At 39.0% G+C, this 72,089-nt stretch overlaps 1 pseudogene; it reads right to left on the reverse strand.

Annotated features, from left to right (window-relative positions):
* Positions 1–232: 232 nt before the first annotated feature.
* Positions 233–20,568, reverse strand: LOC109496526 (annotated as a pseudogene).
* Positions 20,569–72,089: the final 51,521 nt, after the last annotated feature.

The raw sequence follows: 72,089 nt of genomic DNA on the forward strand, positions 1-72,089 counted from the left end.
AACACTTTCCCAATACTACTCTTAAGTCACATCTCATTTATCTTCCTCCTTATTAACTGCATAGGCTTGTCTTAAATAGTTGAAACATCTGTAATATACTACAGAGTTTGCTTAGAGGTACTCTGTTAATATACTCGTGTGGCCAGAGAAAAAACAAGCATTATTAAATATGAATGCAATCCTTAATAACACAACTGAACATTTTTTTCAATTAAAAAGTCCAGAAAGAAGGTCTCATTCTATAAAGATTTATCATTTATAAGTCACAGTGAAAGGAACTTGAGTAATTTACCAAGTTTTCTATTATATACATTAGAGATACCTCACTAAAAACTGGTATCTCACACAACAGAATAACATTTGCTGAATGTAATACTGTAGTGACAGTACTGAGGTTGATTGTTAGAGACATTGGTTCAATAACAAAAATCAAAAATAACAGCTGGAAATTTATCTCATTCAATGTTCAGAGATGAAAGGGTTAAACATTAATTCCATTGTTTTCTGCAGATAAGTTCTTTTTTTCATACTGAAATCTGATTACAATTAAATTCTGATATTTTTCCAAGCTACTGTATGAAGAAGATGCTGAAAGCCATCACTATACAGCATACTGCAACATAAAGACTCTTCCATTCACCAATTCTGGCACACTTGCAAAATATACCCAACAATCCAGTTTTATTTCTGTTCAGGGGCTGTATGCCAAGGATAGGATATAAGCACAGGTACATATAAACAGCAAGATTACTTACAGTCAAAAGACTCTGAAAATTGAAAATGGCAGACATAGTGAGACTGGCAAAGCTCAGACTCCACCAAAAAAATTGCTAGAACTAATACAGTAGTATGTGAATTCAGCAAAGTTGCAGGATATAAAATCAATGTGCATAAATCTGTTGCATTTCTATACACATTCACCACTGAAAACACCAAATAATATCTATTCATATAACAATTCCACCTGAAGAACTGAGGGCCAGCTGAACAGCTTCTACACCATAAAAGACAGAACAAGCAAAAAAGAACACTAAGATAGATGGAGGCATGGTAACAAAGGGAACCCATACACCTGATACTGTATAAACTGCAGTAAAGAGGGATAGTACAGAGGGACTGGGAATAGATTCTTCTGTCCTTGGTCACACACATACACACACACACACACACACACACACGGATGAAGTTTAATAAACTAGAATATAAAAGGGACAGCACTAGAACTCCACCAAATGGCAGAGGACCTGTGAAAACGTTCTCCAGACCAAAGGGACTGTCTCGCTGCCTCAGGAGCCCTGGGTCTGCAAGCCCACACTATGCCCAGTCATTCTGGGGCACAGAAAAAAAAATCCATGCTTTAAAGATGTGGAGAGATGCAGGAATATTCTCTGAGTCAGAGGGACCAGTTTGTTGCCTCAGCAAGCCCTGGTCCACAAGCCCAGAGTTATCAACAGCTCTGGTAACTCTAGGGCACAGAAAAAAAAGCCACATTTTTCTCTTCTCTTCTTTCTTTAAAAGCTATAGCTTCAAAGAGCAATTAGTGTATAAAAGAGCCAGCCCTAGAACTCTGCCAAATGGCCAGAGGAGCTGCTGGAATGCTCTCTGGGTAGGAGATGACAGACACGGTCTACACTCCTTTTTCCATCTTGAAATCATGCACATGTGTACAGTTCCAGCACCCTAACTGGCCTGTCCCCTCAGTGAGCCTGGGGCTCATAGCGCATACAAGTCTCAGCATTCTCACCAAGGTGGCCACAGGGTAGTGCCTACTGAGACACCTCTGGTTGGTGCTCACTACATCACCAACCTTCACACCAAAGTGAAACAGGTGCAAAGTCACCCCAGAATACTCCAGGCCACACCACTTTGGCTTCAGTTGGCTTGCTGAGGCACCCTTGGTGCAGAATGCTCCAAAACCACTCAGCTGACATCTAATTTAGATCCAACAGCTCTGCCAGGTTGCCGCTGTGCAGAGCAAAACCCAGAGCATACTTGCATCAGTTTCAGCCACCCTGCCAGGGTAACCCTATGTGGAGTACCCCAGAACACACTAGAGTTGGCTCCAGTTGCCCGGCCAGGGCAACCTCCTTGTTGAGCATGTTGTGACACACCAGTTTGCATCCAAGTCAGCTTCAGTTGTCCTGACAGTTCAACTTCACTGTGAAGAGCCCAGTGTACTTGGCTTGCAACCGCTTCAGCTTCAGCTGTCCTTCCAGGACATATTTTTTGCAAGAGCCCAGGGACCACACCATCCCACACCCATTTTAGCTTTAGCTGTCCTGCCAGGGTACCCCTAGGCAGAACACCCCAGGACCACTCAGCTTTTACACTGCCTCAGCTACAGCTTCCCTCTCAGGGCAACCTCTGTGTAGAGAGCCCTGGAATACACTGGTTTATATCCATTTCTGCTAATTCTGTTAAGGTGACCTCTGCATATAGTTTCAGATATTTGGCCATGGAACCCTCTGTGCAAAGAGCTTGGGGACTTGCCCACACACTGCTGAGCTCCCAGGCCACATATTTCTTCAGCTCTAGGTTCCCAGGCAGGACAAGCCCTGCATGGAGCACCCAGGGGCATCCTGGCTTGCACCCACTTCAGCTTCAACTGTCCTGCCAGGGACAGAACATCAGAACACCTCAGCATACATTCACTTTAGCTGTACTGAGAGGGTGGTGGCTGTGTAGAAAGTCCCAGGACACCCAGCCCATACCAGCCACAGTTCCACCCAGCCAGCAAAAGTCACCAAGCACACATAGTCTACATAGGGGATGACCATACACAAGACCATTACTTCAAGTTTAGGAGAAGTAGCTGTTCCAAATAATCTGTAGAAACAAACAGAAACTCAATCAAAATGGAGAGACAGAAGAAGCTTCAAAAGAAAGAATAAAACTAAACCTCAGAAATATTATAAGTGAGGGGCGCCTGGGTGGCGCAGTTGGTTAAGCGTCTGACTTCAGCCAGGTCACGATCTCACGGTCCGTGAGTTCGAGACCCGCGTCAGGCTCTGGGCTGATGGCTCAGAGCCTGGAGCCTGTTTCCGATTCTGTGTCTCCCTCTCTCTCGGCCCCTCCCCTGTTCATGCTTTGTCTCTCTCTGTCCCAAAAATAAATAAACGTTGAGAAATATTATAAGTGAAAGAGAGATAAGCAATATAATAAGGAATTTAAAGTATTGACTTTAAAGGTGCTCACCTGGCTGGAGAGAAGAATAGATGAACTCAGTAAGACCTTCAATAAAAACATAGAAAATATAATTAAAAAAACAACCAATCAGAAGTGAAGAATACAATAACTGAAATAAGAAACACACTGGAGGGAATCAAGAGTAGACTAATGCATACAGAAAGATGTATCAATGATCTGGAAGACAGGGTAATGGAAAACACCCAGGCTGAACAGCAAGACAAGAAAATAATTTTTAAGAATGAGGATAGGTTGAAGGATCTCTTGAACAACAAATGAAAAAACATTTTCATTACACAGATTCCAGAAGAAGCAGAGTGAAAGGGGCAGAGAACTTATTTGAAGAAATAATAGCTGAAAATTTCCCTAACCTAAGGAAGTAAATAGTTATCCAGGTCCAAGAAGCACAGGGTTCCAAACAAGATCAACCCAAGGAGGTTCACACTATGACACATAATAATTAAAATTTCAAAGTTTAAAGGAAAAGAGAATTCTTAAAGCAGCAAGAGAGAAGCAAAAAGTCAATAAATAACTAATGGGTCAATGAAACAATCATGAAATTAAAAAAATAGATGGAGATAAATGAAAACGGAAACATAATGGTGCAAATGGGATGCTGAAAAGCAGTTCTAAGAAAAAATATACAGAATTACAGGTCTATCTCAAGAAACAAAAAAGAGGTCAAATCAACAGCTACCTTTACACCTAAAGGAAATTGTTTAAAAAGGGCAAACAAAGCCCAAAGTAAGTGCAAGGAAGGAAATAATAAAAATTACAACAGATATAAATGACATAGGACTTGTAGGAAGATGGCGGCTTAGGAGGACGCTGGGCTCACCACGCATCCTGCTGATCACTTAGATTCCACCTACACCTGCCAAACTAACCCAGAAAACCACCAGAAACTAGCAGAATGGAGTCTCCAGAGCCAAGGGTAGACGAGAGGCCCACAGAAGAGGGTAGGAAGGGTGGAGAGGTGATGCGTGCTCCACGGACTGGCGGGAGGGAGCCGGGGCAGAGGGGCGGCCCGCCGGCCAAGCAGAGACCCTGAGTCTGGCTCGCACAAGCGGAGGGGCCGGACAAAGTGTGTTCCGACAAGTGCAAGCGAGACTTGCTTAGCATCTGGAGGGTCATAAGTTAACAGCTCTGCTCGGAAAGCGGGAAGCCTGGAGGACAAGGGGAGGGAGAGTTGCTGAGCCCCGGGATGACAGAGTTTAGTTTGGCTGGGAACAAAGGTGCTCACCAGCGCCATCTCCCTTGCCCATCCCCCAGCCAAAATCCCAAAGGGAACCAGTCCCTGCCAGGGAACTTGCTTGCTCCATGCAAACACCCAACACAGTGCTTCTGCGGTGCCACCCCTCCAGCAGCAGGTCTGACTCCCTCCCGCTGCCACAGGGCCCCTCCTGAAGTGGATCACCTAAGGAGAAGCGAGCTAAGCCTGCCCCTCCTGCCCCCGTGCACCTTGCCTACCTACCCCAGCTAATACGCCAGATCCCCAGCTCCACAAGCCTGGCAGTGTACAAGTAGCCCAGACGGACCACGCCACCCCATAGTGAATACCACCCCTAGGAGAGGGGAAGAGAAGGCACACACCAGTCTGACTGTGGCCCCAGCGGTGGGCTGGGGGCAGACATCAGGTCTGACTGTGGCCCCGCCCACCGACTCCAGTTATACACCACAGCACAGGGAAGTGCCCTGCAGGTCCTCACCATGCCAGGGACTATTCAAAATGACCAAGCGTAAGAATTCCCCTCAGAAGAATCTCCAGGAAATAACAACAGCTAATGAACTGATCGAAAAGGATTTAAATAATGTAACAGAAAGTGAATTTAGAATAATAGTCATAAAATTAATTGCAGGGCTTGAAAACACTATAGAGGACAGCAGAGAATCTCTTGCTACAGAGATCAAGGGACTAAGGAACAGTCAGGAGGAGCTGAAAAACGCTTTAAACGAAATGCAAAACAAAATGGAAACGACGACAGCTTGGATTGAAGAGGCAGAGGAGAGAATAGGTGAACTAGAAGATAAAGTTATGGAAAAAGAGGAAGCTGAGAAAAAGAGAGATAAAAAAATCCAGGAGTACGAGGGGAAAATTAGAGAACTAAGTGACACACTAAAAGAAATAATATACACATAATTGGTATCCCAGAGGAGGAAGAGAGAGGGAAAGGTGCTGAAGGTGTACTTGAAGAAATAATAGCTGAGAACTTCCTGGATCTGAGGAAGGAAAAAGGCATTGAAATCCAAGAGGCACAGAGAACTCCCTTCAAACGTAACTTGAATCGATCTGCACGACATATCATAGTGAAACTGGCAAAATACAAGGAGAAAGAGAAAATTCTGAAAGCAGCAAGGGATAAACGTGCCCTAACTTATAAAGGGAGACCTATAAGACTCGTGACTGATCTCTCTTTTGAAACTTGGCAGGCCAGAAAGGATTGGCACGAGATCTTCAATGTATTGAACAGAAAAATATGCAGCCGAGAATCCTTTATCCAGCAAGTCTGTCATTTAGAATAGAAGGAGAGATAAAGGTCTTCCCAAACAAAAACTGAAGGAATTCATCACCACTAAACCAGCCCTACAAGAGATCCTAAGGGGGATCCTGTGAGACAAAGTACCAGAGACATCGCTACAAGCATAAATCATACAAACATCACAATGACTCTAAACCCGTATCTTTCTATAACAACACTGAATGTAAATGGATTAAATGCGCCAACCAAAAGACATAGGGTATCAGAATGGATAAAAAAACAAGACCCGTCTATTTGCTGTCTACAAGAGACTCATTTTAGATCTGAGGACACCTTTAGATTGAGAGTGAGGGGATGGAGAACTATTTATCATGCTACTGGAAGCCAAAAGAAAGCTGGAGTAGCCATACTTATATCAGACAAACTAGATTTTAAATTAAAGGCTGTAACAAGAGATGAAGAAGGGCATTATATAATAATTACAGGGTCTATCCACCAGGAAGAGCTAAAAATTATAAATGTCTATGTGCCAAATACCAGAGCCCCCAAATATATAAAACAATTACTCACAAACAAAAGCAACCTTATTGATAAGAATGTGGTAATTGCAGGGGACTTTAACACTCCACTTACAGAAATGGATAGATCATCTAGACACACGGTCAATAAAGAAACAAGGGCCCTGAATGACACATTGGATCAGATGGACTTGACAGATCTATTTAGAACTCTGCATCCCAAAGCAACAGAATATACTTTCTTCTCGAGTGCACATGGAACATTCTCCAAGATAGATCATATACTGGGTCACAAAACAGCCCTTCATAAGTTTACAAGAATTGAAATCATACCATGCATACTTTCAGACCACAATGCCATGAAGCTTGAAATCAACCACAGGAAAAAGTCTGGAAAACTTCCAAAAGCATGGAGGTTAAAGAACACCCTACTAAAGAATGAGTGGGTCAACCAGGCAATTAGAAAAGAAATTTAAAAATATATGGAAACAAATGAAAATGAAAATACAACAATCCAAACGCTTTGGGATGCTGCGACGGCAGTTCTGAGAGGAAAATACATTGTAATCCAGGCCTATCTCAAGAAACAAGAAAATTCCAAATACAAAATCAAACAGCACACCTAAAGGAAATAGAAGCAGAACAGAAAAGGCAGCCTAAACCCAGCAGAACAGAAATAATAAAGATCAGAGCAGAACTATACAATATAGAATCTAAAAACTATGTAGAGCAGATCAACAAAACCAAGAGTTGGTTTTTTGAAAAAATAAACAAAATTGACAAACCTCTACCCAGGTTTCTCAAAAAGAAAAGGGAGATGACCCAAATAGATAAAATCATGAATGAAAATGGAATTATTACAACCAATCCCTCAGAGATACAAACAATTATCAGGGAATACTATGAAAAATTATATGCCAACAAATTGGACAACCTGGAAGAAATGGACAAATTCCTAAACACCCTCACGCTTCCAAAACTCAATCAGGAGGAAATAGAAAGCTTGAACAGACCCATAACCAGCGAAGAAATTGAATCGGTTATCAAAAATCTCCCAAGAAATAAGAGTCCAGGACCAGATGGCTTCCCAGGGGAGTTCTACCAGACGTTTAAAGCAGAGATAATACCTATCCTTCTCAAGCTATTCCAAGAAATAGAAAGGAAAGGAAAACTTCCAGACTCAGTCTATGAGGCCAGTGTTACTTTGATTCCTAAACCAGACAGAGACCCAGTAAAAAAAGAGAACTACAGGCCAATATCCCTGATGAATACGGATGCGAAAATTCTCAATGAGATATTAGCAAATCGAATTCAACAGCATATAAAAAGAATTATTCACCATGATCAAGTGGGATTCATTCCTGGGATGCAGGGCTGGTTCAACATTCGCAAATCAATCAACATGACACATCACATTAATAAAAGAAAAGAACCATATGATCCTGTCAATCAATGCAGAAAAGGCCTTTGACAAAATCCAGCACTATTTCTTAATAAAAACGAAAGTCGGGATAGAAGGAACATACTTAAACATCATCAAAGCCATTTATGAAAAGCCCACAGCTAACATCATCCGCAATGGGGAAAAACTGAGAGGTTTTTTCCCTGAGATCAGGAACACGACAAGGATGCCCACTCTCACAGCTGTTGTTTAACATAGTGCTGGAAGTTCTAGCATCAGCAATCAGACAACAAAAGGAAATCAAAGGCATCAAAATTGGCAAAGCTGAAGTCAAGCTTTCGCTTTTTGCAGATGACATGATATTATACATGGAAAATCCGATAGACTCCACCAAAAGTCTGCTAGAACTGATACATGAATTCAGCAAAGTTGCAGGATACAAAATCAATGTACAGAAATCAGTTGCATTCTTATACACTAATAATGAAGCAACAGAAAGACAAATAAAGAAACTGATCCCATTCACAATTGCACCAAGAAGCATAAAGTACCTAAGATGTAAAAGATCTGTATGCTGAAAAGTATGGAAAGCTTATGAAGGAAATTGAAGAAGATATAAAGAAATGGAAAGACATTCCCTGCTCATGGATTGGAAGAATAAATATTGTCAAAATGTCAATACTACCCAAAGCTATCTACACATTCAATGCAATCCCAATCAAAATTGCACCAGCATTCTTCTCAAAACTAGAACAAGCAATCCTAAAATTCATATGGAACCACAAAAGGCCCCGAATAGCCAAAGGAATTTTGAAGAAGAAGACCAAAGCAGGAGGCATCACAATCCCAGACTTTAGCCTCTACTCCAAAGCTGTCATCATCAAGACAGCATGGTATTGGCACAAAAACAGACACATAGACCAATGGAATAGAATAGAAACCCCAGAACTAGACCCACAAACGTATGGCCAACTCATCTTTGACAAAGCAGGAAAGAACATCCAATGGAAAAAAGACAGCCTCTTTAACAAATGGTGCTGGGAGAACTGGGCAGCAACATGCAGAAGGTTGAAACTAGACCACTTTCTCACACCATTCACAAAAATAAACTCAAAATAGATAAAGGATCTTAATGTGAGACAGGAAACCATCAAAACCCTAGAGGAGAAAGCAGGAAAAGACCTCTCTGACCTCAGCCATAGCAATCTCTTACTCGACACATCCCCAAAGGCAAGGGAATTAAAAGCAAAAATGAACTACTGGGACCTTATGAAGATAAAAAGCTTCTGCACAGCAAAGGAAACAACCAACAAAACTAAAAGGCAACCAACGGAATGGGAAAAGATCTTTGCAAATGACATATCGGACAAAGGGCTAGTATCCAAAATCTATAAAGAGCTCAGCAAACTCTACACCCGAAAAACAAATAACCCAATGAAGAAATGGGCAGAGAACATGAATAGACACTTCTCTAAAGAAGACATCCGGATGGCCAACAGGCACATGAAAAGATGCTCAACGTCACTCCTCATCAGGGAAATACAAACCAAAACCACACTCAGATATCACCTCACACCAGTCAGAGTGGCCAAAATGAACAAATCAGGAGACTATAGATGCTGGCGAGGATGTGGAGAAACGGGAACCCTCTTGCACTGTTGGTGGGAATGCAAACTGGTGCAGCCACTCTGGAAAACAGTGTGGAGATTCCTCAGAAAATTAAAAATAGACCTACCCTATGACCCAGCAATAGCACTGCTAGGAATTTACCCAAGGGGTACAGGAGTACTGATGCATAGGGCCACTTGTACCCCAATGTTTATAGCAGCACTCTCAACAATAGCCAAATTGTGGAAAGAGCCTAAATGTCCATCAATGGATGAATGGATAAAGAAATCGTGGTTTATATACACAATGGAGTACTACATAGCAATGAGAAAGAACAAAATATGGCCCTTTGTAGCAACGTGGATGGAACTGGAGAGTGTGATGCTAAGTGAAATAAGCCATACAGAGAAAGACAGATACCATATGGTTTCACTCTTATGTGGATCCTGAGAAACTTAACAGAAACCCATGGGGCAGGGGAAGGAAAAAAAAAAAGAGGTTAGAGTGGGAGAGAGCCAAAGCATAAGAGACTCTTAAAAACTGAGAACAGGGGCGCCTGGGTGGCACAGTCGGTTGAGCGTCCGACTTCAGCCAGGTCACGATCTCGCGGTCCGTGAGTTCGAGCCCCGCGTCAGGCTCTGGGCTGATGGCTCAGAGCCTAGAGCCTGTTTCCGATTCTGTGTCTCCCTCTCTCTCTGCCCCTCCTCCGTTCATGCTCTGGCTCTCTCTGTCCCCCCAAAAATAAATAAATGTTGAAAAAAAATTTTAAAAATAAAAAACTGAGAACAAACTGAGGGTTGATGGGTTGTGGGAGGGAGGGAGGGGAGGGTGGGTGATAGGTATTGAGGAAGGCACCTTTTGGGATGAGCACTGGTGTTGTATGGAAACCAATTTGACAATAAATTTCATATATTGAAAAAAAAAAGAAAGAAATGACATAAACAATTTAAAAAATCAAAAAAAAATCAATGAAACAAAGAACAGGTTCTAGAAAAACATAAACAAAATTGAAAAACCCACAGCCAGACTCATAAAACAAAAGACAATAAGAGAAAAGAGGAGAAATGACCCAAGTAAATAAAATTTGAAGAAAAGGAAATTAACAACTGACACCACAGTAAACAAAGAATTATGAGAATACTATGAAAAATTATATAGCAGCAAATTAGACAACCTAGAACATGTGGATAAACTCCTAAAAACATAAAAAGCTTCCATAACTGAATTAGGAAGAAAAAGAAAATCATAACAGATTACTAGTAAGAAAAAGTGAACAGGTAATTTTTTAAAAATACTAAAAAATAAAAGTCCAGGACCAGATGAAGTCACAGTGAATTCTACTGAACATTTAAAGAAGAGTTAAGGGGCGCCTGGGTGGCGCAGTCGGTTAAGCGTCCGACTTCAGCCAGGTCACGATCCCGCGGTCCGTGAGTTCGAGCCCCACGTCGGGCTCTGGGCTGATGGCTCAGAGCCTGGAGCCTGTTTCCGATTCTGTGTCTCCCTCTCTCTCTGTCCCTCCCCCGTTCATGCTCTGTCTCTCTCTGTCCCAAAAATAAATAAACGTTGAAAAAAAAATTAAAAAATAAATAAATAAATAAATAAATAAGTAAAGAAGAGTTAATACCTATTCTCCCCAAACTATTCCAAGAAATAGGGTAAGAAGGAAAGCTTCCAAATACATTCCACAAGGCTAGCATTACCCTGATAGCAAAACCAGACAAAACCACCATAAAAAAAAAAAAACAAACTGCAGGCCAATATTCCTGATGAAAACTTTAGACGCAAAAATCCTCAACAAAATATCAGAAAACTGCATTCAACAATATATTAAAAGGATCATTCACCATGATCGAGTGGGATTTATTCCAGGGATTCAAGGATGATTCAATATTCTCAAATCACTCAATGTGATAAAACCACATCAACAAAATGAAGGATGAAAATCATATGATCATCTAAATAGATGCAGAAAAAAACCTGAAAAAATATAACAACCATTCATGATAAAAACTCTCAACAAAGTGGGTTTAGAAAGAACGTACCTCAATATAACAAAGGCCATATTGAAAAACCCACAGCTAACATCTTACTGGTGGAAAAGTGACAGCTTTTCCTCTAACATCAGAAAAAAAACAAAGATGTCTACTCTCGCCACTTTTATTAAACATAGTACTGGAAGTTTTAGCTGCAGCAATCAAGAAATTAGAGGCATCCATATTAAAAAAGAAGTTGTTAAATTGTCATTATTTGCAGATGACATGTAGTATACATTGAAAATCCTAGAATACACATCAAATACTTACTAGAAGTAGTAAATTAATTCTATAAAATTTCAGGATACAAAATTAATACCCAGATATCAGTATCATTTCTATATACTAATAATGAAGTAGCAGAAAGAAAAAGAAAACAATTCCATTTACAATTGTAAAATAATAAAATAACTTTCTAGAAATAAACTAAAACAAAAGGTAAAAGAACTGTATCCTGAAAAACATAAACACTGATGAAAAATTGAATTTGACATAAACAATAGAAATATATTCCATGCTCATGTATTGGAATATTGTTAAAATCTTAATACCACCCAACGCAATCTACAGATTTAATGCAATCCCTACCAAAATATCAAAAGCATTTTTCACAAAACTAGAACAAATAATCCTGAAAATTGTATGCAACCCAAATTGACAAAGTAATCTTGAGAAACAAGAGGAAAGCTGGAAGTATCACAATTCTGGGCCAAAATATATACCACAAAGGTATAGTAAACAAAACTGTATGGTATTGGCACAAAAACAGACATATACCTGAATAGAATAGAGAACTCAGAAAAAAAAAACCCACACTTAAAATGGTCAATTAATCTATGACAAAGGCGGCAATAGTATACAATGGGGAAGAACAGTGTCTTCAAAAAATGGTGCTGGGACTGTTGGTGGGAATGCAAACTGGTGCAGCCACTCTGGAAAACAGTGTGGAGGTTCCTCAAAAAATTAAAAATAGATCTACCCTATGACCCAGCAATAGCACTGCTAGGAATTTATCCAAGGGATACAGGAGTGCTGATGCATGGGGCACTTGTACCCCAATGTTTATAGCAGCACTTTCAACAATAGCCAAATTATCGAAAGAGCCTAAATGTCCATCAACTGATGAATGGATAAAGAAATTGTGGTTTATATACACAATGGAATACTACTTGGCAATGAGAAAGAATGAAATATGTCCTTTTGTAGCAACGTGGATGGAACTGGAGAGTGTGATGCTAAGTGAAATAAGCCATACAGAGAAAGACAGATACCATATGTTTTCACTCTTATGTGGATCCTGAGAAACTTAACAGAAACCCATGGGGCAGGGGAAGGAAAAAAAAAAAGAGGTTAGAGTGGGAGAGAGCCAAAGCATAAGAGACTCTTAAAACCTGAGAACAAACTTAGGGTTGATGGGGGGTGGGAGGGAGAGGAGGGTAGGTGATGGGTATTGAAGAGGGCATCTTTTGGGATGAGCACTGGGTGTTGTATGGAAACCAATTTGACAATAAATTTCATATATTAAAATAAATAAATAAATAAATAAATAAATAAAAGTTTTAAAAATAAATTAATAAAGTCAATATTCTCAGAATGCAGCACATTTGAAAAAGACCTCTACCCATCCTCTTACCTGGACTTAGACTTTGGAGAAGTGGGTCATACAAACAGAAATAAATGGAGCTTCCATTTCAACTCAGAAGCCTACATGTATCTAAGGTGCCAACATAGATATTTCAGACCTAATTTGGGTAACTTAGACACATATTTGAATTGGAAAGAATTCACCTCATCTCTACTCAGTCTTGTCAAGTGTGACACTAATAAGCCACCTCACCAATAGCCCTGCTAAGTGACAGCTTACCAATTTCCTTTCTACTAGATATTCAAAACTGTATTACCAGAAAGGCACAATTACTGTCTTTTTATGATAGTAAAATGCTGGAAATAAAGATCCAACAATTCACAGATAGCACTTAAACATCAATGACTCCCTATGCAGAAAATTATCGCAAAAGGTCTAATTGCCATCCTTAGTCCTTGCAAGGCTAGACCTTTGCCTGGTGCCTGGGAACCTGGATTTTGGAAGTTTTCCCACCATTCCCTAACTGATAATAGTGATTCTCTGTGCCTAAACTGTACAAATAATGTGGTTTATTCTTTGCTGAACACTTGCTTTCCTTCTGGGCATCAGGAACTTTGGTACACACTAAACAGAGTGCCTATGTGACCAGGCCCCAATAAAAATCCTGGGCACTGATTCTCCAATAAGCTTCCTTAGTAAATGACAGTTTTCATATATTGTCACAATTTGTTGCTAGAGAAATTAGGCATGTGACTGCACTGGGAGAGGACTCTGAAGCTCATGCCTATTTTTTTTTTCTGGACTTCACCTGTTTTCTCTTTGATGATTTTGTTTTATATTATTTTGCTATAATAAGTCACAGCCACAAGTGTAACTACACATTGAGTCCTGTGAGCCTAGTGAATCACTAAACCTGAGGGATGGTCTTGGAAATCCCCAACACATTCCTGGACTTCTATTTTGGCCCAGAGATCTTTCTTAATATCCAGAATCAAATGTTTGATATCAAATACTTGATATCTGTTAATCACCCATGAACTCAAGTCTAAAACTGAAGACACTGTGTTTCCCTCTTCTTAAGTTCCTTATCTTGGCTAACATATCCATTATCCACTTGGTCATTCAAGCCAGAAACAAGGAAACCTGGGATGCATACTAAACTCCCTCATTAATCTGTCACCAGGTTCTTTCAATTCTACCACCTATCTCTTAAAACCATGTCATCCTCTCCATCTATAGTTATTGCCTTTGTTCAGGTTTTCATCACCTCTCATATCATTCTCCTGCATTCTTAGCTCAAGCAAATTCTCCACACCAATACCAAAGTTATCTTTCTAAAACACAAATACACTTACATGCCCTTCTAAGCTTAAAATATTCTAGTGGCTCCTGTCTTCAGGATAATGTTCAAATTCCTTAATTAGGCCATGAAGCCCTTCATGACCTGGATTCACTTCCTGACCTTCTTTTTCTCTGTATATAAATTAGGATAGATTTTCTTCTCCAGACTATTTCCCAAAGCATCAAGCTGTTTCTGGCTTCACAGTCTGAATTCCATATCCTTCATCTATGCTCCCATAGCACCCTATGCTTTAGACTATGAGAACTCTGATTCAGTGTCTTCAGTGAAGTAGGTACTTAATAAATACTGGTTGAATGGCTTAATGTTAAATGAAAAGGAGAGATTATAAATGATTTTCCTCTTTTTTCAAAAAGTTGTTTATAGATTTGGATACTAGCCCTTTGTCTGATATGTCATTTGCAAATATCTTTTCCCATTCCGTCGGCTGCCTTTTAGTTTTGTTGATTGTTTCCTTTGCAGTGCAGAAGATTTTTTATCTTCACGAGGTCCCAATAGTTCATTTTTGCTTTTAATTCCCTTGCCTTTGGGGATGTGTCAAGTAAGAAATTGCTGCGGCTGAGGTCAGAGAGGTTTTTTCCTGTTTTCTCCTCTAGGGTTTTGATGGTTTCCTGTCTCACATTCAGGTCCTTTATCCATTTTTAGTTTATTTTTGTAGCAACGTGGATGGAACTGGAGAGTGTTATGCTAAGTGAAATAAGTCATACAGAGAAAGACAGATACCACATGTTTTCACTCTTATGTGGATCCTGAGAAACTTAACTGAAGACCATAGGGGAGGGGAAGGGAAAAAAAAAGGTTAGAGAGGGAGGGAGCCAAAATATAAGAGACTCTTAAAAACTGAGAACAAACGGAGGATTGATGGGGGTTGAGAGGGAGGGGAGGGTGGTTGATGGGTATTGAGGAGGGCACCTGTTAGGATGAGCACTGGGTGTTGTATGGAAACCAATTTGACAATAAATTTTATATTAAAAAAAAGTTGTTTGCTGATATTCTTCTGGCTTAATTAAATGGATCAAAAGGAAAACAATGACAAAAATACCTCATAGTTTCTGTTGGCTTCTGTTATGATCCAGTACCTGTTGGGTATTCCCATACGCCCAAAGTCTGATATTGGGTCAGTTTCCACCCATTTTCCTTCATCTCTTTCGAGGATTTGGGATTATAAGAAAAAGCATACAGATCTTCAGGTAATGCTGGAGGAGATAAACATGAAAACAAAGTAATAATGAGTGAAGCTTAAAGAACAACAAATTATGCTTAAAAAAAGTCTAGATTTCCTTTTCCTAAAGGGAATGTTTGTGAAACAGGGCAATGACTTGTGTACAAGGTTGGCTTTATGTGAGGAATAAGAACTGGAATATTGCTTCAAAGTCTTATTTTAAAAATGTTTTAACTTTTTGTGATACTAATACAAAGCAGGGACATACTTCCTGGTTTCCTGTGAATTGCTGGATAATGGACTGAACCAAAACTTTAGGGTTTTACATGCTGGGAAAGTGGTCCTTACCAAAAGTTTTTAACTGAGCTTCAATGACTTAATTGCTTTGCTTATTGTAACATGTTGCAAAACATTTACAGTGTTCTTGTATTCCAATTGTTAGGCCAATACCTGCTTCTGGTTGATAAATGGCCATTTTTTCTCTTCTTTCTGTCAACCCCACTTCCTCCCTTCACAAGATTAAACATTCAATCAGTAATGCATCTGACCAATTTATGTGGCAAGAACTTTTCCAGGGATGGATAGAGTCTGCCAATGCCTTATAAGGTGTTGAGTTGACTGACAGTTAACCTCTATCAATAAAATTCCAGCAAATTCTGGGGAAAGGGTGGAAGAAAACGGGAGGGAAGACACAAAAGCATGGAAATTCCACAGACTAAAATCAGAGGTAGCTTTTGAGTTAGCCACATAGGCATAGGGCTGAGGGATGAGACTGTGAGGCTGGACGAAACAGGGATAGCTGCATTATTAAGGACTCTGAAAAACTGCCCTAGTCTTCTGAATGGAACTGAATGTAGGGATAGGAACAGTGGGACAAACATAAAGCTTGCAAGACAATAGGTAAAATATTTTGATCCAAAGCAATCTTCCTGAATTGACAAATAATTTATAAGTTGATACTTAAAAGGAGGGAGGGAGAGAGAAGAAAATAACATCTATTATACATCTATATACCAAGTAGAGAGTAAAATGCACACATGCATCTAAACCTCCAAACAACCCCCATAGGGAGCTTACACTATCACTACTTTTTTTAAAGATTATGTGCGGTCAATAAAGAAAAAACCTCCATATATTAAAAAAAAAGATTATATGTGTTTTTTGATTTTTAAGTTTGAGAGTGCATGTATGTGCAAGTGGGGGACGGGCAGAGAGAGAGGGAGAGTGAATCCCAAGCAGGCACCACATTGTCAGTGCAGAGCCCCATGCAGGGCTCAAACTCACAAACAATGAGATCACGACTCAAGCCTAAATCAAGAATCGAATGCTCAACCAACTTAGCTACCCAGGCACCCCAAGATTATATGTGCTTTTATTTTTTTTAGTTTTTATTTGAATTCCATTTAGTTAACATACAGTGTTTTATTAGTTTCAGGTATACAAAATAGTAATTCAACACTTCTATACAACACCCAGTGTTCATCACAAGTGTACTCCTTAATTCTCATCACTTATTTAATCCAACCCCCCACCCCCTCCCCTCTGTTAACCATCAGTTTGTTCTCTATAATTAAGAGTCTGTTTCTTGATTGTCTCTCTCCCTCTCTTATTTTTCCCTTTCTTTATTTTGTCTCTTATATCCCACATGAATGAAATCATATGATATTTGTCTTTCTAAGGCTGACTTATTTCATTAAGCCTCATACCCTTTCAGTCCATCCATGTTGTTGCAAATGGAAAGATCTCATCCATTTTTATGACTGAATAACATTCCATTACTACTTTTACAGATGAAGAAGCTGAGTTCAGAGGTTATATAACTTGCCCAAATACCATGAGGCTGGTAAGTAGCAGAGCCCAGATCCAAACTCTGTTCTGTTTAACTCCATAGCTCATGATCTTTCTATTATACCATTCTAGGGAAAAACAATTAAAATGATTTAAGCTAAAAATACTGTCCTACCTACCTGGCTGAGAAAGATTGAGCAGCAAATTATAAACATCATGGCACACAATGTCAGAGTCTAAAACAAAGTGGGCCACCCAGAAGTTCTTGCAGCGGAGGATAAGGGGACAGCCCAGGCTAGTGATAGGCAATTTCTCTACATTGGCAATGTGATGCAGTACAATCTACAAAACAGAAAAGAACCAAAATAAATTCACAGACATGCACTATGTCTAGGACTATCAGTGTGGCTTACTTTCAGCAATGGTAACAGCATAGCCAGAGATGTGATCATATCTACAGCCTAAAACCATCCTTTGTAAATCACAACTGGGTTTCTCACAAACAGAAGTAAACAGTGGTAAATCAATACGAATCAAGTTCCAGTGTTATAAAACTTCTCTTCTTCTTAGGATTATAAGGCTAACAGGTTTGTGGGTCAATTGAGGTGAACTGGCTCATAGCAGATGGCTTCTAGCATACTATGATGAAGCTTATGATTGTAGAATCATTGACACAGATGAAAAGATAATTTTTGTTTATTCTACCAAATCTAATTAAAATGATTAATAATTGGTATTGTGCTTTATCGCTCACAAGATAGTCATGGCCAGAGGACTTAGCTATTTAAGTCCTGTAATAACTCTTTGAGGTATAATCACCCCATTTCAAGAATGAAAGAAACCAGGGCTCTGAGAAGTGAATTCCTTATCACAGGTCACACAGTTAATAAGTGGCACAAATAGGATTTAAGTCATGGCAGTCTAACTCCAAGTCCAGGATTCCTTCTCAAGGAATTCTAAAAAGTCTAGTCTAGGACTTCTAAAAAGTCTAATACCAGGAGAAAATTTTCTCTTCCACATTTTAGATTCTAGTAACAGGAAACAAAGAATGAAGTGGGCAAAAATTTACCTAAGTAACTTAGGAAATTTAGGTAACTTAGGAAATGAGTAGAGAATATAACACTAAGAACTAAAGGAACTATACATAAGTACTGTACTATATAGTTAATAAAGTTATTTCCCATGGGAGTACAGGTTAACTGCTCTGATTAAAAAAGGAGGATGATTAAATCTTCATTCTAGTCACTCCTACCCCTGCTGATGCCAGTAGAAAAGAAATAAATGCATGGTAAAAGAAACTGCATCTAAATAATAAAATTCTTTATACATTCCAAAAGCCATGGAATCATGGTTTTATGTTTTAGTCTTTGATATTCTCCTCCTATCTGTGCCTTTGATGTTTCCTGCAACTAAAAGCCTAGATGCACTCTATTCATTCTCTGTACTCCTTGTCCTGTGACTAGAATGACCTTCTGATCATCATTCACTGTCTTTTATTTTGCTCCACCCCACACACTCCATGCCTCAGCCCCAATTTATTTAGAAATGACATCTCTTCCAGGAAATCTTTCAATCATATGCACCATCTAAGAATGGACCAGGTGTGGGGGGGCTATTAATATATTCTTCACAGGTATTTTCCATCTTAATTTCTATCTCAGTTTTGTCAAACTCAGTTTCTGCCATGACAGTTTTGGAGGAATCACAAAAACTACTTATAATGTAGTAAGAATTAATAGATCAAATTTCAATAAAATCAGATAAAAAAAGAAGATCTATGTTTGGCTAGTAAAACACTGATCATGAAGATCAGGCACCAAGCACAAAACTGCTAAATTGGAAAGTGAATCAAAGTCTGGGAAGAACTACATTAATAGTTCTAATTTAGTAATTATGCCTTCTTTGACATATATAAATAATTACCATAAGTCCTCACTTCCAGATCTAGTCCACGGGTTTGAAATAACACCCAGTAGGAGCAAATCTGGGGATATGTGTGCTGTCTATGAATGCAGGTAGAAAGAAGAAAGGTTCACAGCACAGTATTAAAGAACTGGTTTCCAAAGTTTTAGAAATGGAAGATTCCTTAATAATTACATTAGCTAGCCACCTTATATTACAAATGAAAAATTGAAGCCCAGAGACCAAGAGTCCCTTGCTTAAGGCCATACAGCCAGTTAATGGACAGCTGACTCTAGCTAAAACTAGCTCTCCTGATTCTTCTTTTGGCACAACCAAAGGGAGCAAGTTACAACCTCATATGGGGAAAGTTCATGGTATTTTAAAAAGCAAGTGTTAAAATACTTCTTTCATACGTATATTCATATTTTATACTTATATAATACAGCAGTACACCCCCACCTTAACTACAGTTTTGTTTTCCATGGTTTTCGTTACCCATGGTCAACTGTAGCCCAGAAGTAGATGATCCTCTTTATGATATATCAGAAGGTCAATAGTAGCCTAACATTATGTCACAATGTCTACATCATTCACCTCACTTCATTTTATCACATAAGCATGTTATTATCTCACATCATCACAAGAAGGGTGAGTACAGTATAAGAAGATATTCTGAGAGAGAGACCACATAAACAAAACTATATTGTTATAATTATTCTATTATTAGTTATTGCTATTAATTTCTTACTGTGCCTAATTTATAAATTAAACTTTACCTAGGTATGTATGTATATGAAAAATCATAGTATACATGGGGCTTGGTACTTTCTGCAGTTTCAGGCATCCACTGGGGGTCTTGGAATATATCCCCTGTAGATAAGTGAGGGGGGGGGTCTACTGTAGTATGTATCATGTGCAAGTCACTGTTTTAAACACTTATTAAGGTTTTTATTCCCATAACAAGGTATTATTATTATTATCCCTATTTTACACGTGAGAGAAGTGAGACACTAAGAAATTAAATAAGTTGCCTACGGTTACAAAGGTAATAAATGTTGAAGTTGGAATTTCACCCTGAGCAGACTGGCTCTCAGGTTGGTGATCTTAATCACTATGCTATGCCATATACCAAGTATGTTATACTTGTTATAAACAAGGAGGTCTAAGCATAAATCTGGCTAATGATTAAGATTCAATGATGCTACTTCAGGATGGGGAAGACATAAAGTAATGTTAGGGGTATTTAGCTAATTAGAAAACTTTGTTTAAAGGTGCAAAAAGAAACATATACACACATGAAAACATAACCTGTCTTAGATCAGAAAGATAGTCAAATAATTGATACCGAAGGTATAGTCAATGGGGCATCTACACCACCTAAGAGCTTTTTAGAAATTTAGAATCTCAGAACTGAGATTCTGCATTTTTTTTAACAAGCACCCAGGTGACACAGATACTGATGGTTCTTGGACCACACTTTATGAGTACCAAGGTTTTAAATTGTTTCAGGATGCTCACCAACTAGGCTCAGAAAATGAACAGAGAGCACACTACCTAAAAATATTTAGGAAAAATCCCATGTAGCTTTAAATGACTAAGATGACCATAGTCAATAACATCAGGGACAAAGAGTCATGTGATTCAATCTATGAAAAAAAACATAAAATAGGTTCTTTGAAGAAAAGTTTTTATAGCAATTTAACTGTTACTTGAAATTTCAAGAAACTACCATATTAGAAAGCAAATAAACACAACTCTTTAGACCCTCTGATACTTCTTCTTGTGAACATACCCATGTTTCTTTCCAGGCCACACCAGAAACCTCCATATATATCAGGTGGGTTGCAGTAAGATATAGAATCCCATCAACAGATTTCTTACACACATAACAATCCAAGTATTTCACATTTTTCTACCTGTTATTTGGGAACAGGGAAATAGCTTTGACTGACACACTGGACCAGATGGATTTCACAGATACACACAAAACATTTCATCCTAAAGTGGCACGATACACATTCTTTTTAAGTGCACATGGAACATTCTCCAGAATAGATCACATACTGGGGTCACAAATCCACCCTCAACAACTACAAAAAGACTGGGATCATACCATGCATATTTCCAATCACAATGCTATGAAACTTGAAGTCAACCACAAGAAAAACTCAGAAATACCACAAATACATGGAGGCTAAAGAGCATTCTACTAAAGAATTAATGGGTTAACCAGGAATTTAAAGACAAAATTTTAAAATACATGGAAGGAAATGAAAATGAAAATGTGACAGTCCAAACCTTTGGGATATAGCAAAGGCAGGCACAAGAAGCAATATAGACCTACCTCAAGAAGCAAAAAAAGTCTTAAATACACAACCTAACCTTACATTTAATGGAGCTAGAAAAAAATAGTAAATAAAGTGTAAAGCCAGCAGAAGAAGGGAAATAATAAAGATTAGAGCAGAATTAAAGGATACAGAAGCAACAACAACAAGTGACCAGGTTAATGAAATTAAGAGATAGTTCTTTGAAAGAGTTAATAAAATTGATAAACCCCTAACTAGACTTATCAAAATGAAGAGAAAGGACCCAAATAAATATAATCACAAATGAAAGAGGAGCGATCACAACCAACACCACAGAAACATAAACAATTATAAGAGAATATTATGAAAAAGTATATGCCAACAAATTGGGCAATCTGGAAACAATGGATAAAATCCTAGAAACATATAAACTACCAAAATTGAAACAAGAAGAAACAGAAAAGTTGAACAAATAACCAACCATGAATTAAATTGGTATTCAAAATCTCCCAACTAACAAAAGTGCAAGGTTAGATGGTTTCCCAAGGGACTTCTACCAGACATTTCAAGAAGAGTTAATTCTTATTCTTCTCAAACTCTTTCAAAAATATAGAAATGGAGGGAAAATTTAGAAGCTCATTTTATGAGGCCAGAATTGCCTTGATTGTAAAACCAGACAAAGATCTCACTGAAAAGGAAAATTACAGTCCATCCTGAAAATTACAGTTCATCCCTGATGAACATGGATACAAAAATTCTCAACAAGATACTACTAAATCAAATCAAACAGTACATTAAAAGAATCATTCACCAAGATCAAGTGGGATTTATTCCTGAACTGCAGGGGTGATTCAATATTTCCAAATCAATTAACAGGATACACCACATTAATAAAAGAAAAGAATCATGAGATCTCTTAATTGATGCAGAAAAAGCATTTGACAAAATACAGCATCCATTCTTGTTAAAAACCTTCAACAAAGTAGGGATACAAGGAACATACCTCAACATCATAAAGGCCATATACAAAAGACCACAGTTATCATCCTCAGTGGGGAAAAACTGAGAGCCTTTTCTTTACAGTCAGGAACAAGACAGCATGTCGACTCTCATCATTGCTATTGAACACAGTACTGGATTCATAGCATCAGCAATCAGACAACAAAAAGAAATATGGTAAAACCTTGGTTTGCAAACATAATTAATTAATTCCTGAAACATGCTTGTAATCCAAAGCACTTGTATATCAAAGTGAATTTCTCCCTAAGAAATAATGGAAACTCAAACGATTTGTTCCACAATCCAAAAATATTCATATAAAAATGATTACAATACTGGGTGCCTGGGTGGCTCAGTTGGTTAAGTGGATGACTCTTGATTTCAGCTCAGGTCATGATCTTGCAGTTTGTGGGTTTGAGCCCCACATCAGGCTCTGCACTGACAGTGTGGAGCTGCTTCGGATCCTGTCTGTCTCCTCTGCCCCTCCCCTGCTCATTCTCTCTCTCTCAAAAATAAAAAATAAACATTTAAAAATTATTACAATACTGTAATATAATACAAAATAATAAAGAAAATACAAAATAATAAAGAAAATACAAAATATAAAGAAAAATAAACAAATTAACCTGCACTTACCTTTGGAAATCTTTGTGGCTGGTGTGGGAGAGACAAGAGAGAGGCAGGTTATTGTGTAGGACTATTTTCACTATCACTAATAAAACCACTGCTATCTATTGGCTCAACGGAATCTTTTTCTGCATGGGGCCCACTGAATACACTCACACAGATGTTGACTACAGTACAGTATTAATAAACTTGTCATATACTGTATTTAGTGCATTTGGCAATAAGGCAGCAGAAGAAATGGTCTATAACTATACTTAGCCTGACCTAGAATGAAGCAATGCATTCCTAAGCTTACTCTTATATGGAAAAGCAAAGGACTGTTCACAGGTGCTTTGAAGTGACAAAAAAAATACACTAGTGCCAGTTGTGGGCACCTTCCAATATTCTGAAAAATCACTGATTTTTGCCAAACACCATGGCCTGAGACTGAGCATCCAAGCATGGGAGACAATCACCCACAATCCTGCAGCAAGAGAGAGAAAGAGAAGAACCATTGGCTCAGTTGTGATCACGTGATGTTCGGCATCACATACCACTCGTATTGCAAGACATCATTCATTTATCAAGTTAAAATTTATTAGAAATGTCTGCTGGTCTTGCAGAATACTTGCAAAACAAGTTACTTGCAATCCAAGGTTTTACTGTAAAAGCAACCAAACTGGCAAGAAGTAAAATTTTTGCTATTCGTAGACAACATGATACTCTATGTAGAACACTGAAAAGACTCCACCAAAAAGTTGCTAGAACTGATACATGAATTTAGTAAAGTTGCAGGATACAAAGTCAACATACAGAAATCTGTCGCATATCTATACACCAATAATGAAGCAGCAGAAAGAGAAACCAAGGAATCTATCCCTTTTACAATTGCACCAAAAACCAAGATACTCAGGAATAAACCTAGTGAAAAAGGTAAAAGATCTGTATTCTGAAAATTACACAACACTTATGACAGAAATTGAAGCGGACACAAAAAAATGGAAAATTATTCCATGTTCATGGCCTGGGAGAATATTGTTAAAATGTCTACATTACACAAAGCAATCTACACATTTAATGCAATCAGTATCAAAATATCACCAGAACTTTTCACAGAGCTAGAACAAGCAATCCTAACATTTGTATGGAAACACAAAAGATCCTGAACAGCCAAAGAAATTCTGAAAAAGAAAAACAAAGCTGGAGGCATCACAATTCTGAACTTCATACTATATTACAAAGGTATAGTCATCAAGACAGTAAGGTACTGGCACAAAAACAGGCAAATATATCCATGAAACAGAATAGAAAACCCAGAAATTGACCCATCACTATATGGTCAAGTATTTTCGACAAAGCAGGAGAGAATATCCAGTGAGAAAAAAAGTCTCTTGAACAAGTGGTGTTGGGAAAACTGGAAAGCAACATGCAAAAGAATGAAACTGGATCACTGTTTTATACCATACACAAAAATAAATTCAAAATGGATGAAAGACCTAAATATGAGACAGAAAATCCACCAATATCCTAGAGGAGACCCGAGGCAGCAACCTCTTTGACATCAGCCACAGCAAATTCTTACTGGACATGTCCCCAGAAACAAGGGAAACAAAAGCAAAAATGAACTATTGGGATTTCATCAAGATAAGAAGCTTCTGCACAGCAAAGGAAACAATCAACAAAAATAAAAGGCCACCTATGGAATGGGAGAAGGTAACAAGATATGCAAATTACATATCTGATAAAGGGTTAGTATCCAGAATCTATAAAGAACTTATCAAACTCAACATCCAAAAAACAAATAACCCAGTTAAGAAATGGGCAGAAGACATGAATAGACATTTTTACAAAGAAGACACCCCGATGGCTAACAGACACATGAAAAGATGTTCAACACGACTCATCATCAGGGAAATACAAATCAAAACCAGGATGAGACACCACCTCACACCTGTCAGAATGGCTAAAATTAAAAACACAAGAAACAACAGGTGTTGATGAGGATGCAGAGAAACTGGAACCCCTTTGCACTGCTGGTGGGAAATGCGAACTAGTGCAGCCACTCTGAAGAACAGTATGGAGGTTCCTCAAAAAACTGAAAATAGAACTATGCTATCATCTAGCAATTACGTTATCAGTTATTTATCCAAAGGATACAAAACCACAGATTTGAAGGGGTACATGCACTCCAATGTTTATAGAACATTATCAACAATAGCCACACTATGGAGAAAGACAGAATGTCTACCAAATGATGAATGGATAAAGATGTGGTTTAGATATACAATGTAATATTACTCATTGTATATATATATGTGTGTGTGTGTATGCATATATATATGTGTGTGTGTGTATATATATATATATATATAATTACTCATTACTCAGCCATCAAAAAGAATGATCTGGCATTGCAAAAGCATTGCTAAAAAGTTGTCATTTGCAATGATGTAGATGGAGCTAGAATGTATTGTGCTAAGTGAAATAAGTCAATCAGAGAAACACAAATACCATATGATTTCACACATATGTGGAATTTAGGCAACAAAACAGATGAACATATGGGAAGGGAAGAGGAAGATTAAGAGGGGGTAATAAACCACAAGAGACTCTTAATGATAGAGAACAAACTGAGGGTTGACGGTGGGAGGAGGGTGAGTGATGGGCTAGATAGATGATGGGTATTAAGGAGGGCACTTGTGAGAAGCACTGGTTGTTGTATGTAAATGATGAATCACTGAATTCGACTCCTGAAATCAATACTGCACTGTGTGTTAACAATTAATTTAAAAAAATAAGAAGTTGTGGTATACAACGGAGTATTACTCAGCTAATATAAAAGAATGAAATCTTGCCATTTGCAAAGATGTGTATGGAGCTAGAGAATATTATTCTAAGAGAGGTAAGTCAGTCAGAGAAAGACAAATACCATATGATTTCACTCATATGTGGAATTAAAAAAAAAACAGATGAACATGGGGGAAAAAGAGAGGCAAAGTAGGAAACAGACTCAACTATAGAGAACAAAATTAGGGTTACTGGAGGGGAGGTGGGCATGAGAATAAGTTAAATAGATGATGGGTATTAAGTAGGGCACCTGTTGTGATGAGCACTGGCTGTTGTATATAGCTGATGAATCACTGAATTCTACACTTCAAACTGATAATACACTGTATGTTAACTAACAAATTTAAATAAAAACATGAAAAAAAATGGTGTGGGGGGGAACTGGAAATTCACATGCAAAGGAAAAATGGTGGGCCTATACATACACAAAAATTAATTCAAAATGGATTACAAACTTAAATGTAAGACCAAAAAGTATCAAATTCCCAGAATAAAATATAAGGAAATAGCTTTAAGACACTGGATTTGGCAATTATTTCTTAGATATGAATCCAAAAGCACAGGCAATGAAAGTAAAAACAGAAAAATACGACTACATCAAACTTAAAAACTTCTGTGCATCAAAAGAAACACCAAACAGGGTGAAAAAGTAACCTACAGAATAGAAAATATTTGCAAATCATATATCTGAAAAATGGTTACTATGCAGAACATATTAAAGAACTCAACCACAAAAATAACTTGATTTTAAAAATCAGCAAAGGACCTGAATAGACAATTCTCCATAGAAGATACACAAGTGACCACAAAGCATATAAAATATGCTCAACATCACTAACCATAAGAGAAGTTCAAATAAAAACCATGAGATAGCACCTCACACCCATTAGGATGGGCACTATAAAGAGAACATAAAATAACAAGTGATGATAAGAATACAAAGAAGGTGGAACCTTCTAAAATATTGGAAATGTAAAATAGTGCAGCCATTATGAAAAATGGTGTAGAAGTTTCTCAAAAAATAATAATAGAATTATCACTTAATCTAGCAATCCCACTTCTGGATTTATATCCAAAGTAATTCAATCAGGATCTTGAAGACATAATTGCACACCCATGTTCACTGCAGCATTATTCACAATAGACAAAACGCACAAACAAGATCAATGTTCACAGATAGATGAACAAAGAAAATCTGGTATTTACACACAGTATTATGTAGCCTTAAAAAAGGACATCTTGCCACATGCCACAATATGGATGACAGACATTATGCTAAGTGAAATAAGCCAGTCATAAAAGGACAAATACTGTTATCATTCTACTCACATGAAAGACCTATAGTAATCAAATTCTAAAGAAACAGAAAGTAGAAAAGTTGATGACATTAGTTGGGAGGAGCTGGGAGAGGAAATTAGTGTTTAGTAAATATACAGTTTGTGTTGCGAGATGAAAAAGTTCTAGAGATCTGTTGCACAATGTGAATATATTTAATACTACCAAACTGTACACTTAAACAGTTAAAATGATAAATTTTAAAGTTATGTTTTTTAACACACACACACACACACACACACACACACACAATCTCTTTTCCAATCCCAAAAAAATCTAGTCTTATTACTTTCCTGTATAGGCTAGGAAGGCATTTATTTCCAGCACAGAGTCACTCTTGCTAGAGGTATAGATATAGAAGTTGGCTAAGGGGTGGCTGGAGAAAAAGGAGGAAGGGAAAGACAGCAAGAAATATCCAACTACAAAAGAGATAGAGGGAGGAAAGACAAGGCTAGAGAAGGAATAACTGAAAAGCCAGACTCTGAAGGCCCAGTGTAATATAAAAGAAAAAGAATTAGGGCGCCTGGGTGGCTCAGTCGGTTAAGCGTCCGACTTCAGCCAGGTCACGATCTCGCAGTCCATGAGTTCGAGCCCCACATCAGGCTCTGGGCTGATGGCTCAGAACCTGGAACCTGCTTCTGATTCTGTGTCTTCCTCTCTCTCTGCCCCTCCCTCGTTCATGCTCTGTCTCTCTCTGTCCCAAAAATAAATAAACATTAAAAAAAATTTTAAAAAAGAAAAAAAAAGAAAAAGAATTATTAAAACCCAGAACACATTTTAAGGCCAAAAACCCAAGTGGAGAAGCTGCTATGGTCTGAATGTTTGTGTCCTCCCTCAAAATTCATACATTGAAATTATAATGCCCAATGTGATGGTATTTGCAGGTGAGGCCTTTGGGAGGTAATTTAGGTCATGAGAACAGAGTCCTCATAAATAGGATTAGTGGAATTAGTGCCTTTGTAAGAGAGGCTCCAGAGAGATTCCTTGCCCTCTTCTCCCATGTGAAGGGGGAAGTAGGCAGTCTGCAACCCAGAAGAGGAACTTTACCAGAACCCAGCTATACTAGCAACCTAATCTTAGACTTCCAGCCTCTAACACTAAAAGAAATAAACTCATATTTATAAGCCACCCAGTCTCTGGTACTATATTATAGCAGTCCAAAAGGACTAAGAAGAAAAACAAAGAATCCACAGTAATATTTAGACACAGAACAAGAAGGGTAGAACAGAGGGGTAGAAAATGTTTATGGAAAAAACTGCAAAGTAATGGTGTAAGAGAAACATGAGTGCATACTATTTCCTTTCCTGAGGGGAAGTCTGAGGTAGGTACTTGGTAATCTGTATACAGGAGGCTATGTAAACTTGATGATAATAGTTTGTTAAAAGCATGTGATGACTTTAGCCAATTGAACTTGTTAAATGCAAAGTAGGCTTTCTATTGCCAGAGGAACATACTTATGATTAGGTTAATGGAAGATATCAGTGTCAATTATAATAGGAGTTCATTCTTTCACACTGAGTGGTCAAGAGGTGAGGAGTAGAAATTGAAACTATAAAGCATCTTTAGCTTAAATGGCAGAAGATCTCATCAAGAGAAAAAGTTAGCCACTCAAGAAGTTCCTGCTAAGGCCCAAGTCACTACTTAACAGAAGGTTACAATGCCATGTATGAAGGGTACTATATGCCTCTTAGAGGATAGTTCCTGAGGAATCCTTGGAGGAGAGGGAAACTGTTGATATGGAAACCATTTTATGGACTTCCTATATGGCTCCATGCTGCAGGGAATCTGTGTCTATTAGCATGTAGAAACTTCTAGAAGACCTGCTATTATTCAGACCTTCCCCCTTTCTCTACTCATGGGTACCAGTGCCCCCTCTGGTTCTGAGACAGCATGGTAAGATGCCTCCTCTGCCTAACATGGTTTTATACCACAGAAACCTAGGTCCCATAGCATGTGTATGTGTGTGTGCATGTATGTGCATGTGTAGAGTGGGGGAATGAGGGTAGAAGAGAGTTGGGAGAAAGAGAAAAAAAGGGGGAAAGGGAGAGGAAAAAAGAGAAAGGGGAGAAAAAGGAAGAAGGAGAGAGAGAAAGAAAAAAGGAAAAGGAGAGAGGGAGAGCAAAGAGAAGGTGAGAGATGAGGAGGAGATACAGAGAGAAAGGGTTAGAAAAGACAGTAACCATCACTAGGTACTAAATAGACTCTATTTCCCAGGCAGGCCACCCAATTGTTTTGTTGGTTTTGTACTCCTGGGCTATAGACAGAGCACCCTGACATTTATAAGATCTTTCCTTTTGGAGAAGCTGTGGACCATAAACCATATTGTGTTGTTGTTGTTGTTGTTGTTTCACTTCTCTTCTAGGAAGGGAGGAGATCAGGTACACTTCAGAGGTCTCTGAATCCATTTACTTTCTTAGTTTCCACAACTATTGGTAATAATTGGATATGCTGCAAAAATAAATAAATAAAAGATGAGACATCTGGTTCCAGGAGGACCAACAATGTGATGATATGCATCAGTTTTACACATGTCCCACATAAGCTCTGCCTTGTGTGGCATCACCTCTGACAGCAGACAACATTCATCATTGAAACAACTGTTGCACTCTGAATATATTAAAAAAGCTTTCTCTTACTTTCGTAACAAGCATCTCTGATTTAAATCTCTTCTTTAAATAAATGAGAAAATATATAATGGGTCAAGAGGGAGAAAAGGAAAAAGTGAAGGGTAAATTACGTCTTTTGTGTCAACACTCACAAGGTCTTTGAAGCAAATGTTTAAAATGCAACGTAGGGGGCACCTGGGTGGCTCAGTCAATCAAGTGTCTGATTTTAGCTCAGGTCATAATCTCATGGTTTGTGAATTTGAGCCCCGCCTCAGGCTCTGTGCTAACAGCTTGGAGCCTGGAGCTTGCTTCAAATTCTGTGTGTCTCCCTCTCTCTCTGCCCCACTCCCCACTCACACTCTGTCTCTCTCTCTCTCTCAAAAATAAACATTAAAAAATAATAAAATAAATTGCAACCCAGACTAGCCTTGAATTATGCCTCCTCACACCCTATTTTTCAGCACCTCTCCAATTAAAGCAAATTCGAGACTCAGAAAGAAATGCTGCATTTCACAGTCTACATATCTATCATTATTAAGTGCTGGAAGCACTTAAGAGTTAGAATGAACCTTTCAGATTGACACCAGCACTTCTCAAAGTATGTTCTATAAACTCTAGTCCACAGGATGTTAATAGGCATACACGCATGCACACACATACACAGTTCTATGGTCAGTTTAGGGAAATACTGGGTTTAACAAATATAAACAAGTTTCTTTATTGGAAGGTCTCTTAGAGACTTTAACAGGTGAAAATTAACTATGAATCGCCACATATTCTACCTTAGATCTCTTTTTTATTTTTTTAAACAACTTATCTTGTGGACCATTGGTCAGCAGGAACAAAGTTTAGGACATGCTGGTATAATCCAATCTGCTCATTTTACAGTGCAGGGGTTAAGAGCACAGACTTTTAGGTCACAGACTATCTGCTTCATTTTCTGGCTTTCAGAAGGTTACTTAAGCTTCCTGGGTCTTGATTTCTTTTTCTTTAAAATGAGGATAGTAGTATTGTTGTGGGTGTTAAATGAACACACAAATATGTAATATTTATGTAAAACACTTAGAATAGTGTCAGGCACATAGTAATTGCTCAATAAAAGTTTTAATGTTATTATTTTACCCACTAGGATAATGAAGCCTAAGGTCACACAGCATGTGACCATATCACACAGCATGTGAGCATATTAAGAACTGGGACCAGAAGCCAGGTCTCTTGACTCCCTATCCATCCTGGGTTCCTCAAATAATAAAAAGGTCTTTGAAGTTTATTAAAAGAAATCTTTCTAAAGCATATAAGTATTGTACCACAAAACCATAAAATGATATCTAAAAATATAAAAACCCTCCAAAAAAATCCCAGTGGTTTCTAGAGGTAATAGCTTAGTTGGGGTTTCCCAGGTATAAAGTGAAGTCAAAGGAGAAGGCTTTGGTGCTGAGAAAAACTATTCCAATGCCTATAAAATAGTGGCCAAAATGCCAGACCACTGCCATTCCTGGGTAGCCTCTCTCTTTGCACGGTAGTACCAGGATCCTTTCTGGATGCTCAGGAACATATCCCTCTTTGAGCCAGGCTGATCTCTGAGACCTCCCAGGACTAATATATACTAAAGCCTCTACTATTGTTTGGCTCTGATGAAAGAGAAGGGAATACACAGTTATACAGTTATGAAGCACTTAATATTTGCCAGGCTCCTATCATACTTTATCTTAATCTTCATCATAGTCTCAAGAAGTAGATATTTCCCCCATTTTACAAATGAGGAAACTGAGACTCAACTCAAAACATTTGAGTGATCTGCCCAAGAACTCAGAGCTAAGAAATAATACATCTAGAATTCAAACCCAGCTCTGTGTTCACATTTTTCCACTACATTACACTATTTCCTAAATTGAAAGGATCAAAATGAAGACAACTAGATTTGGACTTTTGAGAAATGAAAGGGGAGTACAATCCTTGCCTCTAGAAATCACATTTACTTGATAATGAAAAAGACTTTGCCTAGTTTTATCTTGATTTTTTTTGACCTGCCTCTTTCCTAAACGAATTTGAAGTAGTATATAGTAAAAAACAGATCTACAATTATGTTATTAGAACAGAAAATCAAAGTAATGAAGAGGAGGAGGAAGCAATTACACCAAGTGCAAGTGCTAATTTAGTTAATATGACAGAACACTAAATCTGGTTATCAGTCTCTTGGCAGTCAAGCCAAAAATTATCTGCTTTTAGGAAAGTTTTATATGAATTATAATCTTGAGAGCAGGTAGGGTAGCTTGAAAAGCACTTTGTAAACAATAAAGTACCATAAAGATTTATTATTATTATTATTGTTATTATTATCCAGAATAGCATTATCTGGCACTTCCAATTATTTTGGCTATTGTTTCAAAGATAATTTCACACAATTTTTCATGGTCTGAACCTGGCATGTACACTAAACAACAAAAAGACAATTCTGGCTCTGCCACTAGTTCGATGATTGACCTTGAATGAGAAACTTCACAATTTGAGCCTCAGCTTCCACATTTGAGACATGAGAGGTTTGGAGTATCACCAGATGATCTTATTTATTTCCCTCTTCATTTATTTATTTGTTAGTAGTTTTATTGAACTTACCACAAAATTCACTTGTTTTAAGTGTAAAATTTACTGATTTTTTAGTAAATTTAAAGAGTTGTATAACCATCACCACAATATATAAGTTTAGAACATTTACATCATGCCAGAAAGAAACTGTATCCCCATTCCTCATTAAGATTATTTAACAGTTCCTTCTAACTTTTATATTCTGTGTTTCTAGACTTACAAAGCTTTAGCAGCTCTTTGCTACCTATACACTTGACCCTTGAACAACATTGGGGGTTAGGGGCACCAAACCCCACACAGCTGAAAATCCACATACAATTTTTGACTCCCCCAAAACTTTACTACTGGAAGCCTTACCAATAATATAAACAGTTAACACATATTTTGTATGCTACATGCATTATACACTGCATTGTTACAATAAAGTAAGCTAGAGAAAATAAAATGCTATTAAGAAAATCATAAGGAAGAGAAAATACATTTATAATACTGTACTGTATTTATCGGGAAGAAAATCAGCATGTAAGTGGACCCACACAATTCAAACCTATGTTGTTCAAGGGTCACTTGTAGAAGCTGGTTCAAGCTCCTCAGTATAACATTCAAGCCTCTACAGTCTACAACACCTATCTCTCTGTTCCTCTCACTCCCTTCCTTTGCCCTAATAAGTTACCTTCCTCTGAGTTTGTGGTACTGCAGTTCCCTCGGTAGGGAGTCCCTCTCACCTCCCCAGTCTCTCAAGAGTAAAATCCTATTTATTATTCAGACTCAGTCTAAATGCCGCTCTTACATAAAACTTTCTTCATTTCATACTCCACACTCATCTGAAAGTAGACCTTATTTGCCTCTAAATTCCAATACCATTTCATTTGTCCATCTCATGAAAGCTCTCACTTTCATTTGTGGATCTTATACTTAATATCTCATCATCTTATTAGATTAAGAGATCTTAGAATTGTTGTATCTAAGATAGCTATGTATCCTTAACAACTCGCAATGTCACATTTTGCAAATAACAGCAATTAATGATGGTGATAATAATTGATAGCTAAATTAAGTAGCTAATTACAATGTGCCAGGCACTGTTCTAAGCATTTTTATAAATATTAACTCATTTAATTCCTATAAAAACCCTGTGAGATAGGTACTATTATTATTACCACCATTTTACAGATATAGAAATTGAGGCACAGAGAAGGTACTCACTTGCCAGGATTGCAAAATTAAGTAGCAGAGTTGACATTTGCATTCAGACACTCTGGCTCTAAAACATACCCTCTTAACCACTACAGTACATTTCCAAGCTCAATAAATAAATGAAACTCAATAAATGTTAACTGAAAAAATCCTAATTTATAAGGTTCCATCCTGGGAAGGAAAAGTAATTAAGAATTCTAAGTGCTAACTGACATAGAAGTAAAAAGGACAAATTCTGATTCAGACGGGAGAGTCACTGAACTTTTGGGTAAGCCCCAAGGTGCTACAAAAGCCACTGTTAAATCCTAAACTTAAAAATAAACTTAAAAATAGTTTCTCTCTCATGCATAGGAGGTGAGAGTGCAAAATTGGTAGTATCTACTCCAGGTGAATATCTGCATATCCTATGATCCAGAAATTTTATTCCTGTGTATATTCCAATAAAATTGCATGTAAGTATCCACCAAAAGAGTGTTATTACTTGTAACAGCCAAAACTAGAAATTCCCCAACAGAAAAATGGATAAATCACATGTGGCATGTGAACAAAATGAAATACTGTATAGCAATGAGAATTATCTATAACTGTAAGGAATAATATGCATCAATATTTCAAACATAATGTTGAGCAAAAGAGTTTGTAGTATATGAATCCATTTATATTGAGTATTTAAAAGGGCAAAACTAATCTATTCTGTTAGAAGCCAGGATAGTGGTTACCCTTGGAAGGAGTATGGAGTAGAAGAGGAATGAGGGAATTTCTAGTTATGTTCTGTTTCTTGATCTGGGGGCTGGTTACATGGGTGTGTGCCATTTGTGAACATGTATGGAGTATAAATTTATAAACTTTTCTATATATGTTACATTTCAATAGCTTTTGAAAAAGTCTTTCGAAGAGAAGAAAAAGACAAGAGCCAAAACTAAAAGTCACTTTTGCACTTGACATATAGAACTAATGACTGACATGCTCATGGTTATCTCTTTGTCCTAAAATGGACAAATGTCTCTCCCTTTTGTGGATATAATGAGTTAACTAGAGAGGCCTTCTTAATCCCTAGCCATTAGTGCAACTCTAATCTTTCCCAGACTCATAATAATAAAGAAAAAACACAGATTTGTGGCAGCATACCACTTGTGGGAATTCAGCTCTGCTGGATACCAAATGGAATGTCAGTTTTATTTAAAGAACTAAGTCTTCATTTGGAGTTTTTATTTGTATTCCAAGAGTCACAATACCATCTGCAGGACAAATGGAGTCTGGCAATGATGCCAAGTAAAGTTTTCTTGAGCATTAACCCAATCTCCACAACAGTCTGAAACTGAGCACACCTATCTTTACCAGGCAACTCACTTCACCTCTATGGGTCTCAGTTTCCTCATCTGTAACACAAGAATAATAATAGTACCTCCCATATAGGTTGATGTAAGGACTGAAGACCTATTTCATGTAAAGCATTTAACAAAGTACCTTCTACATAGTTAAATATTCAATGTATTATCTGCTATTATTATTTTGATACAGGTGGGATAATGGCATCTTCTCCCTTACCATACAGCTAGCCCAGTATATACTTTTAATCTCCCAACATGAAGATTTTAATATTTTAACACTCAAGCACAAGGGCAGTTCATTTAATATTTTAATATTTTAACCCTCAAGCACAAAGGAATTCTGCCTCCCTGCTCTCTCTCAGGTCGAATCAGAAAAAGGGAATAATTTTCAACTAGGCAAGTAGGGTGGCTGAGGGTTAAGTGGGTTGGGAAAAGAGGGAGTTTGGATAGCAGAAGCCCCTTTGCTTTGATGATGCTACCTTCCTATATCGTGCCAGAGAATCTGGTGCAGATGACATGACCTGTAGAAGAAGGAACCCAGAAAAAGGTAGGGCTGGATACTATAAGGGATGTGATTATGTTCAACAGAGAAAGGACCTAAAGAAGGAAAGGAGAGGTTTGAAAGTTATATTTCCCATTTTGCCCATCAGACAACATCATAATCTTAAATTAACACTTTTCTAGTTACAAAAAGCTTTCACACACATCTTTTTATTTAATCCTCACAACCACCCTGTGAAGTGTGCAGAGAAAAATTTCATTATCCCCATGGGTACAAGAGGAAAGAAAGGCTCAGAGAACTTAAATGATTTGCCCAAAGTCATCAGCTGGTAGCTGGGGGGACGAGCATTCTAATTCAAGTGCTCTGGGTTCAAAAACCATGCCTTTTCAATTAAAACATAGGGGACTTTTTAATTTTTTTAAACTTTATTTTTGAAACAGAGAGAGACAGAGCATGAACGGGGGAGGGTCAGAGAGAGAGGGAGACACAGAATCTGAAGCAGGCTCCAGGCTCTGAGCTGTCAGCACAAAGCCCGAACATAGTAGACTTTTATGTGAACTTCAGTTAGCCTGGACCAAGTCTGTTATGATTGATAGAAAAAAATAAACAGAGAATAATTGTGAACTCTTCCCTGACCCTCAGTCTCAAATAGCAGAAAAGAAAACTGACAGGAAGGAGATGGAGTTGGAATAGAAAGAGGCTAGCATTGGGGAGGGAAGAAGTAGGATCTAGAAAAAAAGTAGAAGCGGCTCTAACTGGAGATTGGCTGTAGGCCAAGCAGGTGCCAACAGGTCTGGTGATGCCACCTCTTGGGTTTTTCCTCCTGGTTGAGCAGGGCCAGGTCTACTCTGCTAAACCTCCTTCCTTTACCTATAGCCCAGCTTGGGCTGGAGAGATATTGTATCTCCCAAAACCCACAAACGCATACCGGGGAGCTGGATCAGGGGCAGCGGTGGTGATCAACGCAACTGTCGGGACAGGTCAGGGACAGAAGTCAAGAGGAAGGTAGGAAAACGCCAGATAAAGGAAGTAACTATCCGGGAGGCGATGGCATGTGGGGTATTTAAGAAAGGCAGTTACAAGCATGGCGAGTGTGTTAATAGGCGGGCATAAGGGGGTGTATGAAGTGACTGCTGGGGTGCCGAGAGGTACTGAGGCAGGCAGGCACGCACCCCGCGTCGCGTGAGGAGACGGTTGATGCAGACCACCTCTCCTCCGCGCCGCCGCCCAAAGGCCCGCCCTGAGAAGAGTTCAATTTGGTTGAAAGGGGGGTGTGAACCGAGTAGGAGAACGCGGGTCCCAGCGTGGGAAGAGGGCGTCAAAGAACACCCAGAAAAGGTTTGAGAAGGCTCTAGGCTGGAAAGTTAAACAGAGCTCGCGGCCCCCAACCTCTCCTAAATCTCCTTACCTTGGGCACCGTGATATGTTCCACATTCCCACCACCTGAAACACTCAAGGCTCCCGTTGCCGCCACCGTTCCTTGCCCAACCCGGGGTCCTGCTGGCGGTATCCCAGTCACGTGATTATCCTATCGCGACACTTCATCTGTGGCCTCCCTCGCCATTTTGCTTCCTGGCAAATACCCTTTGTTTAGGGAGCTGACCTTTTTCTTTGGGCTTCAGGTTTGGTCCAGGAGTTAAGTACCAGATTCGAGTACTGCCACCATTCTCACACCCCTTAATGCTATCAGGATCACAGGCACCGATATAATTCTACTATTCTCTAATGTTAACAGTGATGACACCCTGCAGAGATAGCAGGGACATTCCCATGCTGGCAACTGGGTTTCTAAAAAGCTGCCTAGCTATGAGACCTTGGACAAGTCACCATAGAACACTTTCTAAAATGATGTGTAAGTATATCCTCTTCCCACTCCCCTCTTTTACTAGTCTACTATCATTAGGTTAGTTAAGTCCTGGACTATTGCAGTAGCCTCATAACTTTCATCAGCACAGATGTGGGAAAAGGACGAAAGGCCCACCAGACCACCAGACAGGTGCAGTCATTCAGTGGTATTCTCTGAATCAGACTTGTGATGGAAAAAATAACAATCTGGGAGTTGGAAAACCTGATATATTATAAATGTCGTTTATTAGTTGTCTCCCCATTTAGGATGTCAGCTTTATGCGGCAGGAATTTTGCTCACTGCTAGATCTCCAAAGTCATGAAAAGACCTGGCATAAAGTAGGTATTTAATATTTGTTACATAAATAAATTTTCAAAGCCATCCCATATTTTATCTACCATTAACTTCAGCCATTCCCCCTAACATTTCCTCTTTATGGCTAATTGATGTCATATCAGAGGAAATTAAGGCACAGACAGTAACTTCCCAAAGGTTGTAGAAAAGTCAAATTGGACCCCACTAGAGTAGAGACAGCCTGGGGTAAGAGGGAAAACATGAGAAAAGAAAGTATTAGACTCAAAATATTTTCAGTGAAAGGATACTATTATCATCTATTTTCTGTTTGTCTCCCCCATTATGATGTTTTCCATGAGGTTTTTCTATGTTCACTACTGTATTCCAGTGCTTAGAAAAGTACTTGCACATAGTGAATGCTTGATAAATACTTGCTGAATGGCAAGATAAGAATGAATAATTCTAGACTCACAGCTGGTGTGGGCTGGAAGATAAACTAGAGGGAAAGAATCTGGAGGCAGGGAAACCATGAGGACGCTATTCTGGTTTCCCAAATGGAGCTGTGAACTGGTGAGTCTGTGGGATTTTTGACCTTGTACCTAAAGCTCAGGCCTCAGGGAGATCAACCAACATCTGAAATGCTAGTTGCTGCAGCAAATCTTACTTGTCCTGCTTTATAACCAAACGTCCAACTATATTTTTGTCATAGACTCTAAGTCCAAAGTTCTCTTTTGTATAACAAAAGAGCAGATGCAGGATTAAAAAGAGATGGCTAATGTCTGGGGAAAAGACAAGAGCCCCGAATAAGGGTCCTTGCCCCATATTTATTCAGGTCAGAAGGCTTGCAAACGTGATGGGCATGTACAAAGAGACAAAGAAACTAGGAACATTAACTTGTGGATGTGAGGGGGAAAGGGGGATTTTGAAGATATACAATGTTTGGGGTTTGGGTCAATATAAAACAAATTCCAGGCACCGGGCAGATGGGTATATGGATGTTAACAGCAGACAGGAGGCACCGTGCCTGTTTATCTTTGCCATCCTAGGGGATGAGACAGACAGTGGGAACAACCTCAGGGTTAACAAGACACCTTTTCTTTTTTTAACCATCTCTGCTCTGGGCTGCTTTGCCTGCAGCGCAGGGGTCCAAAGTCCAGTTCACCAATTTTTACCTGCCCTGGCCCTATTCTCCTATGAAAGCAGCTTTCTGGGGTAGTACTAAACTTGGGGTGCTTTCACTCTAAATATCTAATCTTGTTATTCCTATGTATTGCGCACCTTTGCACCGATTCTATTTCAGGCCTTTGACTCTCTTTCTCTCTATTTTTGGGGGTTCAGCACCCCCTCCATATTTTGGGGTGTCTTTGCACCTCCATATTCTTGGCACCTTTGTGCCTCCCTATTCTTGGAGTTCCAATCTGGTTACCCAAACTCGGGTGTGAGCATTTCAGGACTTTGTGTTTCTTTGTGCCTTGTTAACCCATTGGTGTAGGCCCCAGGGGATTCCTAAGCTTATCCCCCACATATTTTTATTGTCCACTTATGTTCTACTTTGAGTGATTTTCCACTCTTGAGGTTTGGTGTTATTCCCATGGTATCCCAGGGCAGTAGGTGTACTTTGCCCCACCATCTATCTCACTAGCTAGAGTTACAGCCTCAGAAAGCTGCTGCCAAAGGTCACCCATGATGTGATGGATGATGACTATTTAAAAAGTCACTCCTGCTCAAGAGGTAGCTTGATAAATCACAGCAGAGGGAAGGTAGGCCATAACTTCATTCAAGTGTCACCAAGAACTCCTCCACTTTGCTGCTGGGGAGAGGCCATCAGAAACAGACCGTATTTTTAGATTATTTCTGTCTCAGCTTATCAGTCATCTTAAGCCAACTTCTAACAAACTTCTTTTACAGACCAAATTATTAGAAAGCACTTTATTCATCTTTTAGAGACAGCTTACTTGAATCATGCAGTGCATAGAGGATATCAGCGAAGAGGTCTGGCAAGACTGCATCACTCTTTTCCTACAGACTTGGATGTGCTGTGATGCAGCCATTATCACCAATTCCCCACCCTGGATGTTAGCTTCTTACCCTGAAGGCAACTTGTTCCAGTTGACCCAGGAAGAAATTCAGATCTTGCTGGCAAGAGAGGGGAGAGAGAAATTTCTTCAAGGGATCACTCTTGCAGGGACCAAATGCTTATTGATTCGGGACAACCTTTACACTGAGGGAAACAACACCATGGACCTCCGCACCAAAGGCCAGAGTCGGTGCAGCCAGGAAGTCACTGTAGTTCAGATTGAGTCTGTATACCTTGTGATGATGGGACAAAAAGGAACAGAAGGAGGGCCTCTCAACCTTAAGGCTTTTGAGATGGCAGGTTACATCAGAGAAGCCATTCATCAACACATGGCCCATTTCTAACTAAATAAAAAGGAGTTGATGTTTGACCTGGAATTTGAATTCAGTGTTATCTATCTGTGTTAGCTACTAAGTTAACCTGGTCTTGAAGAAAAAGAAAGGGAGATCCCATATCAGGTTTGGAGATGTGTGTGTGTTTGTGTGTGTGTGTGTGTGTGTGTGTGTCAGGGAGGGGTGTTGCGAGGGGGAAGATTGGGAGTAAGTGCTCAGGCATTAGGGCTTCTGGGACTTTTTTACACGTATAACACCATAACTCCTTTCTCAGAACCTGGAAAAAAAGAGTAGTAGACTGGGAACTAGAAAATTTTGGTTCTAATCCTTTTTTCCTTACTTACTATGTTATCTTTCTCTCTCTCTGGGTCTCAGTTTCCTTATCTATATAATGAAGAGCACACTATGTCTCTGAGAATCATTTAATCTCTGAAAATCTGGGATTTTGTAACATCACAAAAATCCTTCAAGGTCCAGCTCAAGTACTACTTCCTTGAAGAAGCTTTTTCTACCTGCCTGGGCCCTTGGGGTTGACAGTGATTTGAATTCCTAAAACAGTAACTCACTGTGTCATTTGTTTGGCCCTTAATCACACTGCCTAACATTTCTTAGATGACTGTGTTCTTGTTTAACTTTTCACACACACATTGGTTTTGTTTCCCACCTTCATTATAATCTTAAAGGGAAGATGGTGTGTCTTCTACTTCTCTATTTGCTTCCTGAGATAACCCAGCACAGGGCTCCAACAGAGAAGTTGGTTACATGGCTAAAATTACTTATCAGGAAGGGAGAGACTTTCTAAAGTGGAAATTCTACTGGGTATAGTTGATCCAGGGTGTTTGTGGCTAGATTTTCCTCTTTGATTTTGTAACTCACCTTTGGGCCATTTATCTGCTCATTGTTCTCACTGTCAGGGTAATTATGGGTGAGAAAAAGCTACGAAAATACTAACCACTCAATATGGCATGTTGCTAGCAGCTCTGGGGAATATGGAATGAGACAAGGCATGAATGAGAAAGATGAGGTTGTGTAATAAACTATAGTGTTTATTTGAAGCTGGTACTTACTTGATCCTACTGTCATCAGTTGCCCAGGAGCAGTGATTATGGATAATCCTCTTCTGTGTTAATTACAAGAACCCACCTCTAAAACACCCCCAACACATACCCTCACAAGCTTGTAAAGGTCAGGGTTTAAACATGGAAGTTGTCAAAATCTCTAGAGCAGTGTTATTCAATACAAATATAATGCTAGTCACATATGTAATTTAAAATTTTTTGGGTAGCCACATTAAAGAAGACAGGTGAACTTAATTTTATGAATATATTTTATTAAACCCAGTATATCCAAAATATTATTATTTAAACATGTAATCAATGAAAATGTCACTGATATTTTATATGTTTGTATGCCAAGGCTTCAAAATCTGGTGTGTATTTTATATTTGCAACACATCTCAATTCAGAGAAGCTTCATTTCAAGTGCCCCATAGTCACATGTATCAAGTGGCCACCAAATTTGGCAGCGTGGATTTAGGCCAACCCCCTCCAATGTTTGAAATGCCTCTGCAACATCCTTCACAGTACATCCATCCATTCATTCAACACACTCCATACCAGGCATTGGCTAGGTAATTAAAGGTAAAAAAAAAAAAAAAGAAAAAAGAAAAACAGGTTTCTTAGATAAGATGTTAGTGGGGACAAGATAAGTGAAAAGATAAACTATAGTACCATGAAGTAAATGCTATGAAAAATTTTATTCAAATATGTATTGAGCTGCCACTATGTGTCAGGCACAAAAAATTTATGCCCATGGAGCTCACATTCTAATGGGAGAAATGGATGTATGTATCAGGAGATGATAAATGTTACAAAGACAAAGAAGTATAAAGGGGGCTATAGAATGATGGGAGAAACTATTTTAAGCAAGGATGTCAGAGGCAGCTTCTATGGAGAGAAGATATCCGTGCAGAGACCTAATGAAGTGAAGGAACGGAACGAGTCATGTCGAGAACTGAAGGCAGTGTTTCAGGTGGAGAGAAGAGCTGTTTAAAAGCCCTGAGGAAGCAGTGTGCCTGATTTGCTGAGGAGCTATCAGGAGGCCAATGTGATTGTAGCCTCTCAGGACAATGGCCCTTTCCCTCTCCATCCACGGCATCCTTAAGCATGGCAGTGAGGCAGCAGATGCTGCCTCCCAGGGTATAACAGAAAAGCAGAGCAAAAGCCTTCATCACCCTTCTGGCCCCTCTCTTTCTAATGAAATTGCCTTAACTGTTTGGCAGCCCCATCATACTGCTGAGTCACATCGAACTTCTAGTTAACTAACCCCCCTAGTACTTATTCATACTGGCTGCTATTAAGAAAAGAGCTTCAAATAGAGGCAAGACAATAAATCAAGGAAAAAATTAAATATGGAAATGGTTTCACTAGAGCCTTAATCTTGGACAAAGCCTCAATGTAGCATGATTTATAGGTGAATTCTTAAGGTAATTGAGCCTTCTACATCATTCTTTGCAGCCTGGATTTCTGAAGCAAAGAGATGTGTGTTCAGGAAACAAGACCGCTGAGGAAAAATGTCATTGCCAGTTAGAGGGTCCCAGACAAATCCTTCATTAGAAGACAAGCTAAAGTATCCAGATGCCTCATTGAAAAAGAAACTTCAGCCCATTAGTGGGCTTTTGCACTAAGAAGTTCTCAGTGAATATACATCATCCTGGATGATTAAATGAATAACAGACATAACAAATGAATGGATAAAGAAATGATTTTCTAGCCAAGCCCCTTCCTTGGTTGCCTATGGTTTAAATGAGTGGAGAATGAGGGGAGGTTGTTAATGATTCTTCCTTGTCCCTCCTTTTCTCTATTCCCCAGTACCAGTCACTAATTCCCTTGCCTCTAGGCAGTGAAGCAGTTCACTCTGGGAAAACTTTAGCTCTGGCTTTGAGGCTTTAGGTGATTATTATGTTCCTTGCATAAGGTGAACTCCTTGCCAAATGAATAGTAAACACAATTAATGGTATAGGAATTGAGTGGAAAAAGTCCATTTGGGTGCTATCCTTCCTCATTACCGCATGGAATGTGCATATTCTCTACCAATTAAGAGTTATACATGCATTATATTCATTTATTCAGATATTCATTTATTTTCTTGTTGGATTGTTTATCAAGGCATTTACAATGAGTTGACAAGCCTTAAATCTGACAGCCTGAATTCCAGCCCTGAGCTATCATTTATTAGGTATATGAGCCTGACCTAATCACTTACTTCTATGGGCCTCTGGTTCTTCACCTAGAAAATGGAGATGTTGGTAATTGCAGGGTTGGAGTGGAGATCAAATTAAAAACTGAGAACAAAGTGATTTGAAAAGGATAAAATGTTTTAGCTATCAGGTCAGCCATAGGAATGGGTGTGGGGATTTAGAGTCCTCTGTCTCCAGGCAGGTATAGGTTCCCCCTTATTTTTCAAATTTTGTTGTTATGTAACTCATTTTTATGAAAGACCTATATTAGTACCCATTTTTGCTAACCAATGAAAATCTGAAGATGATTTTCACTTTTACAAAAAAAGATGAAAAACTAGTGTTCAACGTTTGTTTTGCAGCAAGCCATTACAGAGAAAGCATGCACCCTGTGTATCAAGAGTAGTGTCGCCAAGCTCTTTCCCTGGAAACTACACTCAGCATCTCAGCATCAAGCTGCCATAGCTTTGAACTGTGTCTGTGCTTCATCTCTATTTATTCTGTGCATCCATTAGCAAGATGTGTCCTAAGGTATCAGAAAATACTTTGGGGAGAGAATACTTTTGGGGCATGGGAATGCTCAGAACTTTTTCTGTATAAATTAATGGTAATTTCTTCTTTGCTTTATGCTATTTTGGCTTATAAAAGGTTTCCTAGGAATACTGTACTCTCAGATAGCAGGGGAAGCCTGTACTTGGAAATGGGGTGTGAGTTGAGCTCCTATGTGGTTAACAGCATAGTCTGAAAACTTTGGGTTTAAAGTTCCAGTTACAGCAGAGACTTTAACTGATTTTAAAGTGGCCAGGTGTGGGGGTGGAGTAAGAATAAAGTGCTGCCTCTTGTGGAAAGGGTAGAGGCAGTTCTTAAGAACAGCAGCAAGCAGCCTCATTCTTGTGGCCTAGAGGGGAACAGGGTGGCCATTTCATAATAATATAGCACCGAGTGCTTTAGCGTTTATAAAAGGCTTTTGTATTTAATTCATTAATCAAATGTTTATTTAGTGCTTACTATGTACTTACTGTGAACGAGTAAATTATAATACAATGCAAAGTGGAATTAGAGAGTATATTCATTTATTCATTCAAATATTTACTTAGTGCCCACTATGTTTCAGTCACTGTTCTAGGCATGGACAGCACAACAGTTAACAAAATAGAGAAAAACCCATGCTTTCATGGAGTTTTTATTCTAGTCTGGGAGATAGACAATACACAAAATTAAGTAAAATACATAGTGCATCAGATGATAATAAGTGCCAAGGAAGAAAAAATAATAATAAAGAAAGCAGGCAGGAAGCCAGAAAATGCTGGAGCAAAGTATGGAGCTTTATAATTTTAAGTAAGGTAGTTAAGGAATGATGTCTTAGTCCTGTTTGAGCTGCTATAAAAAATACCACAGACTGGGTAGCTTATAAACAACATAAATATATTATAGTTCTGGACTCTAGAAAATCCAAAATCAAGGCAGCAGCATGATTGTGTTTTAGTGAGGACCCTTTCCCTGGTTCATAGCCTACATCTTCTTGTGTTCTCAAATGGTGGTCATAGGTAGTTCTGTGGGATATTTTTTATAAGAGCACTCATTCTATTAATGAGTGCTCCACCCTCATGACCCAATCACCTCCTAAAGGCCCACCTACTGAGATGGAGGATCTAAGATGACAGCATAGTAGGAGGACCCTATACTCCTCTCCTCCCTCAAATAGAACAAGATAACCATCAAATCATTCTGAATACTCAAGAAATCAACCTGAGGACTGACAGAACAAACGCCACAACTAGAGGAAGAGGAGAGGCCACATTGAGGAAGATAGGAAGTAAAGAGATGTGGCTTGGGGGAGAAATGGACTGCAGGTGCTGCAGCAAGGAAGGAGTGGTGGTCATGGAGAAAAGCAAGAGGAGCATACAGGGGAACACACAAGGAAAACACTTCCTCAAATCTATTGGCTGAGAAAACAAGATGGGCTGATTTCTCTGAGTTCTTGCAATTAGTGGAGTTTAAAGACTGGAGTTTTAAAGGTCAGTGGGCTTGGCTGGGATAGAACCTTGAGGGTGCTGCCCTACTTCTGGAGAAAAGGCAGACAAACAATCCTGAGAGAGACTGCACAATCTGAAGAACTTCTGGGGCACACTGTGGGGAGATTATTCTCCCTTCTTTGAGAACGTCCCTGAGAAGTAGCTTTCATGGAGAAGCTTCTCTGGGGATACAGGGGCTACCAGGAACCATTTCCCTCCCCACACCCTTCAGCATACATGCAGAAGTACCTACCCATGGCAGTTTGGCCCCAATATTGGCTACATAGCCTGCTTGCTCCAAATCTCATGACTCTGAGCTCTGGCATGACTACCCTTCTCAGTCAAACCACCATCAGTCCCAGTGCAGCAAGACCCTCCTCTAGAAAACCAGCATAGGCCCACTCACACTAGGTCCCTAAAGACTAGAGTTTTAAAAGTCAACAAGCATGGCTGGGATAGAGGCTGGAGGGCACTGTGCTGCTCCTGGAGAAAAGGCAGGCAAACAACCCAGAGAGTGATCACACTGGACACACTGGACACACAAGGACATAGTGAAGTGAGACTATTTGCTCCTCTAAAAGTGCTTTCCTGAGAGCAATAAGCTCAGAGAACCCCCTCCAGGGACAAAGGAGCTTGGTGGCACCATTTCCCTCCCTTGCCCCTCAGCATGAACCACCTTCAGCACAACAGCAACCAAACTGCCTGCCGAACCTGCTTACAACAGGTCCCACACCCCTGCACCCTCCCAGTACTGCCCTTCATGGTCAAGTTTGCCTCAGTCCCAACATAGTGGACGCCTTCCTTAGAAAACCAGCAGAAACCCGTGCTCACACTGTCTCCCAACCAGAGAACTCTGTAAGGCTTCAGTCCTAGTGGAAATGGCATCAGGTCTCATTTAACAAGAAGACCAGATCACAACTAGTTAAAGCTCTCTACATCTGGCCAAGGTCAAAACATTGCCCACAGCAGGCAAGGAAAGCCTCTGGAGACAATTGGCCTGAAAGATACAGCACCCAAAACCTAGCAGCAGAGTGCACTCAGCACACACCAGAGACACTCCATGAAGCACCAGGCCTTGGACACTGTATGATTCTTCTTTATAAAGCCATTACTTTTAGGAGAAGGAAACACAACAGACTTTCCTAACACAGAGAATAAGACAGAGACTTATATAAAAATGCCAAGATGGAAAAATTCATCCCAAATGAAAGAAGAAGATAAGGTCACAGCCAACGGTCCAAATGAAACAGATATAAGTAATATGCCTGATGGAGATTTTAAAGCAACAGTAATAAGGATACTTAGTGGGATTAAGAAAAGAATGGAAGACTTCAGAGAGGCTCTTAACACAGAGACAAAAGAGTTAAAAAAACAATCAGTTAGAAATAAAAAATACAGGGGTGCCTAGGTGGCTTAGTCAGTTGAGGGTCCCACTTTGGCTCAGGTCATGATCTCACAGTTCATTACTTCAAGCCCTGCATTGGGATCTGTGCTGACAGCTCAGAGCCTGGAACTTGCTTTGTGTTTTGTGTCTCCATCTCTCTCTGCCACTTCCTGGCTCATGCTCTGTCTCTCTCTTTCTCTCTCTCTCTCACTCTCTCTCTCTCTCTCTCTCAAAAGTAAATAAAAATTAATTTAAAAAAAGAAAAAATGCAATAACTCAGACTCAAAACAGATTGGATGCAGGGGGCACAAGGATGCAAGAAGTAGAGCAACAAATAAGTGATATAGAAGACAAAATAATGGAAAATAATGAGGCTGAACAAAAGAGAGAAAGAAGAATTATGCAACAGAGAATAGACTTAAGGAAATCATTGACTCCATCACACATAATAGCATTTATATTATAGTATTCCCAAAAGAAGAGAGAGAAAAGGGGACAGAAAAATTATTTGAGGAAATAGTAACTGATAAACTTCCTTAATCTGGGGAAGGAAACAGACATCCAGATCCCGGAGGCAGACAGAACTCCTGTCAAAATCAACAAAAGCAAGCTAACACCAAGATATATTTTAATTAAATTTGCAAAATATAGCAATAAAGAAAAAATCCAGAAACCAAGACAAAATAAGTAACTAACTTACAGGGGAAGACCCATAAGGCTAGCTGCAGATCTCTCCAGAGACACTTGGGAAACCAGAAGAGACTGGCGTAATATAGTCAACATGCTAAATGGGAAAAGTCTGCAGCCAAGAATACTCTATCCAACAAGGATATCATTCAGGATACGAGAGATAGGGGTACCTGAGTAGCTCATTAGGTTAACAGTATAACTCTTGATTTTGGCTCAGGTCATGGTCTCACAGGTTGTGAAATCAAGCACTGAATGGAGCTCCATGCTGACAGCTTAGAAGCTGCTTGGGATTCTCTCTCTCTTTCTCTCTTGTTCTCTGCCACTCCTCCACTCATTCTCAGATACTCTCTCTCTTTCAATAAATAAATAAATAAATAAATATTAAGAAACAAGCAATATAAGAGATAAAGAGTTCACAGACAAAAACTAAAGGAGTTCATGACCACTAAACAAGCTCTCAAAGAAATATTAAAGGGGATTCTTTGAGTGGAAAGTAAAGACAAAAGTAACAAAGAAACAAAGGAACATAGAAAATCTCCAGAAACAATGAAAAAAACAAGTAATAAAATGACACTAAATACATATTTATAAATAGTCTGAATGTAAATGGACTAAATGTTCCAATCAAAAGACATAGGATGTCAAATGGATAAAAAAAATACCCATCTGTATGTTGTCTCCAAAAGACTCATTTTAGACCTAAAGACACCTGAATATTGAAACTGAGACAATGGAGAAGTATTGATCATGCAAATGGATGTCAAAAGAAAGCTTGAGTAGCAATACTTACATCAGACAAACTGAATTTTATTTTTTTAAGTTTATTTATTTATTTGGAGAGAATCAGAGAAAGAGTGCAAGTGGGTGGGGGAGGCAGATAGGGAGGGAGAGAGAATCCCAAGTAAGCTCTGCAGAGCCCAACGTGGGGCTTGAACTCATGAACTGTGAGTTGATGACCTGAGCTGAGATCAAGAGTTGGATGCTTAACCTACTGAGCCACCCAGGCACCCCTGAAAAACTGAATTTTAAACCAAAGACTAACAAGAGATGAAGAAGGGCACTATATCATAATAATGGGGATTATCCAACAAAAGGGTCTTACCGTTGTGTATATTTATGCTTCCAACTTGTAAGCACCCAAGTATATAAATCAATTATTAACAAACATGAAGGACATCAGACTAGGAAGAGTTAAGATGGTGGAGTAGTGGGGCGCCTGGGTGGCGCAGTAGGTTAAGTGTCCGACTTCAGCCAGGTCACGATCTCGCGGTCCGTGAGTTCGAGCCCCGCGTCGGGCTGTGGGCTGATGGCTCAGAGCCTGGAGCCTGTTTCCGATTCTGTGTCTCCCTCTCTCTCTGCCGCTCCCCTGTTCATGCTCTGTCTCTGTCCCAAAAATAAATAAACGTTGAAAAAAAAATTAAAAAAAAAAGAATACTTAAAAAGATGGTGGAGTAGTATAGGGACCCTAACCTGTCTCATCCCTGTAACACAGCTAGATCAAGGTCAAACCATTTTTAATACCTAGGAGATTTACCTGAGGATTAACACAACAACCTGCATAATGTGACCTAGAGAAATTCGCAGGTACACTGTGGAGAGAGGTGAATTGGGGGAGAAAAACCATAGAAGCACAGAGGGTAGGGAGTCCTTTTCACAGAGAGAGGACAGAGGGTGAAAGAAAAAGGAGGATTTCTTGCACATCGCGATTGGGCAAGAAAAACACTCCCCCCAAAAATGTAGCTGGAGAGAAAGAAAGAGATAAAACACTCGCAGAGGACTGGACAAGAAATCTGTTTTCCAAAAGCATTGACAGTGAGAAAGGAGAGGGTTTCAATATTGCTAGGATTCTATAAAAGAATGGAGTGCAGAGTCTGAAGTTTTGGAGCTCAGTGCCTGGCAGTGCTCAGATGAGGAAGTAGGGTGAATCCCCAGGAGCAGGTATAGGGATCTGAGGGATCCATGCGCCACACAGAGAGAAGTTGTTTCCCTGCTTAGAGTGCATTTGGTAAAGGCTATATGGCCTCCCCACAGGCAAAAAATCCCAACTGACACTAGAGAGCTGCCACATTTACTGATATTGGAACAAAGACAACAAAGTGCAACAGAACATGATGCTGGCTGTGTGTTGGGATTTACCATAACTCTGAGCCTCTGTCACTGTGCAATTGCGTGAACATTTTCTGGGACAAGCTGGCACCTGTCCACTGTTCTGTGAGACCCTCCCTGAGATAGTCAGCATGGGTCCAAACTGCGGTGGTCTCTGAGGTATGGGGTTTTGAAACACAGATCCATCAGAGATAAAACTCTGGAGGTAGATGCGACCTGGTAGGCATCAGACAGCTTGGACACAGACAAGGTAAAGCTGGGGAGTGGACAAAAGCCTAAGACAAAGGAAAAGTGCTTGATTGCATGTCTGTGAACGCATGAAATTCCCATGCCAGAGACTAGAGAGCTAGGTGAAGCCATTTTCAACTCCAGCGCATGCACCCGCGCACATACACACATGCATTGACTCCAGTGAACTAAGCAGTGCCACCAAATGGAGAACAGAGCCACTACACCAAGCCCCGTCCACCTGCACTCTCCAGGCATATCCCCAACAAGACCAGCACAAATCCTTCCACCTGCTAGTCCACAGACTATAGTGTGCCACAACGTTTTAGTTCTAGAAGAAACTGGATGTAACTTCATTCCCGTTTCATTCTTTTTGCCTGTTTGCTTGTTTTTGCTTCTGTTATTGCTTCTGTTGTTTTCTTTTTTCTTTTTTTTTCAATATATGAAGTTTATTGTCAAATTGGTTTCCATACAACACCCAGTGCTCATCCCAAAAGGTGCCCTCCTCAATACCCATCACCCAACCTCCCCTCCCTCCAACCCCCCTTCAACCCTCAGTTTGTTCTCCGTTTTTAAATTTTAAGAGTCTCTTATGCTTTGGCTCGCTTCCACTCTAACCTCTTTTTTTTTTCCTTCCCCTCCACCATGGGTTTCTGTTAAGTTTCTCAGTATCCACAGGAGAGTGAAACCATATGGTATCTGTCTTTCTCTGTATGGCTTATTTCACTTAGCATAACACTCTCCAGTTCCATGCACGTTGCTACAAAGGGCCATACGTCATTCTTTCTCATTGCCACGTAGTACTCCATTGTGTATATAAACCACAATTTCTTTATTCATTCATCAGTTGATGGACATTTAGGTTCTTTCCATAATTTGGCTATTGTTGAGAGTGCTGCTATAAATATTTGGATACAAGTGCCCCTATGCACCAGTACTCCTGTATCCCTTGGGTAAATTCCTAGCAGTGCTATTGCTGGGTCATAGGATAGGTCTATTTTTAATTTTCTGAGGAACTTCCACGCTGTTTTTCAGAGTGGCTGCACCAATTTGCATTCCCACCAACAGTGCAAGAGGGTTCCCGTTTCTCCACATCCTCGCCAGCATCGATAGTCTCCTGATTTGTTCATTTTGGCCACTCTGACTGGCGTGGGGTGATATCTGAGTGTGGTTTTGATTTGTATTTCCCTGATGAGGAGCGACGTTGAACATCTTTTCATGTGCCTGTTGGCCATCCGGATGTCTTCTTTAGAGAAGTGTCTATTCATGTTTTCTGCCCATTTCTTCACTGGGGTATTTGTTTTTCGGGTGTGGAGTTTGGTGAGCTCTTTATAGATTTTGGATACTAGCCCTTTGTCCGATATGTCATTTGCGAATATCTTTTCCCATTCCGTTGGTTGCCTTTTAGTTTTGTTGGTTGTTTCCTTTGCTGTGCAGTTTTCTATCTTCATAAGGTCCCAGTAGTTCATTTTTGGTTTTAATTCCCTTGCCTTTGGGGATGGGTCAAGTAAGAGATTGCTACGGCTGAGGTCAGAGAGGTCTTTTCCTGCTTTCTCCTCTAAGGTTTTGATGGTTTCCTGTCTCACATTCAGGTCCTTTCTCCATTTTGAGTTTATTTTTGTGAATGGTGTGAGAAACTGGTCTAGTTTCAACCTTCTGCATGTTGCTGTCCAGTTCTCCCAGCACCATTTGTTAAAGAGGCTGTCTTTTTTCCATTGGATGTTCTTTCCTGCTTTGTCAAAGATTAGTTGGCCATACGTTTCCACAAACGTATCTAGTTTTGGGGTTTCTCTTCTATTCCATTGGTCTATGTGTCTGTTTTTGTGCCAATACCATGCTGTCTTGATGATGACAGCTTTGTAGTAGAGGCTAAAGTCCGGGAGTGTGATGCCTCCTGCTTTGGTCTTCTTCTTCAAAATTACCTTGGCCATTCGGGGCCTCTTGTGGTTCCATATGAATTTTAGGATTGCTTGTTCTAGTTTCGAGAAGAAAGCTGGTGCAATTTTGATTGGGATTGCATTGAATGTGTAGATAGCTTTGGGTAGTATTGACATTTTGACAATATTTATTCTTCCAATCCATGAGCAGGGAACTTTTTTCCATTTCTTTATATCTTCTTCAATTTCCTTCATAAGCTTTCTATAGTTTTCAACATACAGATCTTTTACATCTTTGGTTAGATTGATTCCTAGGTATTTTATGCTTCTTGGTGCAATTGTGAATGGGATCAGTTTATTTGTCTTTCTGTTGCTTCATTATTAGTGTATAAGAATGCAACTGATTTCTGTACATTGATTTTGTATCCTGCCACTTTGCTAAATTCATGTATCAGTTCTAGCAGACTTTTGGTGGAGTCTATCTGATTTTCCATGTATAATATCATGTCATCTGCAAAAAGTGAAAGCTTAACTTCATCTTTGCCAATTTTGATGCCTTTGATTTCCTTTTGTTGTCTGATTGCTGATGCTAGCACTTCCAACACTATGTTAAACAACAGTGGTGAGAGTGGACATCCCTGTCGTGTTCCTGATCTGAGGGAAAAAGCTCTCCGTTTTTCCCCATTGAGGATGATGTTAGCTGTGGGCTTTTCATAAATGGCTTTTATGATGTTTAAGTCTGTTCCTTCTATCCCAACTTTCTCGAGGGTTTTTATTAAGAAAGGTTGCTGAATTTTGTCAAAGGCCTTTTCTGCATCGATTGGCAGGATCATATGGTTCTTGTATTTTCTTTTATTAATGTGATGTATCACATTGATTGATTTGCGAATGTTGAACCAGCCCTGCATCCCAGGAATGAATCCCACTTGATCATGGTGAATAATTCTTTTTATATGCCGTTGAATTCGATTTGCTAGTATCTTATTGAGAATTTTTGCATCCATATTCATCAGGGATATTGGCCTGTAGTTCTATTTTGTTACTGGGTCCCTGTCTGGTTTAGGAATCAAAGTAATACTGGCTTCATAGACTGAGTCTGGAAGTTTTCCTTTCCTTTCTATTTTTTGGAATAGCTTGAGAAGGATAGGTATTATCTCTGCTTTAAACGTCTGGTAGAACTCCCCTGGAAGCCATCTGGTCCTGGACTCTTATTTGTTGGGAGATTTTTGATGACTGATTCAATCTCTTCGCTGGTTATGGGCCTGTTCAACCTTTCTATTTCCTCCTGATTGAATTTTGGAAGCGTGTGGGTGTTTAGGAATTTGTCCATTTGTTCCAGGTTGCCCAGTTTGTTGGCATATAATTTTTCATAGTATTCCCTGATAATTGCTTGTATCTCTGAGGGATTGGTTGTGATAATTCCATTTTAATTCATGATTTTATCTATTTGGCTCCTCTCTCTTTTCTTTCTGAGAAGCCTGGCTAGAGGTTTATCAATTTTGTTTATTTTTTCAAAAAATCAACTCTTGGTTTTGTTGATCTGCTCTACAGTTTTTTTTAGATTCTATATTGTTTATTTCTGCTCTGATCTTTATTATTTCTCTTCTTCTGCTGGATTTAGGCTCTCTTTGCTGTTCTGCTTCTATTTCCTTTAGCTGTGCTGTTCGATTTTGTACTTGGGATTTTTCTTGTTTCTTGAGATAGGCCTGGATTGCAAGGTATTTTCCTCTCAGGACTGCCTTCGCTGCATCCCAAAGCGTTTGGATTGTTGTATTTTCATTTTCATTTGTTTCCATATATATTTTTAATTTCTTCTCTAATTGCCTAGTTGGCCCATTCATTCTTTAGTAGGGTGTTCCTTAACCCCCATGCTTTTGGAAGTTTTCCAGACTTTTTCCTGTGGTTGATTTCAAGCTTCATAGCATTGTTTTCTGAAAGTGTGCATGGTATGATCTCAATTCTTGTATACTTATGAAGGGCTGTTTTGTGACACAGTATGTGATCTATCTTGGAGAATGTTCCATGTGCACTCGAGAAGAAAGTATATTCTGTTGCTTTGGGATGCAGAGTTCTAAATAGATCTGTCAGATCCATCGGATCCAATGTATCATTCAGGGCCCTCGTTTCTTTATTGACTGTGTGTCTAGATGATCTATCCATTGTTGTAAGTGGAGTGTTAAAGTCCCCTGATATTACCACATTCTTATCAATAAGGTTGCTTATGTTTGTGAGTAATTGTTTTATATATTTGGGGGCTCCTGTATTCGGCACATAGACATTTATAATTGTTAGCTCTTCCTGATGGATAGACCCTGTGATTATTATATAATGCCCTTCTTCATCTCTTGTTACAACCTTTAATTTAAAGTCTAGTTTGTCTGATATAAGTATGGCTACTCCAGCTTTCTTTTGGCTTCGAGTGGCATGATAAATAGTTCTCCATCCCCTCACTCTCACCTTCAGATTGAGAGTCTAAAATGTGTCTCTTGTAGACAGCAAATAGATGGGTCTTGTTTTTTTATCCATTCTGATACCCTGTGTCTGTTTGTTGGCGCATTTAGTCCATTTACATTCAGTGTTATTATAGAAAGATATGGGTTTAGAGTCATTGTGATATCCGTAGGTTTCATACTTGTAGCGATGTCTCTGGTACTTTGTCTCACAGGATCTCCCTGAGGATCTCTTGTAGGGCTGGTTTAGTGGTGACGAATTCCTTTAGTTTGTGTTTGTTTGGGAAGACCTTTATCTCTCCTTCTATTCTAAATGACAGACTTGCTGGATAAAGGATTCTCGGCTGCATATTTTTTCTGTTCATCACATTGAAGATCTCTTGCCATTCCTTTCTGGCCTGCCAAGTTTCAGTAGAGAGATCAGTCACGAGTTTTATAGGTCTCCCTTCATATGTTAGAGCATGTTTATCTCTAGCTGCTTTCAGAATTTTCTCTTTATCCTTGTATTTTGCCAGTTTCACTATGATATGTCATGCAGAAGATCGATTCAAGTTACGTCTGAAGGGAGTTCTCTGTGCCTCTTGGATTTCAATGCCTTTTTCCTTCCCCAGATCCGGGAAGTTCTCAGCTATTATTTCTTCAAGTACACCTTCAGCACCTTTCCCTCTCTCTTCCTCCTCCGGAATACCAATTATGTGTAGATTATTTCTCTTTAGTGCATCACTTAGTTCTCTAATTTTCCCCTCATACTCCTGGATTTTTTTTATCTCTCTTTTTCTCAGCTTCTCCTTTTTCCATAATTTTATCTTCTAGTTCACCTATTCTCTCCTCTGCCTCTTCAATCCGAGCCATAGTTGTCTCCATTTTATTTTGCAATTCCTTGATAGCATTTTTAGCTCCTCCTTGCTGTTCCTTAGTCCCTTGATCTCTGTAGAAAGAGATTCTCTGCTCTCCTTTATACTGTTTTCAAGCCCAGCGATTAATTTTATGACTATTATTCTAAATTCACTTTCTGTTATATTGTTTAAATCATTTTTGATCAGTTCATTAGCTGTCGTTATTTCCTGGACGTTTTTCTGAGGGGAATTCTTCTGTTTCGTCATTTTGGATAGTCCCTGGAGTGGTGTGGGACTGCGGGGCCCTTTCCCTGTGCTTTCTTGAATAACATGCATTGGTGAGCAGGGCCGCAGTCAGACCTGATGTCTGCCCCCAGCCCACCGCTGGGGCCACAGTCAGACTGGTGTGTGCCTTCTCTTCCCCTCTCCTAGGGGCGGGATTCACTGTGGGGTGGGGTGCCCCATCTGGGCTACTTGCACACTGCCAGGCTTGTGGTGCTGGGGATCTGGCGTTTTAGCTGGGGTGGATCGGCAAGGTGCACAGGGGCGGCAGCGGCAGGCTCAGCTCACTTTTCCTTTGGAGATCTGCTTCCAGAGGGGCCCTGCGGCACCATGAGGGAGTCAGACCTGCCAGAGGGATGGATCTGCAGAAGCACAGCGTTGGGTGTTTGTGTGGTGCAAGCAAGTTCCCTGGCAGGAACTGGTTCCCTTTGGGATTTTGGCTGGGGGATGGGCGAGGGAGATGGCACTGGCGAGCGCCTTTGTTCCCCGCCAAGCTGAGGTCTGTCGTCCGGGGCTCAACAACTCTCCCTCCCGTTGTCCTCCAGCCCTCCCGTTCTCCGAGCAGAGCTGTTAGCTTATAACCTTCCAGATGTCAAGTCCCGCTTGCTGTCAGAACACACTCCGTCTGGCCCCTCCGCTTTTGCAAGCCAGACTCGGGTGCTCTGCTTGGCCAGCGGGCCGCCCCTCCACCCCGGCTCCCTCCTGCCAGTCCGTGTAGCGCACACTGCCTCTCCGCCTTTTCTACCCTCTTCTGTGGGCGACTCCTCTGTGCTTGGCTCTGGAGACTCAGTTCTGCTAGTCTTCTGGCTGTTTTTTGGGTTATTTAGGCAGGTTTAGGTGGAATCTAAGTGATCAGCAGGATATGCAGTGAGCCCAGCGTCCTCCTACTCCGCCATCTTCCCAGCTCATCTCCAGTCGATCTGTTTTCTTTCATAAATTCCACATGTGAGTGAAATCATATGGTAGTTGCCTTTCTCTCAGCGAATTAATTTGCCTAGCCTAATATACTGTCGTTCCATCTATGTCATTGCAAATGGCAAGATATCATTCTTTTTGATGAGTGAGTAATATTCCATTGTGTGTGTGTGTGTGTACTGTCCCCCTTAATGCCCATCACTTATTTAGTCCATTCCTCCCCACCTCCATCCATCAATCTTCAGTTTTTCTCAATCATTAAGTGTCTCTTATGGTTTGCTTCCCTCTCTTTTTCCTTCTTATATGTTCATCTGTTTTGTTTCTTAAATTCCAAATATGAGTGAAATCATATGGTATTTTCTTTCTCTGACTTATTTTGCTTAGCATAATACATTATACCTCCTTCCATGTTGTTGCACATGGCAATATTTCATTCTTTTTGATAGCTGAGTAATATTCCATGATATGTATATTTATACCACATCTTTTTTAAAGTTTATTCATCTATCTTGAGACAGATAGAGAGAGCACACATGCAAGTAGGGGAGGGACAGAGAGAGAGAGGGATAAACAGAGAATCCCAAGCAAGATTCACACTTCCAGTACAGAGCCCAACATGGGGCTTGAACTCATGAACCATGGGATCATGACCCAAGCCAAAATCAAGAGTCAGGGGCTTTACCGACTGAGCCACCCAGACACCCCCAACATCTCTTCTTTATCTATTCATCAATTGATGGACATTTGGGCTCTTTCCATAATTTGGCTACTGTTGATAATGCAGCTATAAACATCAGGGTACATGTGACACTTTGAATCAGTATTTTTGTTTCTTTCAGGTAAATACATAGTAGTGCAATTGCTGGGTCATAGGTCAATTCTATTTTTAACTTTCTGAGGAACCTCCATGCGTTTTCCAGAGTGGTTACAGAAGTCTGTATTCCCATCAACAGTGTTAGAGGGTTCCCCTTTCTCCACATCTTTGCCAACATCTATTGTTGCCTGTGTTGTTAATTTTAGCCATTCTGACAGGTGTGAGGTGGTATCTCATCATGGTTTTGATTTGTACCTTTCTGATAATGAGTGATGTTGAGCATCTTTTCATGAGCATCTGCATGTCTTCTTTGGAAAAATATCTATTCATGCCCAGGAGCTTTTTATTTTGAAGTTTCAGTAACTTACTGCCATTGTTTTCCTTGCCTCCGGAGACATATCTAGTAAGAAGTTGCTATGGCCTATGTCAGAAGTTATTGCCTGTGTTCCCCTCTAAAATTTTGATGATCTCTTGTCTCACATTTAGATCTTTCATCCACTTCGAATTTAATTATGAGTATGGTGTAAGAAAGTGATCCATTTTCATTGTTTTGCATGTTGCAGTCCTGTTTTCCCAACACCATTTGTTGAGGACACATTTTTTTTCTGTTGAATATTCCTTCTTGCTGTGTCAAGGATTAATTGACCATATATTTGTGAGCCATTTCTGGAATTTCTATTCCCTTTTATTGATATGTGCCTATTTTTTGTGCCAGTATCATATAGTCTTGAATACTACAGCTTTGCAATGCAACTTGAAGTCTGGAATTGTGATACCTCCAGCTTTGGTTTCATTTCTAAGGTTGCTTTATCTATTTGGAGCTATTTATTTATTTATTTATTAAATTCAAGTTAGTAAACATACAGTGTAGTAATGGTTTCAGAAATACAAACCAATTATTCATCACTTCAATATAACACCCAGTGCTCATCCCTTCAAGTGCCCTTCTTAATGCCCATCAACCATGTAGCCCATCCCCCCATCTGCCTCACCTCCAACACCCTCAGTCTGTTCTCTGTCTTTAAGAGTCTCTTATGGTTTTCCTCCCTCTTTGTTTTTTTTTTTTCCCCTTATGTTTCCTTCCCTCCCCTCAGGGCCATCTGTTCTGTTACTTAAATTCCACATATGAGTGAAATCATATGATACTTCTCTTTCTCTCACTACATTATTTTATTTATAATAATACACTCTAGTTCCATACGTATTGTTACAAATGGAATAAATAAATGCCGTTCAAATACAAATATTAGGATTTTTTTCAAGCTTTGTAAAAAATGCTGTTTATATTTTAATAAGGATTGCACTTGGGTAGTACAGACAGTTAACAATATTTTCTCTTCCAGTCCAGGATCATGGAATATTTTTCCATTTCTTTATGTCCTCTTCAATTTCTCTCATAAGTGTTCTTTAGTTTTTAGAGTACAGATCTTTCAGTTTTTTTGTTAGGTTTATTCCTAGGTATCTTATGGATTTTGATGCAATTGTAGATGGGACTGATTCTTTGATTTCTCTTTCTGCCACTTTGTTATTTCTCTATAGAAATGCAAAATATTTCCGTATTTGATTTTGTATATTTCAACTTTACTGAATTTGTATATCAGTCTAGCAGTTTTTTGGTGGAGTCTGTGGATTTTCTATATAGAGTATCATGTTCTACAAATGAAATTTTGACTTCTTCCTTGCTGATTTTGATATCTTTTTATTTCTTTTTGTTGTCTGATTGCTGAGGCTAGGACTTCCAGTACTATGTTAATAACAATGGTGAGAATGGACTTCCCTGTCTTGTTCCTGACTGTAGAGGAAAAGCTCACAGTTTTCACCTTTGGGGACCGCATTAGGGTTTTTCATATATGGCCTTTATTATGTTGAGGTATGTTCCCTCTAGCCCTACTTTGTTGAGGGTTTTTATCATGAACGGATGTTGTACATGTCAAATGCTTTTGTGCATCTATTGAGAGGATCATATGGTTCTTATCCATTCTTTTATTAATGTGGTATATCACAGGATTGATTTGTAAATACTGAACCACCCTTACATCCCAGGCATAAATCCCACTTAATTGTGGTGAATGATTTTTTAATTAATTTATGTTTAATTTACATCAAAATTAGTTAGCATATAGTGCAACAATAATTTCAAGAGAGGATTCCTTACTGCCCCTTACCCATTTAGCCCATCCCCCCGTCACAACCCTTCTGGCAACCCTCTGTTTGTTCTTTATATTTAAGAGTCTGTTATGTTCTTCCCCCCCCCCCCGCGTTTTTATATTATTTTTGCTTCCCTTCCCTTATGTTCATCTGTTTTGTATCTTAAAGTTCTCATACGATTATTTTAATGTACTATTGTATTTGATTTGTTGAGAATTTTTATATCCATGTTCATCAGCGATATTGGTCTTTAGTTTTCTTTTGTAGTGGACTCTGGTATGGTTTTGGTATCAAGCTTATGTTGGCCTCACCTCATAGAATAAATTTGGAAGTTTTCCTTCCATTCTTATTAGTTGTCATAATTTGAGAAGAATAAGTATTAACTCTTCTTTCATTATTATGTAGAATTACCCTGTGAAGCCATCTGACCCTGGAATTTTGTTTGTTGGGAAATTGTTAAATACTGATTCAATTTTATGGCCAATTATATGTTTGTTCAACTTTTCCATTTCTTCTTATTTCAGTTTTTTAGCTTATATATTTCCAGGAATTTACCCATTTCTTCCAGGTTGTCCAATTTTTTGGCATATAATTTTTCATAAGATTTCCTTATAATTGTGTAGTTCTGTGGTGCTGGCTATTTCTCCTCTCTTGTGATTTAATTTATTTGGGTCCTTTCTCTTTTCTTTTTGATAAGTTTGTCTAGGAGTTAACCAGTTTTATTATTGTTTTCAAAAACCAGCTCCTGATTTCTTTGATCTGTTTGAGTGTGTGTGTGTGTGTGTGTGTTTCTATATCATTTATCTCTGCTGTAATCTTTATTATTTCCCTTCATCTGCTGGCTTTAGACTTCATTCAGTTTTCTTTTTCTAGCTCCTTTAGATGGAAGGTTAGGTTGCTTATTTGAGATTTTTCATGCTTCTTGAGGTAAGACTGTATTGGTATATACTTCCCTCTTATGAATGTGTTTGCTGCATCCCAAAGGTTTTAGATCATCGTGTTTTAATTTTCATTGTTTCTATGTATTAAAATTTTTTTCCCTACCGTTTCTTGGTTAACCCACTCATTGCTTAGTAGCATGCTGTTTAACCTCCGTGTCTTGGTGGTCTTTCTGATTTTTTTCTTCTGGTTTACTCAAGTTTCATAGTATTGAGGTCAGAAAATATGCATGGTACAATCAGAATATTTTTGTACTTGTTGAAGCCTGATTTGTGACCCAGTATGTGATCTATTCTGGAGAATGTCCCATGTGCCTTGAAAAGAATATATATTCTGCTTCTTTAGATGAGAATGTTCTGAATATAACTGTTAAGTCAATTTGGTCCAGTGTGTCATTCAAAGCCATTGTTCCCTTGTTTATTTTCTGCTTAGATGTCTATCCATTGATGGAATTGGGGTGTTAAAGTCCCCTGATATTATTTTATTATTATCAAAGATTCCTCTATGTTCTTTTTTCTTTTTTTTGATGGCAGACTTATATTCATTCATGTTACATCTTAATTTTTTGTATGCAACATATTAAAGATATAAGTAATCACACACATACAAAGTATTACACATGTAATATGTTAAATATATAACACACACGTACACACACATGAGGTATTAACCAAGAAAGACTGTATTACAGAAAAAAAATATTGCTCAAGAATAAATACTATTTTTAGCTCCAAGTTAAAAGTAACTATATGAACATGTAAATAAACAGATTCAGCCTTCATTTATATGTTCAGAAAAAAAGCTTCAGGACAATGAAATTCATGTGTCTTCAATCATACTCACATTTAATATCCCTAATATATTCAGTAGTTCTCTGCATTGAAATTTGGAAATGAAAGGATTTCAGGGGACATTGCCTAAGAATCCCTCTAGTAATTACCTTATTTTATATGATAGTGCACATTATTTTTATTGCTAATTTATTTATTTAATATTATAAATTAATTTATTTTTTAATAATTTTATTTAAATCCTAGTTAGTTAGCATATCCAAGGAAGACATCCAGATGGCCAACCGACACATGAAAAAATGCTCAACATCACTCATAAGGGAAATACAAATCAAAACCACAAAGAGATACCACCTTACACCTGTCAGAATGGCTAACATTTACAACTCATGCAACAACAGATGTTGGTGAGGATGCAGAGAAAGAGGATCTCTTTTGCATTGTTGGTGGCAATGCAAAGCTGGTGCAACCACTGTGGAAAACAGTATGGAGGTTCCTCAAAAAACTAAAAATAGAACTATCCTATGACCCAGCAATTGCACTACTAGGCATTTATTCACGGGATACAGGTGTGCTGTTTCGAAGGGACACATGCACCCCCATGTTTATAGCAGCACTATTAACAATAGCCAAAGTATGGAAAGAGCCCAAATGTCCATCGATGGATGAATGGATAAAGAAGATGTGATATATATATACATATATATATACACATGTGATATATATATATACACACACACAATGGAGTATTACTCAGCAATCAAAAAGAATGAAATCTTGCCTTTTGCAACTACGTGGATGGAACTGAAGAGTATTATGCTAAGTGAAATTAGTCAGTCAGAGAAAGACAAAAATCATATGACTTCACTCATATGAGGACTTTAAGAGACAAAACAGATGAACATAAGGGAAGGGAAACAAAAATAATATAAAAACAAGGATGGGGACAAAAGAGAAGAGACTCATAAATATGGAGAACAAACTGATGATTGCTGGAGGGGTTGTGGGAGGGGAGGAAGGGCTAAATGGGTAAGGGGCATTAAGGAATCTTCTCCTGAAATCAATGTTTCACTATATGCTAACTAATTTGGATGTAAATTTAAAAAACATAATAATAATAAAGAAATATTAAAAAATTAAAAAAGAAAAAGAAACTGGTCCAGGTTCATTCTTCTGCATGTCACTGTCCAGTTTTCCCAACAGCATTTGCTGAAAAGACTGTATTTTTTTCCATTGGATACCCTTTCTTGCTTTGTTATAGATTAGTTGGTCATACACTGGTGGGTCCACTTCTGGGCTCTCTATTCTGTTCCATTGATCTCTGTGCCCGTTTTTGTGTCAGTACCATACTGTCTTGATGATTACAACTTTGCAATACAGCTTGAAGTCCTGAATTGTTATGCCTCCAGCTTTAGTGTCCTTTTTCAAGAACTTTGGCTATTCAAGTTCTTTTCTGGTTCCATACAAATTTTTGAATCGTTTTTTTCTAGCTCTGTGAAGAATGATGGTGTTATTTTGATAGGGATTTCATTGAATGTGTATATTGCTTTGGGTAGTATAGACATTTAACAATATTTTTCTTCCAAACCATGAGCATGGAATGCTTTTTCCACTTCTTGATGTATTATTCAATTTATTTTGTAAGCTTTCTATAGTTTTCAGTTTACAAACCTATTACCTCTTTTGTTAGGAATTTTCCTAGGCGTGTAACTGTTTTGATGCAATGTTAAATGGAATCAAGTCCTTGATTTCTCTTTTCACTGCTTCATTATTGGTGTATAGATATCCAACCGATTTCTGTACATTGATTTCATATCCTGTGACTTTGCTGAATTCATGTATCAGTTCTAGCAGTTTATATGGGGGAGTCTTTCAGGTGTTCCACATAGAATATCATTTCATCTGTGAAGAGTGAAAGTTTGACTTCTTCCTTGCTGGTTTGGATGCCTCTTCTTTTTTCTGTCTGATTGCTGAAGCCAAGATTTCCAATACTATGTCAAATAACAATGGTAAGAGTGGACATCCCTATCTTGTTCCTGACCATAGTGGAAAAGCTCTCAGTTTTTCCCCATTGAGGATGATAGTAGCTGTGAGTCTTTCATATATGGCCCTTATCATGTTGAGGTATGTTCCTTGTATCCCTACTTTGTTGAGGGTTTTTATCAAGAATGGATGGTGTACTTTGCCAAATACTTTTTCTGAATCAAATCAGAGGATCATATGGTTCTTATCTTTTCTTTTATTAATGTGGTGTATTATGTTGGTTGATTTGCAAATGTTGAACTACTCTTCTAGCATATAAATAAATCCCACTTGATCATGGTAAGTAATTATTTAAATGTACTGTTGGATTCAATTTGCTTGCATCTTATTGAGAATTTTTGCATCCATGTTCATCAGGAATATTGGTTTGTAATTCTTTCTAGTGGGGTATTCTCTGGTATGCAATCAAGTTAATCCTGGCCTCATAGAATGAGTTCGGAAGTTTTCCTTCCATTTGTATTTTTGTGGTGGGGCAGCTTAAAAAATAGTTAACTCTCTTTTAAATGTTTGGTAGATTTCCCCTGGGAACCATGCAGCTCTGAACTCTTTTTTTGCTAGGAGATTTTTGCATACTGATTCAATTTCTTTACTGATTATGGGTCTGTTCAAATTTTTCATTTCTTTCTGTTTCAGTTTTGGTAGTTTATATGTTTCTAGGAATCAATCCATTTCTTCCAGATTGCCCTATTTGTTGGCATATAATTGTTCACAATATTCTCTTATTATTGTTTGTACTTCTGTGGTATTGGCTGCTGATCTCTCCTCTTTCATTCATGATTTTATTCATTTGGGTCCTTTCCTTTTTATTTTTTATTATCTGGCTAGGGGGTTATCATTTTTTTTTAATTCTGAAAAAATCAGCTCCTAATTACCTTGCTCTGTTCTACTCTAATTTTGATTTCAATATCATTGATTTCTGGTCTAATCTGTATTATTTCCCTTCTTCTGCTGGTTTTGAGCTTTATTTGCTATTCTTTTTCCAGTTCCTTTAGGTATAAGTTTAGTTTGTTTAAGATGCTCCTTCCTTCTTTAGGAAGGCTTGGATTGCTATACACTTCCCTCTTATGACTGCACTGTATCTCAAACATCTTGTAAAGTCATGTTTTCTTTTTCTTCGGCTTACATGTATTTATTGTTTTCTCTTTAATTTGTTGGTTAACCCATTCACCCTTTAGTAGGATGTAGTTTTATCTACACGTATTTGTGGTCTTTTCAATATTTTTCGTGTGGTTGATTTCAAGTTTCATAGCTTTGTGATCTGAAAATATGCATGGTATATCAATGCTTTTGTACTTGTTGAGGGCTGTTTTTGTGACCCAGTATGTGATCCATTCTGGAGAATTGTCCATGTTCATTCAAGAAGAATGTGTTTTCTGCTGCTTTGGGATTAAATGTTCTGATTATGTCTCTTAAGTCCATCTGGTCCAGTGTGTCAATCAAAGCCATTGTTTCCTTGTTGATTTTCTGCTTAGATGATCTGTTCATTGTCACAAGTGGGCTGTTAAAGTACCCTACTGTTATGGTATTATTATCGAGTTTATGCTTGTGATTGATTTATATATTTGGGTGCTATCAAGTTGTGGGTAAAATTATTTAAAGTTGTGAGGTTTTCTTGATGGTAGACCCATTAATTATGATAAAATGACTCTCTTAATCTTTGGTTTCAAAAATTGTCTGATATAAGTATGGCTACTCCAGCATTATTTTGACATCCATTAGCATGATAGATGTTACTCCATCCCCTTACTTTCAACCTACAGGTGACTTTAGGTCTAAAATGGGTTTCTTGTATGCAGCATATAGATGGGGCTTATTTTTTTTTAATCCATTCTTACACCTTATGTTTTTTCATTGGAGTATTTAATCCATTTACATTTAAAGTGATTATTGAAAGATATGAATTTAGGGCCATTGTGTGGCCTGTAGGGTTGGTGTTTCTGGTGACGTTCTCTGGTCCTTTGTAGTCTTTGTTGTTTTGTTTTGTTTTGTTTTCTCCACTCAAAGAATTTCTCTTACAATTTCCTGAAGGGCTGATTTAGTGTTCATGAACTCCTTTAGTTTTTTTTTTTTTTTTGTCTGGGAAGCACTTTATTTCTCCTTCTCTTCTGACAGTCTTGACAGAATGAGTCATTCTGGATAAAGAATCCTTGGATGTATATTTTTTCCAATTCAGCACAGTGAATATATCCTGCCACTCCTTTCTGGACTAACAAGTTTCTGTGGATAAATCTGCAAACCTGATCTGTCTTCCCTTGTCATTTAAGGACTTCTTTTTCCCCTTGCTGCTTTCAGAATTCTTTCCTTGTCTGTGTATTTTGTGAATTTGAGTATAATACGCCTTGGTGATGGTCAGCTTATGTTGAGTCTAATGGGAGTTTATGTGCTTCTTGGAGTTTGATGTGTGTGTCCTTCCCCAGATTAAGGATTGATTTTTTCGGCTATAATTTCCTCACATAAACCTTCTACTCCTTTTTCTCTCTCTTCATCTTCTGGGACTCCTATGATTAAATGGTATTCTGCTTTAGTAAGTGACTGAGTTCTCTAAGTCTGTATTGTCATCTTTTGCCTTTGTTTCCTTCTTTTCTTTGCTTCATTATTTTCCATAATTTTATCTTTTATATTGCTGATTCAATGCTCGCCCATTCTTGTTGTCAAGGAATCTGTTCAAGATTGCATCTCAGTTATAGCATTTTTAATTTTGGCCTGACTAGATTTAAGTTTTTTATCTCTATAAAAAGGGATTCTATTGTGTCTTCTATGCTTTTTTTCAACTCCAGCTAATATCATTATAATCTTTGTTTTAAATTCTCTTTAAGACATCTTACTTATATCTGTGTTGATTAACTTCCTGGCCTGTATTTCTTCTTGTTCATTCTTTTGGGATGAATTCCACTGTCTTGTCATTTTGGAGGAAGGAAAAAATGAAATAAAAAATAACACTTTAAAAACAAAACAAAACAAAACAATATAAACCAAATAAAGGAAACGAGATCCTAGGTGTGTTTTGGTCTGCTTGTTGAGAAAAGCTTGGTAGAAAAGAGGAAAAAGAGAAAGTGGAAAAAATTAAAAATTTTTAAAAATAAAAAAATTAAATAATAAAATAGAATAGAATAAAATAAAAAATAAAATAGAATATAAAAATTTTTCAAAATACTCTTTCTGTATCCATGAAAAGAAAAGAAAGAAATAAGAAAACAACAAGGATCCTGGGAAGATGTTGGTGTAGGAGGACGCTGGGCTCACCACACATCCTGTTGATACACCTGCTTAAATAACCCAGAAAACAGCCATAAGACTAGCAGAACTGAGTCTCCGGAGCCAAGCACAGAGGAGTCACCCACAGAAGAGGGTAGAAAAGGCGGAGAGGCAGTGCGCGCTCCACAGACTGGCGGGAGGGAGCTGGGGTGGAGGGGCGGTTCGCCGGCCAAGCAGAGCCCCCGAGTCTGGCTTGCAAAAGCGGAGGGGCCTGATGGACAGTATTCCGACAACAAGCGCAACTTAGCGTCTGGGAGGTCATAAGTTAACAGCTCTGCTCGGAAAGCGGGAAGGCTGGTTGACAAAGGGAGGGAGAGCTGCGGAGCCCCCTGACTACAGAGCTCAGTTTGGTGGGGAACAAAGGCGCTTGCCAAGGCCATCTCCCCCGCCCATCCCCCAGCCAAAATCCCAAAGAGAACCAGTTCTTGCCAGGGAACTTGCTCCATCTGCTCAAACACCCAACTCTGCGCTTCTGCGGAGCCAAACCTCTGGCAGCGGATCTGACTCCCTCCTGTTGCCAGAGGGCCCCTCCTGAAGTGGATCACCTAAGGAGAAGCGAGCTAAGCCTGCCCCTCCTGCCCCCCGTGCACCTTGCCTACCCACCCCAGCTAATACGCCAGATCCCCAGCATCACAAGCCTGGCAGGGTGCAAGTAGCCCAGACAGGCCACGCCACCCCACAGTGAATCCCGCCCCTAGGAGAAGGGAAGAGAAGGCACACTCCAGTCTGACTGTGGCCCCAGCAGTGGGCTGGGGGCAGACATCAGGTCTGACTGCGGCCCAGCCCACCAACTCCAGTTATACACCACAGCACAGGGGAAGTGCCCTGCAGGTCCTCACCACACCAGGGACTATCCAAAATGACGAAACAGAAGAATTCCCCTCAGAAGAATCTCCAGGAAATAACAACAGCTAAAGAGCTGATCAAAAAGGATTTAAATAATATAACAGAAAGTGAATTTAGAATAATAGTTATAAAATTAATCACTGGGCTTGAAAACAGTATAGAGGACAGCAGAGAATCTCTTGCTACAGAGATCAAGGGACTAAGGAGCAGTCACGAGGAGCTGAAAAACGCTTTAAAGGAAATGCATAACAAAATGGAAACCACCACGGCTCGGAATGAAGAGGCAGAGGAGAGAATAGGTGAACTAGAAGATAAAATTACAGAAAAAGAGGAAGCTGAGAAAAAGATAAAAAAATCCAGGAGTATGAGGGGAAAATTAGAGAACTAAGTGATACACTAAAAAGAAATAATATACGCATAATTGGTATCCCAGAGGAGGAAGAGAGAGGGAAAGGTGCTGAAGGGGTACTTGAAGAAATAATAGCTGAGAACTTCCCTGAACTGGGGAAGGAAAAACGCACTGAGATCCAAGAGGCACAGAGAACTCCCTTCAGACGTAACTTGAATCGATCTGCACGACATATCATAGTGAAACTGGCAAAATACAAGGATAAAGAGAAAATTCTGAAAGCAGCAAGGGGTAAACGTGCCCTCACATATGAAGGGAGACCTATAAGACTTGTGACTGATCTCTCTTTTGAAACTTGGCAGGCCAGAAAGAATTGGCACGAGATTTTCAGGGTGCTAGACAGAAAACATATGCAGCCGAGAATCCTTTATCCAGCAAGTCTGTCATTTAGAATAGGAGAGATAAAGGTTTTCCTAAACAAAAACGGAAGGAATTTGTCACCACTAAACCAGCCCTACAAGAGATCCTAAGGGGGACCCTGTGAGATAAAGTCCCAGAGACATCACTACAAGCATAAAACATACAGACATCACAATGACTCTAAACCCGTATCTTTCTATAATAACACTGAATGTAAATGGATTAAATGCGCCAACCAAAAGACATAGGGTATCAGAATGGATAAAAAAACAAGACCCATCTATTTGCTGTCTACAAGAGACTCATTTTAGATCTGAGGACACCTTTAGATTGAGAGTGAGGGGATGGAGAACTATTTATCATGCGACTGGAAGCCAAAAGAAAGCTGGAGTAGCCATACTTATATCAGACAAACTAGACTTTAAATTAAAGAATGTAACAAGAGATGAAGAAGGACATTATATAATAGTTACAGGGTCTATCCATCAGGAAGAGCGAACAATTATAAATGTCTATGTGCCGAATACCGGAGCCCCCAAATATATAAAACAATTACTCAAAAATATAAGCAACCTTATTGATCAGAATGTGGTAATTGCAGGGGAATTTAACACTCCACTTACAGAAATGGACAGATCATCTAGACACATGGTCAATAAAGAAACAAGGGCCCTGAATGAGACATTGGATCAGATGAACTTGACAGATATATTTAGAACTCTGCATCCCAAAGCAACAGAATATACTTTCTTCTCGAGTGCACATGGAACATTCTCCAAAATATATACTGGGTCACAAAACAGCCCTTTGTAAGTTTACAAGAATTGAAATTATACCATGCATACTTTCAGACCACAATGCTATGAAGCTTGAAATCAACCACAGAAAAAAGTCTGGAAAACTTCCAAAAGCATGGAGGTTAAAGAACACCCTACTAACGAATGAGTGGGTCAACCAGGCAATTAGAGAAGAAATTAAAACATATATGGAAACAAACGAAAATGAAAATACAACAATCCAAACGCTTTGGGACACAGCGAAGGCAGTCCTGAGAGGAAAATACATTGCAATCCAGGCCTTTCTCAAGAAACAAGTAAAATCCCAAATACAAAATCTAACAGCACACCTAAAGGAACTAGAAGCAGAAAAGCAAAGGCAGCCTAAACCCAGCAGAAGAAGAGAAATAATAAAGATCAGAGCAGAACTAAACAATATAGAATCGCAAAAAACTGTAGAGCAGATCAACGAAACCAAGAGTTGGTTTTTTGAAAAAATAAACAAAATTGACAAACCTCTAGCCAGGCTTCTCAAAAAGAAAAGGGAGATGACCCAAATGGATAAAATCATGAATGAAAATGGAATTATTACAACCAAACCCTCAGAAATACAAACAATTATCAGGGAATACTATGAAAAATTATATGCCAACAAATTGGACAACCTGGAAGAAATGGACAAATTCCTGAACACCCACACTCCTCCAAAACTCAATCAGGAGGAAATAGAAAGCTTGAACAGACCCATAACCAGCGAAGAAATTGAATTGGTTATCAAAAATCTCCCAACAAATAAGAGTCCAGGACCAGATGGCTCCCCAGGGGAGTTGTACCAGACGTTTAAAGCAGAGTTAATACCTATCCTTCTCAAGCCATTCCAAGAAATAGAAAGGGAAGGAAAACTTCCAGACTCAGTCAATGAAGCCAGAATTACTTTGATTCCTAAACCAGACAGAGACCCAGTAAAAAAAGAGAACTACAGGCCAATATCCCTGATGAATATGGATGCAAAAATTCTCAATAAGATACTAGCAAATCGAATTCAACGGCATATAAAAAGAATTATTCACCATGATCAAGTGGGATTCATTCCTGGGATGCAGGGCTGGTTCAACATTCGCAAATCAATCAACGTGATACATCACATTAACAAAAGAAAAGAGAAGAACCATAAGATCCTGCCAATCGATGCCGAAAAGGCCTTTGACAAAATTCAGCACCCTTTCTTAATAAAAACCCTCGAGAAAGTCGGGATAGAAGGAACATAAAGATCATAAAAGCCATTTATGAAAAGCCGACAGCTAACATCATCCTCAACGGGGAAAAACTGAGAGCTTTTTCCCTGAGATCAGGAACGCGACAAGGATGCCCACTCTCACCGCTGCTGTTTAACATAGTGCTGGAAGTTCTAACATCAGCAATCAGACAACAAAAGGAAACCAGAGGCATCAAAATTGGCAAAGATGAAGTCAAGCTTTTGCTTTCTGCAGATGACATGTTATTATACATGGAAAATCCGATAGACTCCACCAAAAGTCTGCTAGAACTGATACAGGAATTCAGCAAAGTTGCAGGATACAAAATCAATGTACAGAAATCAGTTGCATTCTTATACACTAACAATGAAGCAACAGAAAGACAAATAAAGAAACTGATCCCATTCACAATTGCACCAAGAAGCATAAAATACCTAGGAATAAATCTAACCAAAGATGTAAAGGATCTGTATGCTGAAAACTATAGAAAGCTTATGAAGGAAATTGAAGAAGATTTAAAGAAATGGAAAGACATTCCCTGCTCATGGATTGGAAAAATAAATATTGTCAAAATGTCAATACTACCCAAAGCTATCTACACATTCAATGCAATCCCAATCAAAATTGCACCAGCATTCTTCTTGAAGCTAGAGCTAGCAATCCTAAAATTCATATGGAACCACAAAACGCCCCGAATAGCCAAAGGAATTTTGAAGAAGAAGACCAAAGCAGGAGGCATCACAATCCCAGACTTTAGCCTCTACTCCAAAGCTGTCATCATCAAGACAGCATGGTATTGGCACAAAAACAGACACATAGACCAATGGAATAGAAGAGAAACCCCAGAACTAGACCCACAATCGTATGGCCAACTCATCTTTGACAAAGCAGGAAAGAACATCCAATGGAAAAAAGACAGTCTCTTTAACAAATGGTGCTGGGAGAACTGGACAGCAACATGCAGAAGGTTGAAACTAGACCACTTTCTCACACCATTCACAAAAATAAACTCAAAATGGATAAAGGACCTGAATGTGAGACAGGAAACCATCAAAACCTTAGAGGAGAAAGCAGGAAAAGACCTGCTTTAGCAATCTCAGCCATAGCAATCTCTTACTCGACACATCCCCTCAGCCATAGCAATCTCTTACTCGACACATCCCCAAAGGCAAGGGAATTAAAAGCAAAAGTGAATTACTACTGGGACCTTATGAAGATAAAAAGCTTCTGCACAGCAAAGGAAACAACCAACAAAACTAAAAGGCAACCAACGGAATGGGAAAAGATATTCGCAAATGACATATCGGACAAAGGGCTAGCATCCAAAATCTATAAAGAGCTCACCAAACTCCACACCCGAAAAACAAATAAGCCAGTGAAGAAATGGGCAGAAAACATGAATAGACACTTCTCTAAAGAAGACATCCGGGTGGCCAACAGGCACATGAAAAGATGTTCAGCGTCGCTCCTTATCAGGGAAATACAAATCAAAACCACCCTCAGGTATCACCTCACGCTAGTCAGAGTGGCCAAAATGAACAAATCAGGAGACTCTAGATGCTGGCGAGGATGTGGAGAAACGGGAACCCTCTTGCACTGTTGGTGGGAATGCAAATTGGTGCAGCCGCTCTGGAAAGCAGTGTGGAGGTTCCTCAGAAAATTAAAAATAGACCTACCTTATGACCCAGCAATAGCACTGCTAGGATTTTATCCAAGGGATACAGGAGTACTGATGCATAGGGCCACTTGTACCCCAATGTTCATAGCAGCACTCTCAACAATAGCCAAATTATGGAAAGAGCCTAAATGTCCATCAACTGATGAATGGATAAAGAAATTGTGGTTTATATACACAATGGAATATTACGTGGCAATGAGAAAAAATGAAATATGGCCTTTTGTAGCAACGTGGATGGAACTGGAGAGTGTGATGCTAAGTGAAATAAGCCATACAGAGAAAGACAGATACCATATGGTTTCACTCTTATGTGGATCCTGAGAAACTTAACAGGAACCCATGGGGGAGGGGAAGGAAAAAAAAAAAGAGGTTAGAGTGGGAGAGAGCCAAAGCATAAGAGACTGTTAAAAACTGAGAACAAACTGAGGGTTGATGGGGGTGGGAGGGAGGAGAGGGTGGGTGATGGGTACTGAGGAGGGCACCTTTTGGGATGAGCACTGGGTGTTGTATGGAAACCAATTTGTCAATAAATTTCATATATAAAAAAAATAGACCTATCCTATGACCCAGCAATAGCACTGCTGGGAATTTACCCAAGGGATACAGGAGTACTGGTGCATAGGGCACTTGTATCCCAATGTTTATAGCAGCACTCTCAACAACAGCCAAATTATGGAAAGAACCTAAATGTCCATCAACTGATGAATGGATAAAAAAATTGTGGTTTATATACACAATGGAGTACTACGTGGCAATGAGAAAGAATGATGTATGGCCCTTTGTAACAGCCTGGGTGGAACTGGAGAGTGTTATGCTAAGTGAAATAAGCCGTTCAGAGAAAGACAGATACCATATGGTTTCACTC

The sequence above is a fragment of the Felis catus genome, chromosome X (assembly GCF_018350175.1).
Source record: "Felis catus isolate Fca126 chromosome X, F.catus_Fca126_mat1.0, whole genome shotgun sequence".
NCBI lineage: Eukaryota > Metazoa > Chordata > Mammalia > Carnivora > Felidae > Felis > Felis catus.